Here is a 72,089-nt window from a genome sequence, read left to right on the forward strand (position 1 = left end):
CCCTGCCGCTCTAGTTTAAACCTTCCCCAACAGCACTAGCAAACACCCCCGCGAGGACATTAGTCCCGGTCCTGTTCGGGTGTAACCCGTCACGCTTGTACAGGTCCCACCTTCCCCAGAACCGGTCCCAATGTCCCAGGAAACTAAATCCCTCCATCCTACACCATCCCTGCAGCTACGCATTCATCCTGTCTGTTCTCCTGTTCCTCTATTCACTAGCAGGTGGCACCGGTAGTAATCCTGAGATCACTACCTTTGCAGTCCTGCTTTTTAATTTATCTCCCAACTCCTTAAATTCACCATGCAGGACCGCATCCCTTTTTTTACCGATGTCGTTGGTACCAATATGGACCACGACTCCTGGCTGTTCACCCTCCCCCTCCAGAATGCCCTGCAGCCGCTCCGTGACATCCTTGACCCTAGCACCAGGGAGGCAACATACCATCCTGGAGTCACGTTTGCGGCCGCAGAAACGCCTATCTGTTCCCCTTACAATTGAATCCCCTATCACTATAGCCCTGCCACTCTTCTTCCTCCCCTAACGTGCAGCAGAGCCACCCGTGTTGCCCCGAACTTGGCTCTTGCTGCTTTCCCCTGATAAGCCATCTCCCCCAACAGCATCCAAAGCAGAATATCTGTTTGAGAGGGAGATGGCCCCAGGGGACTCCTGCTCTACCTGCCTAGTCCTTTAACTCTGACTGGCGGTCACCCATTTCCTTTCTGCCTGCGTAATCTTTACCTGCGTTGTGACCACCTCACTGAACGTGCTATCTACGATTGTCTCAGCATCGCGGATGCTCCACAGTGAATCCACCCGCAGCTCCAGCTCCGAAAGACGGTTAGCCAGTAGCTGCAGCTGGACACACTTCCTGCACACAAGGTCGCCAGCGACACTGGTAGTGTCCATGACTTCCCACATAGTGCAGGAGGAGCATATCACGGGTGCGAGCTCTGCTGCAATGACTTGCCTTAGACTCTCAGACTCTCCTCTCGCTCCAGGTCTCTCCTTTTATACTCTGCTCACCTCTCGGACTCTCCTGCCTCACCTGTGACTTCGCACAGCAGTTGTCTCTTGTTGCAGGTCTGCTGCTGTTTTTATTCCCCAATCTCAGTCTTCTACTCTCAGGTCCACTGCCGCTCTGCGGAAAAAGTTAGGAAAAACAAGGCAAAGCAGCACCTCCTTCCCCCACTGCACCGAACTCCCACACGTACCAAACTCTCAGCAGCTCACACTGTGTAGTCCGCACAACGTGCAGTTCGCACTGACAGGCCCCTGTATTTCTACAGTTTGTGACTCAGATGAGTCAGGCCTGCCCCACCTTCAGGTACCAGTTGAATCTAGCGAACCAATTAACTTGCTACAGCAGCTCTCTCTGCTGAAGCCTGACAGAAACTTAAAAATGTAAACTTTAAAATTGAACTTAAACAGTTGAAGCAATATGCACTAGATTTAAAGAGATTAACCCTTAAATTCCCACACGGACCAAACTCTCAGCAGCTCACATTGTGTAGTCCGCATAATGTGCAGTTAATCAAACTGGCAGAATATGACGAGTGGTGACCCTCAGAGTTCTGTGTTGGGGCGTCAACTATTCACTGTATTTATTGACGACTTAGATGACGGGATAGAGAGCCACATTTCCTAGTTTTCCGATGAGAAAACGATAGGCAGCATTGTAAACAGTGTGGATGATAGAATCATGGAATGGTCACGGCATAGAATGAGGCCATTCGGCCCATCGATCCCGTGCTGGCTCTTTGTAAGGGTGATCCAGTTAGACGGATTCCCACACTCTTACCCTGGAGCTCAGCCTTTTTTTTCCCTTCAAGTATTTATCCAATCCCTTTTTAAAGCCACAATAGAATCTTCTACCTCCACCCTTTCAGGCAGCGCAATCCAGATCATAACTACACGCTGTACAAAAAAGATTTTCCTCATGTCATATTTGGGTCTTTTGCCAATCTCCTTTAATCTGTTTCGTCTCCTTCTCGATCCTACTGCTAATGGGAACAGTTTCTCTTCATATACTTCATCTAAGCTCTTCATGATTTTGAAAACTTCTATCAAATCTTCTCTTAAACTTATCTGCTCTGAAGAGAACAACCACAGCTTCTCGAGGCTATTCATGTAGATGGAAGTATAACATTATAGAGACATATTAATAGATTAAGTGAATGGGCAAAACTGTGGCAAATGGATTTCAATATCAGTAATTGTGAGGTCATCCACTTTGGATCTAAAAGAATAGAACACAGTACTTTCTAAATGGTGAAAAGTTCGAAACAGTGGAGGTCCAAAGAGACTTCGGGGTTCATGTACATAAATCATTAAAATATGATGGACGGGTAAAGGAAATAATCAAAAAGGCAAATGGAATGCTGGCCTTTGTATCTAGAATACTAGAATATATGGAGGTGGAAGTTGTGCGACAACTATTCAAAGCCCTGATGAGACCACACCTGGAGTTCTGTCTTCAGTGCTGGGCACCGCATGTTGCGAAGGATATATTGGCCTTGGAGGGAGTGCTGCGTCGATTTATTAGAATGATAGCTGGACATTAAGGGTTAAATTACGTGGAGAGATTACACAAACTAGGCTTATATTCCCAAGAATTTACAAGATTAATGAGTGAATTGATCAAAGATGTATTATTGGGGATAATAAAGCGTTAATGAGGGGAACTGATAGGATAGATACAGAAAAACAATTTCCGCTAATTGGGGATTCTAGGACTGGGGACACGACCTAAAAATTATAGCCAGGACTTTCAGGAGTGAAGTTCGGAAACACATCCACACACAAAGATTTCTGGAAGTTTGGAACTTCCATAAATGGCAGTTGATGCGAGCTCACTTGTGAATTTTAAATCTAAGATTGATAGATTTTTGTTAACCAAAGGTAATAACGCGTGCGTTGAGGCGGGTAAATGTTGATAGGTCACAGAACAGCCATGGTCTCATTGAATGGCGGAACAGGTTGGAGGCGCCAAACGGCCGACTCCTCTTCCTATCTTCCTATGTTCCTACGATCATTTCCAAAAAGGATAGAATTGAAAAGCAGGGAAGTTGTGTTAAACTTGTATAAAACCTTCGTTAGATCACACTCGAAGTAGTTGAACAGTTCCAAACTCCATATTATAAATAAGGATATGGAGTGACTGGAGAAGGTGGGAAAATAATTACAAGGATGATACCGGAACTGAGGCCTTATACCTATCAGGAAAGAGTGAACAGGCTGGAATATTTTCTTTTCAAAAGCGAAGACTGGAGGTGACCGACACTGGTTTGTAAGATTGTGAAAAGGTTTGATAAGGTAGACGTAAAGAAGATGCTTCCACTTGCGGGGGAGAACAGAAATCCTGGCCATCAATACAAGACAGTCACTAATAAATACAATCGGGAATTCAAGAGAAGCTTCTTTACCCAGATACTAGTTAGAATGTGGAACTCGCTGCCACGAAAAGTAGATGAGGCGACTAGCATAGATGCATTTAAGGGGACGCCAGATGAACACATGATGGATAAAGGAATATGAGGCTTTGTTAATGGGGTTCGATGAAGAAGAGTGGGAGGAGTCTCGTGTGGCGCAAAAACACCGGCATAGACTTGTTGGGACGAATGGCCAGTTTCTGTGCTGTACTTTCTGCCTAATTCTATGTAATTCAGCGATTACATAGGTTTGCACCAAAAGCAGAGCTATTGTACTGGGAGACTTCAATTTTCATATAAATTGGGTTAGAAAGATAGTGAATTTCCTGAGTATATTCAAGAAATTTTTCGAGAGCAACATATTCCAGGACCAACAATAGGGCAGGCCATACCCGATAAATGATGAGTAAAGAGCCAGATATAGTTAATAATCGAACAGCAAGTGAACATTTATCTAACACTGGTCATAATATGGTCGAATTCAATATTAGGATTGAAAAGGAGGAACTGAACTGTAACTAAGATTCTAGATTATGGAGATGTAGTTTTAACTGGATGAGACAGGGACTGAAGATAGCAAACTGGTCAAAACAGCTTTTGGGTAAAACTACAGATGAACAGTGGAAGGTGTTAAAAAAATAGTTCCTTACAGGACAAGTGTATACCCCGAAGGGGCAAGCGCTGCAATACCAAATAAACCACCCATGGTCAACTAAAGAGATGAGCGATAACATAGGCCTACAGGAAAAAGCAAGAAAAGAGTATTGGACAAACTAATGACACGGTTGGTTGACAAATCCCAGGGACTTGATGGTTTCCACCAAAAGGTTTCCAAGGAATTGGCGAGGAAATTGCAGATGATGTCGCTATGATCTTCCAAAGCTCCCTCCATTCAGGAGTTGTCTATTTAAATCGGAAAATTGCAAATGGAACTCATTTTTAAAGACGATTTTAAGGAAGAAACCACGAATTTATAGACCTGTTGCTCCAACGTCTAATGTGAGGAAAGTATTGGAACATATAATAAAGGAAAGGGTAACTGAACACTTAGAGACATTTAAGTTGATTAGAGAGAGCCAACCTGGATTTAGAAATTGTAGGTCATATCTAACAAAGCTAACTGAATATCTTGAGGAAGCATCTGAAGTAGTTGACAGAGGAATAAGATTGTATGTAGCTTATCTGGACGCCCAGAAGGCATTCGATAAGGTTCCACATAAGAGATTGTTAGCTGAAATTAAATCTCACGGACTTGAAACTAATTTTTGACGTGGTTAGATGATTGGTTCGGCGGTAGAAGAGAGAGCATAGGGATAATGGGTATGTACTCTCATTGAAATGAAGTGACATGTTCTGTCCCACAGTGATTTGTGCTGGGGTCTCAACTATTCAATATGTTTATTAATGACTTAGATAACATAAAAGAGAGTCATATATCCAAGTTTTGCGATGAAACAAAGATGGTTGATCTAATAATATTGTGTACGAGAGCATAACATTAAAGAGATACATTGACAGATTAATGAGTGGACAAAACTGCGACAGGTGGATTTCGACACAGATAAATGCGAGGTTTTCCATTTTGGATTCCAAGCATTGTTTTCGTGGTGAAAAGTTAGAATCAGTGGAGGTCAAAAGCGGTGTATGGGTGATTGTGCACATATCACTAAAATGTAGTAGTCAGGTACAATAAAATAATCGAAAAGGCTCATGTGATGTGATTCCTTATATCTGGGGGGCTAGAATATAAAGGCGGGGGGGGGGGGGCTGGGGGTTGCAGAGTTTTGCTACCTCTGTAAAAAGCCCTGGTTAGACCACATCTGTAGTACTGTGCACAGTTCTGGGCATCGCACCTTGGAAAGGACATGTTGGCCTAAGAAGGAGTGCAGCGCAGAATCAATAGAATATTACCAGGGATTCAAGGGTTAAATTATGAGGAGAGACATGCTGTGTATGGGTGGGTTCGAATCCTCTCCGCATTATTATTGTGTGAACTTTTGGTGCAGCATTGCAACGTTTTTTACATAAATTAAGCCTTGAGCCCTTTTTTTGTCAATGCCTCAATTGCTTTCTGACCTGTATCCCCGCATTGTTTATATTTTATTGAAATTAAGGCGGACAATTAGAATTGTTCCCGCAATTGCAGTGGACTGAAGATGGAATGGAGATCTCGACGGGGAGAAAGATCTTTCCTTCCCTTCAATCCTTCTTCCTTTCCTTCCTCTGGGATTTGCACCGAATGAAAAATGAGCTGGAAAGTAAAAGACGAGGGAGCAGAAACACAGCTTTATCCTTCGGGAAGAAATTTTAATTTCAAATTTCGAGCGAAGGCCATCCATTTGGCCCTACGAAAGATCGGTTAGAGTATTTTCTAAATGGTGACAAATTGGAACGGTGGAGCAGCAGAGATTTAGGGCTCCAAGTACAGAATTCAGGAAAACCTAGTGGAAAGGTACAAAATAATTTAAAACGCCAATGGAAAATCGGGCTTTATCTCAAGGTGTCTGGAATACAAAGGATTGGAAGTCATGTTACGCTTATATCAAGCTCTGCGTAGACCCCATTTAGAATACTGTTTTCAGTTCTGGGCACCGCACCTCAGGAAGGATATATTGGCCTTGGAGGGGATGCAGCTCAGAATGATCACCAGAATGATACCTGGGCTAAAAGGGTTAAATTATGAGGACAGTTTGCAGAGGCCAGGCTTGTATTCCCACGAGTATAGAAGATTAAGGGCTGATCTAATTGAAGTGCAAAGATGATTGAATGAGTTGAGAGGGGAGATAGAGAGAAACTATTTCCTCTGGTGTGGTAGTCCAGATCAAGATGGAATAACTGAAAATTAGAGCCGGATCATTCAGGGGTGAAGTCAGAAAGCAATGCTTCATGCAAAGGGTGGTGCAAATCTGGAACTCTCGCCCCCAAATAGCTGTTGAGGAAAGGTCAATTGAAGATGCCAAAACGAAGATTGGTAGATTTTTGTTCGGCATGGGTATTAAAGGTTCCAGAACCAAGTCGGGCAGATGTAGAAAAGATACAGATCAGCCATGATCAAATTGAATGGCGGAACAGGCTGGAGAGGTTGAATGGGCCACTCTTCATCCTATGTTCCTATCGATTTAATGAAGTGAACGGACGACGATGTACTGCATGAGGGAACATCCAATTCTCGCCTTTTTTTACAGGAGAAGGAATTCGCCCCTGGAGGTTCATCTAAAACATGTTCTAAAATTTCTTTCCGCTGGGGATTGAACGGGTAACTCCCGTGTGTAAGGAGAACGTGATAACCGCCACACCACTGAAACCTGAAAGGCGATCTGAGCCGGTGAACAGAAGGACGTGTTCTGGAAGAAACGTTGTGCTGAGTTTTTGCTCTGATGGAGATTGTCTCGCTGCTCCATTCGGTAACGTCACTTCTGTTCGACACAATCCTGATCCTCTGTTTGGCTTTCACCGATGAAAAGTAGTCTCGTCACGCGAGTCAGTTCTTTGTTTCAAAGTGACTAATCTCATGGAGGAGTTTCCTAATTTCCTTCTTTGAATCTTCCCAAACAGATTACTTCGAAATTACTAAAATAGTTGGGTTTCTACCCTTCTCGCTGGTGCAAAACAGGCATCTGGTACTATCCAATGGTTTATTACAGCATCTTATGTTTATAACAGCTTGTCACAGATTTTCAGATCCTCGTAGCTGTCTTATCTTTAACCTGTCAGACTGTCTGCTGAATAAGGCTTTTCGATTGGGGCCAACCTTCCCAGCAAAATCTTTCACATAAGTGATCCTGGAGTGTGACACTTCCGACAATGCAGCACACCCTCAGTACTGCACTGAAGTGTCAGCCTAGATTATCTGCTCGAATCTCTGGATTGCGGTTTGACAATATAACCGTCTGGCTCAGAATCGAGAATTCAACCGCTGAGCTACGGCTGACAATTTAAAGGAATAAATGTTAAAAGGAGCGAACGGGAGAACAGGACGACAATAGATAGCGGATTGGGAGAAACACACCGGCGGAGATTTGCTGGTTAAAGTACCCTGTAATACCCAATGATCCCATCATTCTTTATAATGAAAGGGGGTTTTGAAGATGATAATACTGAACAGGAAATGACCCGCCTGAAAGTGGAACTGGCACAATTGAATCGGCTGGAATGAAAGCAAATTCAAAGGGGCCGGCTGAATACCAGATGGATAAAGAACAGGTTAAAGGCTAATTGGGTCACATCACTGACAGGGGCTCCAGTTATTAACATGGAGGTTGTAACAAAATAAGATTAAAGAAACGGTTATAAACTCTGGGGTGGCATTTTCAGTAGATAAATGTACACACAGATTTGTAAAAGTTAAATAAGACATGAGTAAGGTGCAACTTAAACATTCTCCCAATAGGAAATAATTTGGTATTGCAAACCAAGAGACCCGTGAATAAACAGAGAGATCTGAGCTAATAACATGTTAAAAAGGGACACGTGATCAATGTTACTGGGTGACAAAATGGAACAAAATGCGAGTTATGAAAAGAACAGAAAGCAAAGGATTTGTTTGGAGACAAAAAGAAGATAAGTGATCAACGTAAAAGAATGCAGCAAGTGTTATTCGGAGTATTGAATAAAGGGAGGTTGTGCATATAGAGTAAAGCAACATCAGAGTGTTAATATCGGGAGGGGGAACTGGGACTCTCGCACAGGCGAGATATTGGCAGATCCTCTTTGAGCGCAGGCGCAGATGGTTAAGTGGTGATTTGATTGAGTTTTTTTTTCGGATTTTGAAAGATATTGATGTAGTAAATCGAGAGAAACCTGTTTCGCTGGTGGAGGAGTCTATGACAAGGGGGCATAACCTTAGAATCAGAGTCAGGTCATCCAGTAGAGCAGTTAGTAAACGGGTGGCAGAAGTGTGGAATTATCTCGCACTAAAAGCAATAGTTACTCGTTTAATTAACAACTTTAAATCTGAGATCGATAGATTTTAGCACTAAAGGGTATTACAGATGTGGAGACAACGCGGGAAAATGGAGTTAGGATACAGATCAGCCCTGATCTCATTGAATGGCCGAACAGGCTCGAGGGACTGAATGACCTCCTCCTCTTCCTATGTTCCTATGTATAGAACATGCGGTCTTTGTCACATATTTCCCAGTGTTGGGTTTGGTAAATGTCGGGAAACAGAGCCCGCCTGTTGGGATCTGCTAAACCTATCAAGGAGCACAGGATGGGATATGAGACGGAATACAGTTCTAATGCTGGGAATTCTGCCGCTATTGTCCTCGTTTAAATAATTTAAATATTAATTTGAGAGGATATTTTACCCCATTCTTCAGCTCCTCTCTGAATTTAGTCTGGGTCACTCCATAAATACACGTGTTCGTGCAGCAGCTCAAAAGCAGGAGCATGTAGCTGGTTTGATCTGCGATAAACATCGGGTCATTGAAACCTGTGGAATAATAACGTTTTTTAATTTGCATTGATAGGAAAAATAAAACATACGTCATCCATAGCAGTATGAAATTGCCGGATATCGCAAACAGTAAGATGATGGTTTTTCTTCGGCTCTCCACCTCCGGATCATTGTGATTCGCATCACTCTTGCTGCCCCTAAGCCTCCTGCGGACTCTACTGGCTGCTACAATGCTTCGTACAGTCAGAGAATTGAGCAGCAGTACCAGTAGTATTGGGAGCAATGGAGTGAAACAGCGGTGAATCCATGTAAATGCGACCCATGCAGCTGAAGGATAAAAGTCTGGTTTTACAATACAGCCCCAGGGTACGTTCTCCAATATAAAGTAAGGTTCAAATGCAAAGTACCAGGGGATGTTTTTTGAACAGAACAGCGGGCACAAAGTTCCTATAACCACGGCTGCAGTTTTCTCGGTGCAATATTTAGTCCTCAGCTTCTGGCAACAAATGGTTATAAAACGATCAAAAGTGAAAGCGACTGTTAACCAGACAGAAATGTCTGAGACAGCATGGTTAAGGGCAGTTTGGAAAGAGCACACAGGGGTGAGGAACAGGAAGTTAGTCGGGAAATAATACTCCTTAATCCGAAACAGTACCACGTCATTGATAATGACCAATAGATCCGCCGCTGCCATGGCCACCAGGTAGCGAGTGACACATTTAGAGAGACCGCACTTTCCTCGGGAGATGATCATAATCGTCATCACGTTAGCTGTGAAAGGGAAACAAACAGAACCAGTGAATAAGCGACCCGGTTGCAGCAAAAGAGTCAGTTTCCAACTATTTTGAGTGAAACTATTGAGAGTGCTAAGTAAATAATGACAAATAAATATTCCCAGTAAAGAGGAAGGAATGCATCAAAGACATTCTCTGTGAATTTACTCGCAACTGCACCCTCTCTGACGCCGTAAGTTCGTCAGAGGAGCAGTGTAAACCCGGCGCAGCACCAAGGATTGTTCATGCCATTGATGAACATTCGCCAAAATAAAGCGAGATAATAATTTATAAATAATTACATTCTGTAGTAATTCGGAAGAGCAAATGACGTAATGGAAAGATAACGTAAGAACATTGATTGCTGATAAGTAATAAATAGTCAATTATAAATTGGGAGATAATTGTTCATTGCGGAGCAGTGAAAAAGAAGCCAGTCCGAAATGCGGTCAATACAAAATGGGGATCACCAAGGTTGAGCTCAACTGGCTGGGTTTGGACCCGTGAGCAGGAGAGGGGAGTGGACCAGCTGGTGGTCGGAAATGGCTCGGAGTTGTCAGATTTTATTCTCAGACTGGAGGATGTGACAACAGATTGCAGCAAAACTCTGCTGTCGAACACCATCATAAAAGGGGACTTGTTCGGTTTGAACTCGACCAAGTTGCAGCAATTTCATTTTACAAACGCCCACGTGAATCGTTCACATGGTCAACAGACTTTCCCTCGCTGCAAAACCCATGTCTTGTTATTGACGACTTCAACATTCCAACACCATCTGGGGAAACTCCAACAATGAGCACAAGGGGTGAAGAGTGCGAAATGAGCAACAACAGATAACTTTATCTTGCTCTATTATCCCAAAAAAATCAATGTACCTTCCAAAGTACAGGATGCAACAAGGGGCACAATCCCGACATCAGAGGGGGGTGATGGCAGCGATCCCGAGATTGCAGCTCAGACCAGTGCAAGTGACAATAGTGATTGTGGTTCAATCCGGTCCTCGGATCGCAGAATAGATCAGTGCAAATGATAATAGAGTCTGCAGTTCTACTCAATCCCCCGATCGCAGAATAGACCAATGCAAGTAATGATAGAGGCTGCAGTTCAACCCGTTCCCCAGGTCGCAGCCGAGACCAGTGCAGTGATAATAGAGGCTGCAGTTCAACCCGTTCCCCAGATCGCAGCCTCGACCAGTGCAAGTAACAACAGAGGCCGCACTTCAAACAAAGAAAGCAAAGAACATAAGAAATAGGAATAGGAGTAGGCCATTCGGCCCCTCGTATCTGCTCCGCCATTCAATAAGATCATGGCTCACCTTCTACCTCAACTGCACTTTCCTGCCGATCCCCATATCCCTTGATTCCTCTACAATTAATAATCCATCTAACTCAGCCATGAATTTTCTGAACAACTCAACATCCACAACCCACTGGGGTAGAGAATTTCAAACATTCACAACCCTCTGATTGAAGAAATTCCTCCTCATCTTGGTCCTAAATTGCCGACCTCTTATCCTGGGACTATGCCTCCAAATTCTAGACTCTCCGGCCGTGGGAAACAACCTCGCAGAATTAACCTTGTCAAGCGCCCTCAGAATATTATATGTTTCAATTAGACTACCTCTCATTCTTCTAAACTCCAGAGAGAATCGGCCCATTCAACTCAATCGCTCCTCAGAGGGTAACCCTCTCATCCTAGGAATCAATACAGTGAACCTTCATTGCACCACCTCCAAGAATATCCTGCCTTTAATAAGGAGACCAAAACTGTACACATTGCTTCAGGTGAGGTCTCATTAAAGCCCTGTACAATTATAGTTAGACATACTTACTATTGCAGTCTAAAGCCGTTGCAATAAAGGCCGAAATGCCATTCTCCTTCCCAATTGCTTGCTATGCCAGCAAGTTAACTTTTTTATGTTTCTTCTACGAGGACATCCAAATCTCTCTGAATACCAACATTTAATAAATTCTCATCATTTAAAAATGATTTTCTATTCATCCGACCAAAGTGAATAATTTCACATTTCCCTACATTATACTCCATCTGCAATCTTTTTTGCCCAATCACTTCACCTGTCCCTATCTCTTTGCAGTCTCTTGGTATCCTCCTCACAGCTTACTTTCCCACCTAGCTTCGCATCATCAGCAAACTTGGATGCATTACACTGAGATCCCTCTGCTCTCCACCAACTCCACATGCTACTCTTCCTATCATTTCCCAGAAATACACTGTAATACAACACTTGTAAGTTACCCTCTATCAGTGTTAATGTGGGCCTTCACTATCTATCAGCAGATTCTTACTTCCGTTTCCCAGCATATCTTCCACTAAAACTGAAAGTGAATTCAAAATCTTTCACTTTGTATTAAACTACAGTTACTATCTGTTACAGTTAACGGCGAGGAAAAGAAGATAACCAGAGAATGTCAGCTGGAGAATATTAGCCAGAGCTCCCTGTCGCTGCTGCAGATAAACTGGAACCACTTCAAAATCTAACAACAATTCACTGGGCGAATACTGCTCATATTCTCATTTAGAGCCGCATTACCCTGAAACATTCAATGTATAAAATAACAAGATATTTTTATGTAGATTAAAAGAACATTATTCAAGCAATAATCATATCGCAAGAAAGATGGAGGAAAGGGAGGTGGGGATAGTCGCTAAAGTTCTGAAACTCACCCGAAATCAACAGACTAATCACTTCCAGACAAACAGAGCAAGTTACCAGACCAGGAAGAGCAGCAGTGATACAGTGAGACCTGGATTTATACAAACAGGAACAGCTTACAGTGATTTACCGGGAACTCTAAGGGCTGCAAGATTAACACAGGAAATCTTTTGTACCTGTAAAGGTTTTAGTTACTCTGGAAATGGGCATACGATGATTTTAACTCTCATTTCAGAAATTATGACTCATTATCCTAGATACGGGAAAAAAGGACATAGGAACAGGAGTCGGTCATTCAGTCGTTCGAGTCTGTTCCACTATTGAATTAGATCAGGGTGGATTTGTGCCCTAACTCCATTTACCCTCCTTTGCTCCATATCCCCTGATATTCTGACCCAACAATAATCTATCAATCTCACTGTTCATTTCCAGATTTCCAGAATTCTTATGGTGAAAAGTGTTATCTTATTTCACTCACAAATGTCCGAGCTCTAATTTTAAATTTAACCTCTTATTCAGGACCCCACCACAGTAAATGTTTTTTTCTGCATCTAACTGATCGAATCCCTTTATCATTTTAAACACCGAGATTGGATCATTCTTCGCCCATTTAAACTCACCGGAACAAAACCACGCTTATGCGAACCGGCTTCATAATTGAACCCGTTAAGAGCCGGTATCATTTTGGTGAATCTGTGTTGCATCCCCTCCAAGGCCATTATATCCTTCCTGAGATTCTTTGCCCAAATCTAAAAAGAGTACTCCAGATAGGGTCTGAACAAGGCTCTGTACAACTGAAGTATCACTTCCACACTTTTCAATTAAACTCCTTGCGATGAAAGCTAAGATTCCATTGACATCGATCATCGATCCCTACTCTCTGTCTCCTACCTCACAACCAATTACTGACTCCTGTCACAAGTTTACATCCAATTCTGGGCGTTCGCATTTTTGCTAATAATCTCTTGGTCGAAAACTGTCAAAAGCACGGAAATGATTGACATTCTAACACAACTTGAGAATAGTTGGTGGGAGGTGGTGGTTACATAAAATTTCATCCAGTACTGAAGATATTCTCAGTTAAAATAACACCAGCTGACCCCACATTCAATGAAGGTTTCGAGCTTTTGCTGAACATTACAAGTACATTATGATCTCAATGAACATATCACACAAGGAAGATGGAAGAAAAGGCAGATTTGATCGTCAATGAAATTCTGACGTTGAGAAAGAAACATGAACACAAATACGTCACGAAAAAAAGACCAATTTATCGGAAACTTAAGAAGATCAGTGATACCGTTAAACCCTGATTCACAAAGTGAGTAATTGTTCCGAATCAGTTACCGGCCAGACCAAACACCACCTGGAGAACTGGAACACGGCGAACGGATATACAATCAATTAAACTTTTTTTTAGTGTCTGAGAATTTATTTTGATTCTGGGTGAGGGACACCGAGCTACAACTGACCCTGTGAGTTGATATATTCCGAGAAACCCTCATTAATACAGGCGCTAACCTTCCAGTGGGAGTATTAGGCTGCATTGACACTGAGATTGGTGACAGTCAGTAGGACAGTTAGTGAACTCACTTCACTCTGTTCTTACTGAGTAACATCTTTAAATAGACTTTACAGAGTTTTATAATCAGACACCATAAGTATTGGTGCATAATTCCGATCACATTTCCTTCCAAATGAAAGCTGGACGGTGGAAGGGTTTAATAGCACCCCGTGATGGGAATTCATTCGACTCAATGTGAAATTTCCGTTTTCCAACTGAAGCGGGAAATTTGAGTCCGTGGTACAGACAGAGTTAAAACACAGCGGCTTCATAAACTGGACTCTGTCTTTCTGAACTGTAAATGTGAGGTATAGCAGTGTAACATAGACTGAAATTACGGGGCGATTATATGGAAGTGTTTAAAATTATGCAAGGTTGTGAGAAGGTAGATACAAGCCCATTGTTTAAAATAGACGAGGGGCTGAAGATTGAGGCGCCATCGATGCAAGATTAAATATAACACATTTAGAACATAGAGCTGGAGAAACTTCTTTACAAAGAGAGTTGGGAGGCGGTGAAATTCAATTCCTGGGTTCGTGGTTGAGGCAGAAAATTTGCCAAGGTTTAAAGTAGATTGGAGAGGTGGATGGAGGAAGAGGTGATGATGGGATACGGGGACAGGTTGGGTAAATGTGATCAGAACTATCTTTTAATTCTAAGGATCTGAATGATATTAAAGGTGAATTTGTATCGAGCAGCGTTTTGACCGGGAGGACAGACTTTCTAAGAGTGCAGCAGGTGTTGTATCAACTTGCAAGTAAGTGATCGAACCAATAAAAGTGTCCGGTTTGGATAAAGGGAGAACATCCCGGCATCTAATCGATGATATGGGTAATATGTGGGTGGTGAAAGTGAAACGGGTTTCTCAAATCGGAACAAACACAAGACAGTTTCACTGAGCGCCTCTCGGCGGTTTCAATCCCTCACTCACGGCATTGGATTCCCAATCTCACCTGCATCGTTACAGCAAGGGGTGCTCCCACCGGCTCAAGGCATCAAAATGCCGGCCCGTTTGCTGAAGAGATGGCTGAGAACAGGCTGATAACCGGTCATGGGAGAAGATCGGGGGGAGAATTTGTGTTCCGCGTGTAGTACAAACCCACCATCGAAATTTTCTGAGAGCACCAGGAATAATATCAACACTTTGGTAGGAAAAGACCGAAAACTGTCGGAAAATTCTGATTAATGGGACTGAACAAACCTCAGTCCTGATTGTCCGGATTCACAGTTATATGTCCAGGTATTGAACGGATATTACCGAGTGTTATTTCAGCGGAAGGACGGGAGGCGAGGGAGTCTGTTATATGTCCAGGCATTGAACGGATATTACCGAGTGTTAGATCAGCTGAAGGACGGGAGGCGAGGGAGTCTGTTATATGTCCAGGCATTGAACGGATATTACCGAGTGTTAGATCAGGGGAAGGAGGGGAGGAGAGGGTTTCTGTTACATGTCCAGGTATTGAACGGATATTACCGAGTGTTAGATCAGGGGAAGGAAGAGAGGTGAGGGAGTCTGTTATAAGTCCAGGCATTGAACGGATATTACCGAGTGTTAGATCAGGAGAAGGAAGAGAGGTGAGGGAGTCTGTTATATGTCCAGGCATTGAACGGATATTACCGAGTGTTAGATCAGGGGAAGGTGGAGAGGAGAGGGAGTCTGTTATATGTCCACGTATTGAACGGATATTGCCGAGTGTTCGATCAGGAGAAGGAAGAGAGGAGAGGGAGTTTGTTGGGAACACAATAAAAAGCTTGAAATCTAAATACATCCATTATATCACATACTGCACGGATTCTGAGTTAAAAGTACATCAATTTGAAAGACATTTAATAAAGAAAATAACCTGCAGCTTTTGATGGAGATGAACAATAACATTAGAATGTCAATAGAATGATCAGTCAAGGAACAAGATAGAGCGGGAAATACAGTAACTGAATTTCTGCCTTGAAATAACTTGGGAATAACACAGTGAAATAAGGAAAGTTTCTGTGATAAGCGCCATGATACGGTTAAAACCTGAATCATACATTTAGGAAATGAATATAATAACTTACCGGGGACTCCCACGGCTGCTATAAACGGATAGTAAATCATTGTTGTCCGTAAAATTGGCGGTAACTCGGTAAATGGATACGCGGTGAATGGAACTCTCATTCTGTCTGAGAAGTGATGATGAATCCTGACGCTGGACACACGGCTCCAACTGACTCTATGAGATGAGAGATTAAGAGAAAATCATTATTTATAATCGAGGGAAACCTCCCGTGGGATCAGGGAACAGCAGCAGCTTTGACATTACTTCCATTCATTTGGACAGCCCGCAATTCCCTTCACTGTAATGTGTGTGCTGCACTAATTAATTCCAAATGATATTGCAAGTGTTTTGAAATGAAACATCCCAACGATTGGTGCAATATTTTGTTCACATTTCTATCTAACAATATACAGTAAGCCGGACACTGACTGCATCACTGCAACACGTTAATCAGAACGAGGTTCAGTTTCCGTTCTGTTTTGTGAAACGTTTTACTCCTGTCGATGCACGAAATCGGTGCCGAGAATTCTGAGATATCCTTCAAGGGTTTACTTCGCCCCCGGCGATGGAAACGTAGAGTATCAAAGTATCATAATGTGGTATAGCACAGTAGGAGGCCATTCGGCCCATCGTTCCTGGGCCGACTCTTCAAAAGTGCGATCCAACTAGTGGCAGAGTTCTTTCCCCATAGCCCTGTAAATTCTTTCCCTTCAAGTCTTTCTCCAATTCCCTTTTGTAAGTTTCTATTGAACCTGCTTCCACCACCCATTCAAACAATGTATTCCATTTCATTACAACCAACTGCCTAAAAAATGTTTCCACATGTCGCTGATCACATTGGATCTGTGTCCTCTGGTTAACGTCCCTTCTGCCACAATTTCTCCTCATTCAGTCTATCAAAACTGTTTACGATTTTATGCTTCTATTAGTAAAGCCCAGGATCCCATATGCTTGTTAACAACCTTCTGAACTTGTCCTGCCACTTTCATAGATTTGAGTATGTGCACCTCCAGCTCTCTCTATTCTGAACCAATTTAAAATTGTACCATTTAGTTGATATTACCTCCCCTTATTCTTCCTACCAAAATGTATCTCTTCACACTTTTCTGTGTTAAATTTAATCTGCCATATGTCTGCCCATTTAATCAGTCTGTCTCTGTTTACCTGAAGTCTGCTGCTATCCTTCACATTGTTTACAACAATTCCATTTCATTTTCAAACTTTGAAATTATATCCTCCGTACCCATTTCGAGGCCATTAATATATCTAAATAAAAGCTGTGGTCCAAATACTGACCCCTGGAGAGCAACACTGTATACTTTCCTCCAGTCTGAAGCACAACCGTTCACCATTACTCTCTGCTTTCTGTCTCTCAACCAATTTTGTATTCACGCTGCAACTGTCCCTTTAATCCCACCGCCTTTAATTTTTCTAACAATTCTATTATGTGGTACTTTACCACCTGCGATTTGAAATTCCATATACACAACTTCAACCGTAGAGTATACATCCAGTAGCGGAATTGCTCCTCTATTGTTCCTTCACTCTAACCAAATAGATTCTGTCTTTGACCTCTCAACTACATCATCACTTTCAAATGCTTTAATAGTTTATTCGATCAATGCTGCCCCTCTTTTCTTCCCTTCCCTATCTTTCCTGAATACCTTGTAGCCACGAGTATTAAGTATCCAATCCACCCCATCTTTGAGCCAGTTCTCTGTTATTGCCACTATATCATAGACACATTGTGCCCTTGAGCCGGCTTCTCATCAACCTGGTTTACCACGCTACGTAAATTTAAGCATTTGGACCCCAAACTCATCTTCGACTGCTTTGAATTTTCCCCCTATCTGATCCCTGATATTTCCGATCTGTTCTTCACTCTAGTGGAATGTGTCCCTCCCAGTCCTCTGTGCACGTTGTTTCTCCTCTGTACTATTTCCTCCTGTACTCATCCCACTGCTAAATTAGTTTAAACCCTCCCCCGTGTCACCATTGAACCTCCCTGTAAGAACATTGGTCCCAGCTCTGCTGTGGTGCAACCTGTCCATCTTGAACCGAACGCTCCAGCCCCAGAACTAATCCCAATGCCCCAGGAATCTGAAGCCCTCCCTTTTGCATCATTTCTCCATCCGTTTGAATGTGGGAATATATGCTCACAATTGAATTTGAAATTTATGTCTTTGGAACAGGAAGACATCGGGCTTTGCAGGAACACCTCGAATAAAATAAATTTCAACTCTCAGAAGACGAAATGTGGACACGGGCTTGAAACAACCTCGGTTTCACTGACATGAAGAATCTTTAAAGTTTACACATGATGACAAAACTGACACCTTTCTGTTTGAAATGCGCTACCCGAGGTATCGGGACCTGGACAATATAGGAATAAGTCAGAAGCAGAACCTCTCCGGAAATCTACGTCCCCAGGATTCTGTGGGCTGCGGTGGGGATTCCAGTTTCTGCTCCGTTCATTATTTTTAATTATTATCCATTCCAGGGAGTTTCACTTAGATGTTTTCTGTGACTTTATAGTCGTTGACGCCTACGACAAATCGAACATCAGAAACAGAAGTCGGCCATTCAACCCATCGGGCCTGTTCAACCATCCAATATATCATGGCTGATCAGTATCTTGAATCTATTTTCCCACCTTGTACTCCACATGCCTTAACCAACAGAAATCTATCTTTCACACTGTTAAAAGCTGCAATTGAACCCCTGCATTTACAGCCTTTGGGAGAATGAGTTTCAAATTTCCACTGCCCTTCGTGTGACAACGTGCTGCCTGATTTCGCTCCTGAATGGCCTCGATCTACTTTTAAGTTTATGTCACTTGTCCTTGATTTCCCCACACAAGGAAATAGTTTCTTCGTATCTATCCGATTGAATCGTTTATCATTTTAAAGACTTCGATCAGTCCATCCCGCAATTCCTATACTGAATGGCCTCGAATTAATTTTACGTTGATGTCCCTATGTTCTTGATTTCCGCACCAAAGGAAATTATTTCTCCTTGTTTACCAGATTAAATCATTTATCGTTTTAAACGCCTCGATCAGACCATCGCTCAATTCCTATACTCAAGTGATGAAATGCTATATTCATGCAAACTGTTCTCAAAACTAACACCTTCAGCCCCGGTATCATTCTGGTGAAGCTGCACTTCATCCAAGGACAAAATATCCTTTCTGAGGCGCTGTGCTGAACACAGTTCACTAAATGGGCTGTGAACAAGGCTCTATAGAATTGAACCATCACTTCATCACGTTTGTATTCCAGCCCCCTTGAGATAAAGTCCAACATACCATTAGCCTTTTTGATTGCTTTCTGGACCTGTCTACTGCCTTCGACTGATTTATGTACTTGGACTCCCAAATCTCTTTGCTCCTCCATCCATTTGCCATTTAGAAAATAAGCCGATTAATGTGTCAAAAGTTGATGACCTCAGACTTGCCCCCTTTGAACTCTATTTGCCATAGTTTTGCCCACTTTCTTAATCTGTCTATGCGCCTTTGCTACGTCCTGCTCCCATCTTCACTATTTACCGTCCGTCCAAACTTAGTCGCATCTGCAAATTTGCATATCCAACCCTCAATTCCTTTATCCATTAATAAATATGGTGGAGAGTTGAATCCCCAGAACAGATCTCTGGGGAACACCACTTGTCACATCCCGCCAATCAGAACACCTAAACTTTATTCCCACATTCTGCTTCCTACATCCCAACTAATGTTCAACCCAAGTTAAAAGGCTCCCTCCAATTCCTTGCCCTCTCATTTTCGCAAAAATGTTTTTTGCCTTTTTATTAATTTCCTGCAAATTAATTATTACGAAATCCGCTAAATTTTCCCTGCAGAAATTAAATACCCATCCCAGGGAATATGTTGAGTGCATAGCAAGAAATCCGCGATTTAACTAGTAAACAGTGAGAATACACATATTAACACTGAGCGCCAGATCTGGATCGAACCCATTACCCCGAGAGTCCGGGACACCCCCAAACTCACACAATCTCACACATACACTGCGTTCATATTTAATACGAGATGAAAATCAGAAAATAGTAATCACGCCCAGTTGAATTAGAGAATGTTCGTATTTTACAGAACAGGAAGAAACCATTCGGCCCGTCGGGGCCCGCAGTAAATTATGTTCGCTCTCTCTGCTCTATGTTGCTCTCAGTATAGATTTTCAGTTCACCAATTTGTCTTTTCCTCTCTCTATTTTACGGACTGAGTGTGGAAGAGGTTCGGTTTGGCGGCTAATCATTTCGATCAATTATTTGAACATAGTTTATATTGATTGTAAATTTCTCGGAGACCTAGCGGGAGTTCAGTGGTCAGTTTATTGAAAGATTTATTTCGATTTCGGAAGCCGAAGGGCCAACTTGGTAAAAGAAGAGATAATCAATTAAATGAACAACATCAACAAAGTGAAAGCAAGAGACAGAAAGAAGTAAAGGCTTTAATGAACACTGTTCCGGGTTTTAGATCATTTGGTGATCGTGGTCCAATAAAAAATACATCTGATTTCGCTCTTAATCGTGATGGCATCACAATATTGCAGGTTCCAGTCCTGCTGTGGTCGTTTTGCAAACTGGTTGATAACGTGTTCTCCATGAGCCGGAACTGTTTGACATCCGACCATTTCTAACAGACCCAGAACAGACTTGACGAAAATACATACATTCCTTGTCTTCCTGACTGTGCGATTTCAACATTGTCGATCTGGGTGCACGGGCAGGACATGTTGTACCGGTGACTTAATTCCCACTGTTTGGATTCTGAAAGAAGGAAATAAAACGGCTTTTGGAAGCTACCGGTGCGTCTCGGTGGCCGAAATCTTGAGGCGATGCTGATCGACTGCGCTCTCACCTATGATATACCTCGTTCCACGGACATTCCCCACAATTAATTCTCCTTCTGGATTAATCCAGTCGTGAATGGTGGTGGACAATTAAACAACTAACGGGAGGAGGAGGCTCTGCAAACATTCCCATTCTCAATGATGGCGGAGTCCAGCACGTGAGTGCAAAAGACAAGGCTGAAGCGTTTGCAACCTTCTTCAGCCAGAAGTGCCGAGTGGATAATCCATCTCAGCCTCCTCCCGATATCCCCATCATCACGGAAGCCAGTCTTCGGCCAATTCGATTCACTCCACGTGATATCAAGAAACGGCTGAGTGCACTGGATACAGCAAAGGCTATGGGCCCCGACAACATCCCAGCTGTGGTGCTGAAGACTTGTGCTTCAGAACTAGCTGCGCCTCTAGCCAAGCTGTTCCAGTACATCTACAACACTGGCATCCACCCGACAATGTGGAAAATTGCCCAGGTATGTCCCGCCCAATCAGTCTACTCTCAATCATCAGCAAAGTGATGGAAGGTGTCGTCGACAGTCCTATCAAGCGGCACTTAATTACCAATAACCTGCTCACCGATGCTCAGTTTGGGTTCCGCCAGGACCACTCGGCTCCAGACCTCATTACAGCCTTGGTCCCAACATGTACAAAAGAGCTGAATTCCAGAGGTGAGGTGAGAGTGACTGCCCTTGACATCAAGGCAGCATTTGACCGAGTGTGGCACCAAGGAGCCCTCGTAAAATTGAAGTAAATGGAATCAGAGGGAAAACTCTCCAGTGGCTGGAGTCATACCTAGCACAAAGGAAGATGGTAGTGGTTGTTAGAGGCCAATCATCTCAGCCCCAGGGCATTGCTGCAGGAGTTCCTCAGGGCAGTGTCCTAGGCCCAACCATCTTCAGCTGCTTCATCAATGACCTTCCCTCCATCATAAGGTCAGAAATGGGGATGTTCGCTGATGACTGCACAGTGTTCAGTTCCATTCGCAACCCCTCACATAATGATGCAGTCCGAGCCTGCATGCAGCAAGACCTGGACAACATCCAGGCTTGGGCTCATAAGTGGCAAGTAACATTCGCGCCAGATAAGTGCCAGGCAATGACCATCTCCAACAAGAGAGAGTCTAACCACCTCCCCTTGACATTCAACGGCATTACCATCACCGAATCCCCCACCATCAACTTCCTGGGGATCACCATTGACCAGAAACTTAACTGGACCAGCCATATAAATACTGTGGCTACGAGAGCATGTGATGGGCTGGGTATTCTGCGGCGAGTGACTCACCTCCTGACTCCACAAAGCCTTTCCCCCATCTACAAGGCACAAGTCAGGAGCGTGATGGAATACTCTCCACTTGCCTGGATGAGTGCAGCTCCAACAACACTCAAGAAGCTCGACACCATCCAAGATATAGCAGCCCGCTTGATTGGCACCCCATCCACCACCCTAAACATTCACTCCCTTCACCACCGGCGCACTGTGGCTGCAGTGTGTACAATCCACAGGATGCACTGCAGAAACTCGCCAAGGCTTCTTCGACAGCACCTCCCAACCCCCTGACCTCTACCACCTAGAAGGACAAGGGCAGCAGGCGCATGGGAACACCACCTGCACGTTCCACTCCAAGTCACACACCATCCCGACTTGGAAATATATCGCCGTTCCTTCATTGTCGCTGGGTCAAAATCCTGGAACTCCCTTCCTAACAGCACTGTGGGAGAACCGTCACCACACCGACTGCAGCGGTTCAAGAAGGCGGCTCACCACCACCTTCTCGAGGGCAATTAGGGATGGGCAATAAATGCTGGCCTCGCCAGCGACGCCCACATCCCGTGAACGAATAAAAAAAAGAATATGATGATGAGGAGGATTATTATCGTTAGTTTCATTATTATCGTTACTGTTTATCATTTTCCCCATTTCCTTATACAATGTGTTTAATTTGTGAGGATCTATTTTGCGTTGTGATTTGCCAAATCTGCATTTCTGCCTGTCCCTTTGTCTGCACGTGCTGTATTCTCAACAGCACATTTCAAATACAAGGGGCTTAGAATGTCGAATGAAAACTCTTTCTGTAACATTGGGGATTTGCTGTTTAGTATTGGAGCTGAGCGCAGGAATTGTAAGGATCTGCTGCCCCTCAATTTCTCTGCCCGTCCAGTAAACCGGGTACATTGAGGAGGCGGTTTGTAGATCGAGACCAGCTTTTGTCACGGGCACTGCTTTTCCGTGAACTCTAGAACTCTCTCCCCGAAAAGGCTGTGGTGACTCCATGAAATGAAAATATCAGTACTGAGGTCGAGAGATTTTTGTTGGTTCAGGTTATCAGAGGGTGTGGAGAAAAGACGGGTAAATGGAGCTGAGGTACAGATCAGCGATGAACTAGTTGAATGATGAGGTGGAGATGCCGGTGATGGACTGGGGTGGACAAATGTAAGGAATCTTACAACATCAGGTAATAGTCCAACAGTTTTATTTGAAAATCACAAGCTTTCGGAGATTATCTCCTTCGTCAGGTGAGTGAGTGAATGAGAGGTTCTCAAATCGCATATCTTATATTAGGCTGGGAATCAAAGGTGTCGTTGGTGTTCAGACAGGTTAGCCACGGAAAACAGTATGTCCCAGTATACTGAATACACAATGGTCAAATTACACAGACAAGGAGAGAAAGAGACCCGAAAGGCAGAGAGAGAGAGAGAATGTCCAGTTTTATTAAAAACAGTTAACTTTTTTTCCCCGCTGGTGGGGTTACGCGTCGCATGACATGAACCGAAGATCCCGGTTGAGGCCGTCCTCATGGGTGCGGAACTTGGCTATCAATTTCTGCTCGACGATTTTGCGTTGTTGTGTGTCTCGAAGGCCGCCTTGGAGAATGCTTACCCGAAGATCGGTGGCTGAATGTCCTTGAATGCTAAAGTGTTCCCCGACTGGGAGGGAACCCTCCTGTCTGGCGATTGTTGCGCTGTGTCCGTTCATCCGTTGTCGCAGTGTCTGCATGGTCTCGCCAATGTACCATGCTATGGGGCATCCTTTCCTGCAACGTATGAGGTAAGCAACGTTGGCCGAGTCACAGGAGTATGAACCATGCACCTGGTGGGTGGTGTCCTGTCGTGTGATGGTGGTATCTGTGTCGATGATCTGGCATGTCTTGCAGAGGTTGCCGTTGCAGGGTTGTGTGGTGTCATGGACGCTGTTCTCCTGAAAGCTGGGTAATTTGCTGCGAACGATGGTCTGTTTGAGGTTCGGTGGCTGTTTGAAGGCGAGTAGTGGAGGTGCGGGGATGGCCATAGCGAGGTGTTCGACGTCATCGATGACATGTTGAAGGCTGCGGAGAACATGGTGTAGTTTCTCCGCTCCGGGGACGTACTGGACGACGTAGGTTACTCTGTTAGTTGCGTCCCGTGTTTGTCCTCTGAGAAGGTCTGTGCGTTGACCAGAAGCGGTCCGGCGGTGTTGGTTTGTGTTTAATCTCCACCCTGAATGTTCAGCTCTACCCTAGAATCAGTTTGTCCAAAGTCCTCACAGAAAGATTCGTTTCCTCCTGTCTACAGAATATCAGCGAACAGCTGAATTATTAATCTGCAATTGATTGATATTATTTAATAGAAATGTAAAGGAGCAGGGGGCACTTTAACCTCACGGAGATGATTCGTTGCAATTGTAAACCCGTGGATGGGAATCTCTGGAACTAATTTAACTCGGCAGTCAACACAGAGAGGCTGGGAAGCAAAACGAAGGGCTTCTGGAGGCTGCCAATGAGGAGGAGGAATCATTGCTCTCGCTGCTCTCTGAAGCAGAAAGGGTGGAAAAATGGGAGCAAAGAAACAAACAACATGAACTGAAGGCACCGCTGAGATTTGAACCCAGGATCCCCTGTTTACAAGACAGGTGCTTTAACCACTCAGCCACGGCGCCCACATTTGTGCAAATTTTGCCCAACGTTATGGTATTGATACCTTTGTCAAGCGACTTTGTTGAGCCTTCCCCTTCAGTGCGTCTGCGAAACATCCTCCATCATTTGTTCAACGGTCTCAGCCTGAGAAACCATGGATATCAGTCATGACCTTCTCTTCCTTATCCCCTGTCAGTACATCTTATATCCAGTCCTATTCATCCTGTTTTATTCCCAAACTCTCTCCAGACTATCTGGTCTTACCCTATTGCATTTCTGATCTCTTCCCACGAAATGTTGGTGAGTACTGTGTGTGATACACCCGGCCCTGACCTCCTCCTGTGGGTGACCTCCGACATCGACTGCACAATAGTTTAATGTGTGTTTGTTTAACATTAGGAAATGTGTATTCGCGCTAGTCTACCCGGTGTACCTATTCTCACACAAACGGCAATTTTGCTTCAGATGATTTAAATTTTAGAAATTCATCCTGGATAGACAAGTTGGACATTCAAAATTTGGTGAAGAGATGTTGATATTGTTTACTTGAAATAATTAGTTTACAACTCGATGATGCTGTACATCGGAATAGAAAGCGAGATTGAATGAAGAGGAAGCGTCTGAAAGGATGGCTGATCGGCTGTGTGTGGCAGCGAAGTTTTACATGGCTGCATGGTCAATTTCCAGCGTTTCGTTGAACTTCGGGTCTTACTTTCACTTTGAGGCTTTCACTGATTGATAAGTGAGAAGTCCGGGGATCGAACTCCAGTTAAGCCCCACTACGCTTCCATTTTAAGTGAAAAATCATCAATTGGCTTCTCAGATTTTTTCATAGCTGCAGACGGCAGGAGCGCCTTTTTCCAAGAAAGATGGCAGTGAAGGATGGAAGGAAGGAAGATGGGAGGGAGCAAAAATAAACACGACTGAAAAGTAACAAAAGACTGAGCCTGAGAGCGAGAAGGCAGGAGAGAAGCTGAGAGGCTGAAGTCTGTGACTTTTCTCAGTGACTTCTTGTTGCTTCATACTTTATTTGCCTTCATTGTCCAATCGTAATTAGCTGCGGCGCGATGAATGGCGTAAATACAGCGAATCGGCGATCGCCGTTGACGGCAACGGTGGGCTGAGCGACGAAAATAACTTTTATCGTTTAATCGAGCCTTCCGAGGAACGGCGCAAATGTCCCAGAAATTATGTGCAAATCCCCCCATCCCGTATCTCACTTGCTGCAACATTCACCTATCGACAATGGCGCACGCCGTGAATGCATCATTGTGGCTCGAGGTCCCAGCAATTGCAGGATTATAATGATATTGAAATAATTCTGGTCCGTCAAAAGTTATACTTTGTTCCACTCCGGGTTCCAACAGCCTTCTCTGTCCCTACTCTGTCCACTTATCCCAGTTATTCACACAAAAAATGACACCGGTCCAGTATTGTAACAACCTGGTGAAAGAGAAAATCTGTCTACTTCACCCGGCGAGAACAAGCGTCGAACAGGGAACCAAACCAAATGGTAGCCGAGCACAGGCTTGGTGATCTCAGTGCATCAGCCTTGGGTGACATTAACCACCCGATCAGGTCAATAAACACCAGGCAGTTGTTTCTGTCTCTCTGCCTGGTGCTGAATCCAGATATAAACGTTGGTCCTTGCGGCAATTGGCGAAAGCAGAGGGAAACCGATCAGGGAGAAAACAGTGACGGCGACCGAGACCAGACCGGGATCCGGAGCCAAATTTGGATTGTGTTCCCTTCGGTTTGAAATATTGGTCTGATTGAGGTGTTTAAAATGATAAAACGATTCGGAAGAGTAGATACGGAGAAGCTATTTCCTCTGGTGGTGGGGGTGGGGCGGGACATAAAATTACAGCTCGGATTTTCACTGGTGAAATCAGGAAGCACTTTATGACTTTGGACATACAGACAACAAAGTAGCTTCTTACCTCAAACATTCTGCAAAGTCTTACTTGATAATGCAAGTCGGACATTGAATACGATTTTGGTAAAGAAGGCCCGATCGCGTCGGATTGAAATAGATAGTGTACAACATGGACTTGGATGGACAGGGCAGAATTTCAAATTGTGCAGATGACACGAAACTGGACAATGTGATAAACAATTAAAAGTGTAGTAACAGACTTCAGGACGAAAACAGACAGACTGATGAAATGGCCAGACACATGGCAGATGAAATTTAACGCAAAATATTGTGGAGTGATACATTTTGGCCTAAAGAATGAAGAGAGACAATATAAACTAAATGGTACAATTTAAAATCGGGTGCAGGAACATTGAGATCTTGGGATGTATCTAAGCAAATCTTTGAAAGTGGCAGGACAAGTAGAGAAGGCTGTTAAATCAGCATATGGGATCCGTGGCTTCATAAATAAAGCCATAGAGTACAAAAGAAAGGAAGTTATGCTAAACCTGAATAAAACACTAGTTAGACCTCAGCTGGAGTATTGTGTTCAGTTATGGGCACCACACTCGAGGAAGGATATCAAGGCTTCAGAGAAGGTGCAGGAGAGATTTACAAGAATGGTACCGGGGATGAGGGACTTCAGTTATGTGTAGAGATTGGAGATGCTGAGGTTGTTCTCCTTAGAGCAGAGAATGTTAAGAAGAGATTTGACAGAGGTGTTCAAAATCATGAGCGATTTTAATTGTGCGTGTGAGAAGAAACTGTTTCCAGTGGCAGAAGGGTCGGGAACCAGAAGGCACAGGTTTCAGGTGATTGGCAAAGGAACCCAGATCAGGGCAGTCCTGAGGGATAACTGGTGGGAGGTTTCAGAAGAGACGATTAAATGAGACCCTGTCGGTAAATGTTAAAGATTCCCCAGCGCTGCTGAAAGAAGCGCAGGGAATTCTCCCGCTGTCTTGTCCAACATTCCTGACTCAGTAACACCAATAAAAAGAGCTGAACACAAAGACCGAACTGAAGGGTCCAAGTTTAAGGGAGGAAACCAAAGCCCTCACGGCGTTCCACAGACACCCATCGACCATCGGAACTCACACTTCGATGGGCTCCAATGTCCTATCATTGAGAAACACGTCCCTCCTCCGCTTGGCTCCGTCCTTTGTGGGAATAGGAATTCAAACGTTTCAGCGACTCACGAAGTGTCCCTGGAACAGAATGAACAGCATTCCCTGTGTCTCGGGGTTTCAGTGACGGATTCTTGTCTGTCTGTCACAGGGCTGATCAGAAATCGGTTCCTGATCCAAACAGTGTATCGTGTTTTAGAGACACCGAGAGAGAACAGGAACAGAGAAGGAAGCAAACTGCGGACTGGGTTCCTATTGCAATCCCGCGGTTATTGTTAACTAAAGACACCGTGGAATGGGATCAACAGACGGATTGTTGAGGATTTAAATGTTCGGGATTTAAAGCCAGGCTTTCTCCCATGTTCCCAAATACCGATCGAATAATCGCGAGATGGTAAAATGCAGGAGATGCAGGAGGGACCGAAGTCCTTCAATCTCTGCAGCAGTTACTGGGAACCGAGCCATGGTTGGGATTCGAGTTCAAAACGGGAGACTGTTAACACTGAGAGAGATCCTGGGCTCAAATCTGGACCGGACTTCCCTCCAGATTTAATTTTTTCTTGATGAATACCGGGTAGAGGACATAAATTTAACAGAAAAATGTACAGACTTGGTGCAAATCTAATAACTGGACTGGTTCAAGATTGTTAAAAAGTTTTGATAAAGTTAACCCTTTAAGTTCCAGCTCCCTTATCATTTGATATTCCCGTTAATCTTTCATTCGCTGTAAACCCCAGAGGCAACAAGGAAGGACAGATAGATCTGTCTCCGATCTGTCCTCTCTACTCACCCTTTATCTCATTACAGCAGGTGAAAAATTCCAATTGTCCCTCTCCATTTAAACAAAATAGAAACAAACCAGGGACACAGACTTAAAACATCGGTGTTGGATTGATAATATTAGTATTCAAGCCCATTTTTATTGTGGAAAACTTTTGTAGGGCCGCAACGAAAGTTCAATACAATAACGACACGGATGAGATTCGGACCCGTCCGTACAGAGCACAATGGATTATTCGAACATTTCTGAATCCAAACAGTAGAAATGAAGTCACTTTTACACTATGTCCTGCCCGAGCACCCAGACCGACAATGTTGAAAGTGTTGGGTCAACTTCTGCAAGCAAAGGAATTTACGGATTTCCGTTCCATGAGGTCAGCCACCGCAAGGAACGGTCCGGGATAAAACTGTAAGGCGCACGTTCGAAGGAATGCAAAAACAACCGCGGCAGGACTCGAACCTGCAATCTTCTGATAACATCGACGACTAACACCGAAGTCAGACGCCTTATCCATTAGGCCACACGGTCGCTGTTGCAAAGTTTCAGCTGAAGATCTTAAACCCGGGCCAGGGGTGATTAGGTCAACTTGGATCTTTCTCTTACTTTCACTTTGTTGATGTTGTTCATTTATTGTTTTCTTTCTTGTAGCAAGTTGGCTCTACTGTTTCCGATGAATCAGGAAACTGACAACTGAACTCCCGCTGGATCTCGGAGAAACCTACAATCAGAATAAACAATGTTCAAATCTTTGATCGAAGTGTTTAGCCTCCAAAGCGAATCTCTTTCGCACTTTGCCTGAAAAATAGAGAGAGGGGAAATAAAGTAAAAGACAAATCGGTTAACTAAAAATGTCCACGGAGAACAACACCGAGCGGAGAATGTGAACAGAATTTACTATCCAAGCCCGACGGGCCGAGTGGCCTCATCCTGTCCTGCAAAATACGAACAATCCCCAATTCTGCTGGGTGTGATTATTATTTTCTGATTTTCTTTTTTTGGTAAATATAAACGCGGACGGGGTCCCGCACCACGGGGTTAACGGGTCAGATCCAGACCTGGCGCTCAGTGTTAATGATAATATTGAGCACGGGATTCTATCCGTGTAATAATAAAATCGCGGGTTTCTTGCTATATATTCCACACATCCCCGTGCTGTGTGTTTAATCTGGGCAGGGAATGTTTTGATCGTTTAGTGATATTCATTTTTCAGGAAATTAGTAAACTCGTCTCGAAACATGAGTTTTCCAGTTTCTATTTCGCTAAATGGAGTTGAGGTGCAGATCAGCGATGATCTGCTGTGACTCCGCCGCGCCGGTTTAACCGGAATTAGACGTTTCAGTGAAGTGAAGTGAACCGTCTCAATCCGCTTTATTTCTTTATTTATAACATTGTTTATTTTAAGTGACAGATTCATCGAAAATTCTGTGTGGGTTCAGTTGTCAGTTTTCTGATCAGTTGGAATCTGAAGATGATAAAAATAAGGAAAGAAAACACATTACAAAGGTCAAAACTCGAATTGATACAATCACATTGTCTTCACCTTTAACGGCAATTAGTTCTCCCTGCTACCCCGTTCAATATTCATCACTCCACGAGCGTCATTACAATACATTATCTGGTCATTGTCACATCGCTGTGTTTGGGATCTTGCTATGCGCAAATTAGTTGCCACGTTTCCTACATGTCAGCAGTGACGACACTACCAAAAGTGCTTCATTGTCTGTAAAGCGCTTTGGGACGTCCTGGGGTGTGAAGGGCCCAATCAAAAAACATTCTTTCTTTCGGTTGCCCCATGTGCCAGGTCCCATATCAGAATCCTGTCGACCAGCGTACGCGGGAAACGATAGGCGGTAATTTGAGCAGGAGGTCCAGTTATGAGCCAGTGTTTTCACTGCTGTGAACTGGGTTCAATTCCGCGTTAAAAAATACTTTTTTACAAAACAGCTGGGAAGCCAGTAATATTAAAGATAACTACTCAAGGTCTAAAAACAATTATTAAAGCCCTGCGCAGAGTGTGAATTTCAAAGATTCGATGATACCGAGGGTGGAACTCCCGATTCGTGTATAGTTTTCATTTAAAATGTTTATATATTTATTTGAATTGATTTCATACCGAAATCGTAAACAGTCTATTCCGATCCTTGTTTAGCCGAATCAGTATTTACAATCTTATTACACGAGCTGATTAACCTGGTCCAAAACCAGTCAGAAAAATGCACCTGACGACTTCAAATGTACACCCTGTGATGAGGACAATATTACAGCCGAAGGTCACATTGAAACGGTGAACGTCTCAGACTGTAAATCTAACGGACAAGTCAACTAATTTTCTGTTTACGGACCTGGGTGGGCTTAGAACCACAAAGTTTTCAGTTAATAACCGAACGAGTTGATTGATTGCGCCACCAAGACGGTGAAATATTTGAGATACTAAACCATTAATTGACCGAGAAAATGAAGGGACCGTAGTAACAGCGGTCTGCAATGATTCACCATCTTATTGAAAATACCAAAATTAACTGACATTTCTTTTGCTCTGCCTTTCGTTTAGTGACTTTGCATTACGTTGTTTCTGTGCAAATGGAATAACATTTTAGATTTGAAGTTTTGCGTTTGTCCGCCATTGATCCCGAGGATCTGGTGTGGCCGGTGAAGAAGTCAATGACTGAACCCCAATGACTAACACTGACCCCTCTATACACTGAATATCAGTGGTCAGCGGCTGTCCCACAATGACCAACACTGACCCATCTCTACCCTGAATATCAGTGGTCAGCGGCTGATCACCCAATGACCAACACTGACCCCTCCCTGCACTAAATATCAGTGGTCAGCGGCTGATCTCCCAATGACCAACACTGATCACTCTCCACATTGAATATCAGTGGTCAGCGGCTGATCTCCCAATGACCAACACTGATCACTCTCTACACTGAATATCAGTGGTCAGCGGCTGGTCTCCCAATGATCAACACTGACCCCTCTCCACACTGAATGTCAGTGGTCAGCGGCTGATCCCTGCAGTTTGACCTCTGAACCCGTGTCATGGGATTAGAAAATGATTGTTGATTAGAATTAATGGCTCAGAGGAGCACCAACAACTCCCGATGGTTTTATATGAACTACCTACTGTTCCCTTCAATGATGCAGTCTGTCCCAGGAATAAGAATTGGGGGAAACTCACAAACCTGCGTTTCTTATCAATATCGTTTAATTTGAGTCTTTCTCCTGACTCGACAGCCCGGAAACAATTTAGACAACGTGTCCCAAAGCTGAGTGATTCGAACATTCACTCTGACACTTTGATAAGTTTCACAAAAGTATTTTTTTTTTGCCTGTTCAAAACATAATTAAGATATAATTCATTTTCTGTGAACCGATTGGGAGCGTGCTATAACGTTACATAAATACCCGTGCTTTGTTTCTGTCTATTTGTTTGGCTTTTTAATATATTGCCGTTTCATCAGGAGGGACTGTTAGAAATGGGCGGGTGCAAAACAGTTGCGACCCATTAAGAACGCGTTTTCACCCAGTGCGTGAACTGACCGTGACAGAATTAATCTTGCAAATTTCTGATAACATCACGATTAACACCGGAGTGATAAGCTTTATCCATTAGACTGCATGAGCACTGACCTATCCGTTCACAAACTGATTTTAAATCTGGAGCCGAGGTGATTAAAGACTCTGGTTTTATCTGCCCGTTGCTTTCATTCTGTTGACATCGTTCATTTATTTTTTTCTCTCTTTTATATAATTGGAGCTTCAGCTTCTGCGTTGTCAGAAAACTGGCAACTAAATTCCCGTTTGGTCTCTCATCAAGCTACAATTAAAATAAACAATGTTCAAATCTTGATCGAAATGTTTAGCCCTCAAACTGAACCTCTTTCACACTGAGTTCGTAAAGAACAGAGAAAGGAAATAAAAGACAAATTGATCAAATAAAACTCTTCACTTAGAACAACAGAGTGGACAGAATTTACTGTCCAAGCTCAGCGGGCCGATTAGCCGATTCCTGTCCTGTAAAATACGAACGTTCTCTAATTCTGATTTTCACTTTTGCTAAATATAATCGCGGAGGGGATCCCGTCACCTCGGGCTGATGGGTTCGATCCAGATCAGGCGCTCAGTGTTAACATCCGTATTCTCGCTGTTTAATAATTAAATCGCGGGGTTCTTGCTATATACTCGATACATGTCCTGTAATGTGTGTTTCATTTCGACAGGAATTGATTCGCGGGTTTAGTCATATTCAATTTGCAGGAATTTAATTAAACAGGAAAAAAATGTTTTGGCCAAATTGAGAGGGAACGGAATTTGAGGTAACCGTTTGGCATGGGTTTAAAATTAATTGGGAGGTAGGAGACAGAGTGGGGATAAAGTTTTTTTTAATCTGCTTTGCGGGAAGTGACAAGTAGTGTTCCCCAGGGATCTCTTCTGGCGCCTCAACTGTTCACAATATTTATAATGACTTGGATGAAAGCATAGAGGAGCATAGAAAGTAGAGAGATGACGTAAAAAAGGAAATAAGGAAAGCAAAGAGAGGCCATGACAAAATATTTGCTAGTAAGATTAAAGAAAATCCAAAATGCTTTATCAGTACAGTAAGAACAAGAGGATAGTTAAGGAAAAGGTCGGACATATCAGGGATGGTAAGGGTAACTTGTGTATAGAAGCAGAGGATGTGGGTAGAAATACGGAGAAAAAAATGAATGTTATGTCTTCGTATTCACAAAGGAAAGGGATGATCCAGACGTAGTAGTTAAAGAGGAGGGGTGTGAAATATTGGATAAGGTAAACATAACGAGAGAGGAAGTATTAGTGGGACTGGAATGCTTGAAAGTTGATAAGTCATCAGGGCAGGATGGATTGTTTCCTCGGCAATTGAAGGAAGCCAGGGAGGAAGTAGCGGATGCTCTGCGGATCATTTTCCAAACCTCACTAGATACAGGGGAGGTACCGGAGGACTGGAGGTCTGCAAACATAGTACCATTATTTCGAAAGGGTACGATGGAAAGGCCGATAAATTATAGGCCAGTCAGTCTTACATCGGTGGTGGGCAAACTATTAGAATCAATACTGAGATATAGGATAAACTCTCATTTGGAAACGCATGGTTTAATCAGGGATGGTCAGCATGGATTTGTTCAGGGAAGTTCAAGCCTTACAAATCTGATAAGAAGTTTAGAACATGGAAACAGGCCCTTCGGCCCAACATGTCCATGTCGCCCAGTTTATACCACTAAGCTAGTCCCAATTGCCTGCACTTGGCCCATATCCCTCGATACCCATCTTACCCATGTAACTGTCCAAATGCTTTTTAAAAGACAAAATTGTACCCGCCTCTACTACTGCCTCTGGCAGCTCGTTCCAGACACTCACCACCCTTTGAGTGAAAAAATTGCCCCTCTGGACCCTTTTGTATCTCTCCCCTCTGACCTTAAATCTATGTCCCCTCGTTATAGACTCCCCCACGTTTGGGAAAATATTTTGACTATCTACCTTATCTATGCCCCTCATTATTTTATAGACTTGTATAAGATCACCCCTCAACCTCCTACTCTCCAGGGAAAAAAGTCCCAGTCTATCTAACATCTCCCTATAAGTCAAACCATCAAGTCCCGGCAGCATCCTAGTAAATCTTTTCTGCACTCTTTCTAGTTTAATAATATCCTTTCTATAATAGGGTGACCAGAACTGCAAACAGTATTCCAAGTGCGGCCCAACCAATGTCCCGTACAACCTCAACAATACATCCCAACTCCTGTATTCAATGTTCTGACCAATGAAACCAAGCAAGCTGAATGCCTTCTTCACCACCCTTTCCACCTGTGACTCCACTTTCAAGGAGCTATGAACCTGTACTCCTAGATCTCTTTGTTCTATAACTCTCCGCAACGCCCTACCATAAACGGAGCAGGCCCTGTCCCGATTCGATCTCCCAAAATGCATCACCTCACATTTATCTAAATTAAACTCCATCTGCCATTCACCGGCCCACTGGCCCAATTTATCAAGATCCCGTTGCAATCCTCGATAACCTTCTTCACTGTCCACGATGCCACCAATCTTGGTGTCATCTGCAAACTTACTAACCATGCCTCCTAAATTCTCATCGAAATCATTAATATAAATAACAAATAACAGTGGACCCAGCACCGATCCCTGAGGCACACCGCTGGTCACAGGCATCCAATTTGAAAAACAACCCTCCACACCCACCCTCTGTCTTCTGTCGTCAAGCCAATGTTGTATCCAATTGGCTACCTCACCTTGGATCCCGTGAGATTTAGCCTTATGCAACAAACCACCATGCGGTACCTTGTCAAAGGCTTTGCTAAAGTCCATGTAGACCACGTCTACTGCACAGCCCTCATCTATCTTCTTGGTTACCCCTTCAAAAAACTCAATCAAATTCGTGAGACATGATTTTCCTCTCACAAAACCATGCTGACTGTTCCTAATCAGTCCCTGCCTCTCCAAATGCCCGTAGATCCTGTCGCTCAGAATACCCTCTAACAACTTACCCACGACAGATGTCAGGCTCACCGGTCTGTAGTTCCCAGGCTTTTCCCTGCCGCCCTTCTTAAACAACGGCACAACATTTGCTACCCTCCAATCTTCAGCCACCTCACCTGAAGTGGTGGATGATTCAAATATCTCTGCTAGGGGACCCGCAATTTCCTCCCTAACCTCCCATAACGTCCTGGGATACATTTCATCAGGTCCCGGAGATTTATCTACCTTGATGCGCGTTAAGACTTCCAGCACCTCCCTCTCTGTAATATGTACACTCCTCAACACATCACTATTTATTTCCCCAAGTTCCCTAACATCCATGCCTTTCTCAACAGTAAATACCGATGCGAAATATTCATTTAGGATCTCACCCATCTCTTGTGGTTCCGCACATAGATGACCTTGTTGATCCTTCAGAGGCCCTACTTTCACCCTCGTTACTCTTTTGCCCTTTATGTATTTGTAGAAGCTCTTTGGATTCACCTTTGCCTTATCTGCCAAAGCAATCTCATGTCCCCTTTTTGCCCTCCTGATTTCTCTCTTAACTCTACTCCGGCAATCTCTGTACTCTTCAAGGGAACCACTTGATCCTAGCTGCCGATGCCTGTCATATGCCTCCTTCTTCTTTCTGACTAGGGCCTCAATCTCCCGAGTCATCCAAGGTTCCCTACTTCTACCAGCCTTGCCCTTTACTTTATAAGGAATGTGCTTACCCTGAATCCTGGTTAACACATTTTTGAAGGACTCCCACTTACCAGACGTCCCTTTGCCTGCCAACAGACTCTCCCAATCAACTTCCGAAAGTTCCTGTCTAATACCATCAAAATTGGCCTTTCCCCAATTTCGAATTTTAACTTTTGGGCCACACCTATCCTTCTCCATAGCTATATTAAAACTAATGGAATTATGATCACTGGTCCCAAAGTGATCCCTCACTAACACTTCTGTCACATGCCCTTCCTTATTTCCCAAGAGGAGGTCAAGTTTTGCCCCCTCTCTAGTCGGGCCATCCACATACTGAATGAGAAATTCCTCCTGAATACACTCAACAAATGTCTCTCCATCCAAGCCCCTAATGCTATGGCTGTCCCAGTCAATGTTGGGAAAGTTAAAGTCCCCTACTATTACCACCCTATTTTTCTTGCAGCTGTCTGTAATCTCCTTCCATATTTGCTCCTCAATTTCTCATTGACTATTTGGGTGATTGAATTATTTGAGGAAGTGACAAGGAGGATTGATGAGGGAAGTGCAGTGGATGTTGTCCACATGGATTTTAGTAAGGCATTTGACAAGGTCCCACGTGGCAGACTGGTCAGAAAGTTAAACCCCATGGGATGCAGGGAAATGAGGCGAATTGGATCCATAATTGGCTCAGTAACAGGAAACAAAGGGTAAAAGTCGTTGGATGTCTTTGCGAATGGAAATCCGTTTCCAGTGGTGTGCCACAGGGCTCAATGTGGGTCCCTTGCTGTTTGAGGTATATATTAATGATTTGGACTTGAATGTAGGGGGCATGGTTGGCAAATTTGCAGACGACACAAACATTGACTGTGTAGTTAATAGTGAAGAAGATAGCTGTAGACTCCAAGAAGATATCAATGGGTTGGTGGAGTGGGCAGAAAAGTGGCAAATGGAGTTCAACCCGGAGAAGTGTGAGGTAATGCACTTCGAGAGGGCAAACAGTAAAATGGATTACGCAGTAAACGGGAATTATATTGAGAGGGGCAGAAGAAGTGAAAGACCTTGGAGTGCATGTGCACAGGTCCCTGAATGTGGCATTTCAGGTAGATAAGGTTGTGAAGAAGGTATACGAAATGCTCTCCGCTATTAGCCGAGGGATAGAATGCAAAAGCAAGGATATAATGATGGAACTGTATAAAACGCTGGTCAGGCCGCAGCTGGGGTATTGTGCGCAGTTCTGGTCACCGTATTGCAGGAAGGACATAAATGCTCTGGAGAGAGTGCAGAGAAGATTTACAAGAATATTGCCACGGCATGAAAATTGCATCAACGAGGAGAGATTGGATAGGCAGGGGTTGTTTTCCTTGGAGCAGAGGAGGCTGAGGGGTGACTTGATTGAGGTGTACAAAATTATGAGGGGCCCAGATAGAGTCGACAGGAAGTTTCTGTTTCTCCTCGCGGAGATTTCAAGAACGAGAGGACATAGATTTAAGCTGATTGGCGCAAGGATTAGAGGGGACATGAGGATTTTTTTTTTTTTACCCAGAGGATGGTGGGCGTATGGAATTCGCACCCCGAATTGGTGGTAGAGGCAGGGACCCTCAACTCTTTAAAAAAAATACCTGGACCTACACCTAAAGTGCAGTAAGCTGCAGGGCTGCGGACCCGGTGCTGGAAGGTAGGATTAGAATGGGCAGCTGGTTGTTCTTCGGGCCGGCGCGGACACGATGGGCCGAATGGTCCCCGTCTGTGCTGTTTCTTTTTTATGGTTCTATGGTTCTATGGAAAGAATACAGGATTGGGTATCGATATTTTCAGATGAGGAAAAGTGATGAGGTACATTAAGTGGCGTAGACGGGTGCAGCAAATTGCAAAGGGACATAGACATAATGAGTGGGCAAGATTATGACAAATGGAGTTCAAGTGGGCAAGTGTGAGGTCACCCACTTTGGACACAATAAATATAAATCAGACTACTTTCTAAAAGAGGAGAAGGTCGGGACTATCGAGGAGCAAAGATATTGAGGAGTCCATTTTCACAAATCATTAAAAGTCGGTAGACAGGTAAAAACAGCAATCAAAAAGTCTAATTGAATGTTAGTATTGACCTTTATCTCAAGGGGGTTCGATTACAAAAGTGATGATTCAGTTGTACTATGCCTTGGTCAGACCCCATCTGGAGTTTTGCGTTCTGCTTTGTACCCCGAACCTCAGAAGGATACAATGGCCTTGGGGTGTGTTCTGCGTAGATTCAGCAGATTGATACAAAGGCTAAACGGGTCAAATTATGAAGAGAAATTGCATAAACTAGGCTTATTTTCCCTGGAATATAGAAGGTTGAGGGATGATTTGATTGAGGTTTTTGGATTTTGAAATGAATTGATCGGGTAGATGGAGATAAACATTTTTTCGCTTTTGGGGGATTCTAGGACAACGTCACATAACCTTAAAAACAGAGCCAGGCCGTTCAGGAGAGAAGTTCGGAAACACTTTGTCTTCGAACAAAGGGTGATAGAACTGTGGAACTCTCTCCCATAAGAAGTAGTAGGTGCGAGCTCAATTATTAATTTAAAATCTGAGCTCGATAGATTTTTGCTAACCAAGGTTAATAAGGGATATGGAGCCAAGGCGGGTGCATGCAACAAATTATACAGATCAGCCATGATCTCATTGAATGGCGGAACAGGCTCGAGGGGCTGAATGGCCTTCTCCGCTTCCACATTCCTATGTTTTATCGGAATAAACTGTTTAAAATTTCCGCATGAAATCAATTCAATAAATAAATAATAAAAATGCACATTTTTGGAAAACTGTGTAAGAATTGTGAAGTCAATTCTCAGTAATATTGCATCATAGAAAACAACCACACACTGCAAAAACTATTACTTATTCAGAATTTAATTGGTTACCTTAAAATTGATTCGGTTCTCAAAAAAGATAATCATGTAAGCCCGAATCGAGCCCGGGTCACGGGCGCAGAATTACAGCCATGATACCACCACGGACCTGCGTAGATGGTGGGTTAAGGTTTTCCTCAATCAGCAAGCGACTGGGCTCCAACCTGCAATCGTGGCCATGGCGCCACCTGAAGGAAGACTTGCATAAAGTTGCGCCTTTGACCTCCGCAGGACGTCCCAACGCACGTTTCAGTCAATTAAGTGTTTTTTGGAGTTTGGTCACTGTTGAAATGAGGGAATTGCGACAGCCAATATGCGCACAGCACGATCCAAAAAAAAAGCAGCGAGCTGATAATGACCAGATAATCCGTTTTAGTGATGTTGGTGTGGGGATAAATATTGGACAGGACACTGGGGAGAATTAATGGTCCTTAAAACTGGAGACAAGGTGATTGTTTTAATTCGAGTTTTGGTGTCATTTTGTCGCTTTCCTTATTTTTTCCCTTCATCAGCTTCCAAGTTATCGGAAAACTGACAACTGAAATCTCAATTAGTTTCAATCTGTCACTCAAAATAAACACTGTTAGAAATGAAGGGATAAAGTGGATTCAGAAGGCTCACTTCACATCATTAACCGTATAAATCGGGTCAAACCAGTGCCTTTGGTTCCCATTCGATTTAGAAACCAGCTCTTTAACCTCGTTGCTAAAATAGTTTAGGTTTACGGATAATAGCCATCAACCAGAAGCACTCCTGTGGTGCTTGTCTGTGTTTAATCTCAACCCTGAATGATTAGCTCCAAAATAGAATCAGTTTGTCATCTGGAGAGAAGTTTCAGCAGCTACCGAGCGGGAAGCAGATGCTGAGGCACAAAATGCAACTTACCCCGGGAGGCGGGTTCAATTATCAGTCGGTTTCCAGCCCAAAGAGGAAGAAAACAGGGGTGGATTATCATATTCATTATATCACTGTGTATTGGTTATCATTTTCAATTCAACAGTTAAATGTAATGTTATTACTTTGTGTATTCCTTACCATATCCAATTCAACAATAACTTGATTTCCATTCTATTGATTATCATTTCCAATTTAATAATAACTTGATTCGCCGTCTATTGATTATCATATCCAACTTATCAATAACTTGAATCGTCGTCTATTGATTATCATATCCAACTTATCAATAACTTGAATCGCTGTCTATTGATTATCATATCCAATTTAACAATAACTTGAATCGCCGTCTATTGATTATCATATCCAATTTAACAATAAGTTGAAACGCCGTCTATTGATTATCATTTCCAATTTAACAATAACTTGATTCCCCTTCTTTGATTATCATATCCAATTTAACATTAACTTGATTCCGCCGTTTTCATATCGAACTTTACGATTAACTGTAACTGCCTCTCTCCGTGTATTTGTTATCATACCCTAATTAGCAGTGAACTGTAAATATATTCCGCTTTGAATTGTTCATCATATCCAATTTAACAATTAACTATTACTTTTTTGGCTGTGCATTATCTATTATTGCCTAATTATCTATTAACTGGTTGATGAAGTGTTCTTTTTCAGAAAGTACTGCGCAACTCAATTAATTTCTTAATCTTTGAAAACCAGTTGTCTCAGAGGAATATAGGAATAGGAGTAGGCCATTCAGCCTCTCGAGCCTGTTCCGTCAATCAATGAGATGATGGCTCATGTATATCCTAACTCCATCCACCCGCCTTGGACCTGTATCCCTCAAAGCTCTTGGCTAAAAATAAACTATGGATCTCAGATTTAAAAATTATTAATCGAATTCGCATCGACTGCTTTCTGTCGGAGAGAGTTCCACACTTTTGCCAGCTTTTGCGCTTCAAAACTTCTCTCCTCAATGGCCTGGCACTGATTTCAAACTTATGTCCCTTTTTCCAAGACTTCCTCAGAAGCAGAAATTATTTTATTTCTATGTACGCACTCAATGCCTTTCAAAATCCTACAAGTCTCAATCAAACATCTTCTCTATTTCTGGGATTCCTAGTCCAGTATAAGTAATGTCTCATAATTTAAGCCTTTGAGACCTGGTAACATTCTGGTGAATCTGAGCTAACTTCGTTCCAAGGTCAACATATCCTTTCTAGGGTATGCAGTAATCATACAGTACAAGCAATATCACTTAAACCTGTTCTTAAAAGGCAATATTTACTAAGAAACCTGTGACTGGAAACTTGTTACAGTTCTGATCTCAGTATCTTCGGCCTTTACAGAACCGAACCCTCATTACGCACCGACAGTTTTGTACGTGGTTCTAACTGTGTCCACGTGACAATCCATAAATTCTGCATAACATAATTTCATAAAAGTTAAAAATGCAACTTCATATAAGGAGAACTTATGAGTTTATCCCTTAAAATATCTGTATTTTCCTCACTTAACAAGCTCATTTTCCTGTTGCACTAACAACTATATCTGCCTTACTTTGTTATCGTGTCTGTTGTTTCGCTATTTATCCATATAATTGCCATTCTCGCATGTGAAACCATTAATTATAAGTCTGCCTTTGTTTGTGCATCATTCGGATAATGTTTACCCAGGCGTTTTCATTTGCAGCACAAACTGTTTACCCACCCTTTTATCAAATGCTTCAGTATGGAATGGCGGTCTTTAATTAAACCTCTTCAGACTTCATCCTGAAACTGACCATTGCTGTGGGGTCAGTCAGGCCCAATGGACCAGTGTTACTTCAAATTGACTGAGAATTCCTCACTGAATAGGTATGGGCTAAAGCTGAGCATTTTTACAATATGAAATCACGTCAATAGTAGGACAACATTAACAGACTGCAGGACAGTCTTAGTAAACTTCGGTACCGCAGGGATCAGTTTTTGGCCCGAGCTATTCACGGGTTGGCAGGCAGTGACTAATGGGGTACCGCAGGGATCAGTGCTTGGACCCGAGATATTCACGGATTGGCAGGCAGTGACTAGTGGGGAACCTCAGGGATCAGTGCTTGGGCCCCAGCTATTCACGGGGTGGCAGGCAGTGGCTAGTTGGGTAACGCTGAGATCAGTGCTTAGGCCCCAACTATTGACAATATGTATCAATGATTTGGATGAGGGAACCAAATGTAGTGTTTCCAAGTTTGCTGACGACAGAAAAATAGGTAGGATCGTGATTTGTGAGGAGGATGCAAAGAGGCTTCACGGCGGTTTAGACAAGTTGAGTGAGTGGGCAAATACATGGCAGATGCAGTATAATGTGGATAAGTGTGAAGTTATCCACTTCGGAAGGAAAAACAGAAAGGCAGAGTATTGTGTAAATGGTGATAGATTGGGAAACGTTGATGTGCAAATGCACCTGGGTGTCCTTGAACATCAGTCACTGAAAGCAAACATGCAGGTGCAGCAAGCAGTTAGGAAGGCCAATGGTATGTTGGCCTTCAATGCAAGATGATTTGAGTACAGGAGCAAGGATCTCTTGCTGCAGTTATACAGGGCCTTGGTGAGACCACACCTGGAGTATTGTGCACAGTTACCCTAAGAAAGGATACACTTGCCATAGAGGCAGTGCAGCGATGGTTCACCAGACTGATTCCTGGAATGGCAGTTCTGTCGTATCAAGGGAGTTTGGTTCGACTCGGCCTGTATTCACTTGAGTTTAGAAGAATGTGAGGGGATCTCATTGAAACGTATAAAATTTTGACAGGGCTAGACAGGCTGGATGCAGGGAGGATGTTTCCCCTGTCTGGGGGTTCCAGAACGAGGGGTCTCAGTCTTAACATACGGGGTAGGTCATTTAGGACTGAGATGAGGAGAAATTTATTCACTCAGAGGGTGGTAAAACTGTGGAATTATCCACCACAGGATGCTGTGGAGGCCAAGTCGCTGAATATATTTCAGAAGGAGCCAAATAGATTTCTAGACACAAAATGCATCAAGGAGTATCGGGAGAGAGCGGGAATATGGTATTGTGATGGAGGATCAGCAATGATCATATTAAATGGCGGAGCAGGTCGAAGGGCCGAATGGCCTACTCCTGCTCCTATTTTCTATGTTTCTATGTTTAAAACTTTGCTTACACCAGTCTATGTGAAAATTAAAATCTCCCATTATAACAACATTGCTTTCGTTACATGCTTCCCATGTCTCCTTATTGATACATCCCCCATGAAATTACGACGAAACAATGATCTGTGAACAATTCCTAACAGAGTCTTTAATGCTTTGCTGTTACGTCGTTCAACTCATAGTCCATCCAATGCTTGATCAATTTAATTTTTTGAGGAGTTCACTAATAAGATAGGCATGGGAGTTTCTTAAGGTGTTTTGTAAATGGACTTCCAGAAGGCATTCGTTAAAGCTCTACACAAAAATTATACGCAGAATTGAGAGAGTATGGAATTGGAAGTGGCATTTTGAACTGGGTTGGGAATTGTTTGTGATGTCGGAAATATATTGTGGAGATAAAGTGTTTGTTTTCTGATATTCTAAATGTGACAAGTGGTGTTCTCCGGGGATTTCTTCCGGGGAGTCAACTTTTTGACATATTTATTGATGACTTGGATGAAAGAATAGAGGGTTGTATATTTAAGTTTGGAGGTGGCACTAAATTAGGAGGAACAGTAAGTAGTGTGGAGGGGAGCAGAGAGTTGAAAAGGGACAGAGACCGATTAATTGAGTGGACAAAACTATAACAGACGGAGTTCAATGTGAAGTCAGTTTGGAAATGGGAAAGATAACTTAGAGTATAAATGGAGAGAAACGAGGAATTGAACAGGATACACATAATTAAAAGTAAATAGGCAGGTACAAAAAGCAAAGAAAAAGACTAATGGAAGAATGGCCTTTCTCTCAAGGGCCTGGAATACAAAGGGGAGGAAGTTATGCTTCAGTTGTATAGAGGCTTGGTTAGATCCCATCGAGAGATACTGCGTTCAGTTTTGGGCACTGCAGCTCAGGATGTAGATATACTTTTGAATTCGTTCATGGGATGTGGCCGTCGCTGGCAAGGCCAGCATTTATTGCCCATCTATAATTGCCCTTGAAAAGGGGATGGTGAGTCGCCTTCTTGAACCGCTGTAGTCCGTGTGGTAAATGTTCTCCCACAGTGCTGTTAGGAAGGGAGTTCCAGGATTTTTACCCAGCGACGATGAAAGAGCGGCGATATATTTCCAAGTCGGGATGGTGTGTGACTTGCAGGGGAACGTGTAGTTGGTGTTGTTCCCATGTGTCTGCTGCCCTTGTACTTCTAGGTGGTAGAGTTCGCAGATTTGGGAGGTGCTGTCGAAGAAGCCTTGGCAAGTTGCTGCAGTGCATCCTGTGGATGCGACACACTGCAGCCACGGTGCGCTGGTTGTGAAGGGAGTGAATGTTTAGGGTGGTGCACGGAGTGACAATCAAGTGGGCTGCTTTGTCCTTGATGGTGTCGAGCTCCTTGAGTGTTGTTGGAGCTGCACTCATCCAGACACGTGGAGAGTGTTCCATCACGCTCCTGACTTGTGCCTTGTAGATGCTGGAAAGGCTTTGGGGAGTCAGGACGTGAGTCACTCGCCGCAGAATACCCAGCCTCTGACCTGCTCTTGTAGCCACAGCATTTAAGTGGCTGGTCCAGTTAAGTTTCTGGTCAACAGTGACTTCCAGGATGTTGATTTTGTGGGATTCAGCGATGGTAATGGCATCAAATGTCATGGGGAGGTGGTTAGACTCTCTCTTGCCTGGCACTTGCCTGGCGCGAATGTTACTTGCCAATTATCAGCCCAAACCTGGATGTTGTCATGGTCTTTCTGCATGCAGGCACGGACCACTGCATTATCTGAGGGTTTGCGAATGGAACTGAACACTTTGCAATCATCAGCGAACATCCCTATTTCTGACCTTATGATGCAGGGAAGGTCATTGATGAAGCATCTGAAGATGGTTGGGCCTGGGACACTGCCCTGAGGAACTCCTGCAGCAATATCGCGGGGCTGAGATTATTGGCGTCAAATAACTCTCAAGAATATTGGCCTTGGAATGTTGCAGAGCAGTTTCAGTAGAAGGATACCGAGCTTAGATCCTTAAACTATAAGGACAGGTTGCATTAACTAGTCTTATATTCCCTTGAGTGTCGAAGATTGAGGTGTGATCTGACGGAGTTGATTAAAATTTTTGAAAATATTCGATAGAGTCGATACAGAGAAACGATATCCTCTGTTCCTGCAATCAAGAACGATGAGGCACAATCTTCAAATTACAGCTTGGCCATTTCGGAGGGAAGTCAAGAAGCACAGAAAAATTATCAGAAAAAATCGATTCTGAGCCGAAGAAGATGTGATGTCGAAATGATTGGAAAAAAGAGACTCATTTTAAGGAGTTTTAAATGTGGAAGAGCGACGTGGCGAGAAAGGACGGTTCATGAATGGGATTCCAGAACCTGTGGCCTAGACGACTGAATGCTCAGCCCCCATTTGTGGGTAGCCTGGAAGGGGTGGTCCACAAGACGTCGGAGATGGTGGAACACAGATTTATCAGGGGGCTGTATGGCTTGAACAGTTTACAGAGAAAGGGCAAGTGAGGCTATAAAGTGATTTAAACACAAGGATGACAATTTTAAATTTTAATCTTTCGGGGATTGGGAGCCAAAGTAGATCAGCGAGCACAGGGGTGATGTTCAGCAAACTTACGAATGAGCTCGAGTTCATGGAGAGTGGAAGATGGGAGTTCGGCCTGGAGACCGTTGGAATATTCGAGTGTGGAGGTGACATTGTCATAGATGAATGTTCCTGGAGCAGGTGGCTGAGGCGAATTCAGGTACAAGTGATGTTACAGAGGCGGAAGAAGGCTGCCTTCATGATGGAGATGATATGCGGTCGGATGCTCATCCCAGCATCAAATAGATTGCGGACAATCCTATTCCAACCGAACAGAATGACCAGAGAGCGGGATGGAATTGCTGGCGAGCGTACGGAGTTTGCAAAAGGAGCCGAAGACGATGGCTTCAGTCTTTCCAATATTCAATCGGAGTAAATTGTGGCTCATCCAAGTCTCGATTTCGGACATGCAGTCTGCCAAGACAGAGGTAGTTCACGGGTCGAGAGAGCTGGTGGTGAGTCAGAGCTCGGTGTCATTAGCGTACATGTGGGAGCTGACCCCATGTGTTTGCATGATCTCAACAAGAGGCAGCGTGCATATGAGGGCGATGGGGGGAAGGGTAGAACCGTGGGAGACTCCAAATATATCGGCACGGGATTGGGAATTGAATGCATTGCTGAAGATACTCGGGAGATGATTGGATCGGCAAGAGTGGAACCAAACTTGGGCAGTCCAACTTAGCTCGACAACGGAGGGGAGGCGTCGGTGATGGAGGGTGTGGTCGAACCTGTCAAAGACTGCAGGCAGGTCGAGAAGGCTGAGGAGGAAGAGTGCTTCACCGTCACAGTCACATAAGATATCATTTTTAACATTGATTAGGACCGTTTCAGTCCTGCTGCAGGGGCGCCAATCTTATTGGAGAGATTCAAACAGGGAGTTGCGGGACAGGCGGGCTTGGATTTGAGGAGAGGAAACCGTTGACAATAATTGTTCACTTGAGGGCCAGGAAGTTGGGTGGTCCGACGTTTAGTGCTCTAAAGTACAGGAGTTTGGTTCCATGGGAATTATGAGCAGGGAGAGGGTATGAAATTAGAAAGGAGAGAAAGTCGAGAAAGGGCCAGGTTCAGGGTTAAATGATGGAGAAGCCTGGGGGAGTTTTTTCATGATGGGTAAGGGGGATGTCCCAGATGCAGATGAATGGATGTTCTGAATAGTGACAATGAAACCCGCCAGTTAATTGCAGTTGTTAATGGTGAGGGTGGAGGGGCAGTGGAGAGAAGTTTAACGTTACGGTTGGCAGTGGAGAAAGGAAGACAAGGGTTACGTTTGCGTCCCGGGATAATAATGGAGTAGTGGGCTGTTTTAGCAGAGGAGACCAAGGCCCGATAGGTTTTGATCTGGTCGAGGCAGATCTGTCAATGGATGGCTGAACCAATTCGTTACTCTGTGGCTTAAGGGAGAGAAGATGAGGGATGTGCCAGGGGACTGACCAGCGTGGAAGAGGGTAAGGGTTTTACTGGGGTTAAGGACATCAAGATGTAGATGAGTGAGTGGCTGAGCAGATCGATAACTGGAGAAATATCCTGGGAAATGGACAACTAAAGGCGAGTAATTTGGGAGTTTTAAAGTGTCGCTCTAAATGACTTGGCGAGAGAATACATTTTCCAGCGGCGGACACAGTAGGAAGTGAGCTTTGAATGGAACTGGAGATGTGGATGGTGAGGGATGCAGGTTATTGGTCTAATATGTCAATGTATGTGACCGGGAAAATGGAAGTTGAGAAGCCACGGGAGATAGCCAGGTCGAAGAAATCAAGGTGACAATCAGTGCAATCAGAATGTGGGTTTCACATTGTTTTTCCTTCCCCATTGTTATTAATATTGGTATATCGTGCTGGGGCAGTTCCTCTGTACAATTATTTTTAGTTATATAAAAGGTGCTGAGTTTAAAACGGGTTAACTGAATGTGTTTGTTCAGTGACTGTAATTAATGTCAGTCTCCACTGTTCCGAATTGAGTAACTGGAGGGTTTCGCTCTGCTATAAATCAGGGATTTATTTCAAGGTATTACTCAATGGCATCAGTCAGAGCATCATCCTCAGCAAAAGCAGGGAGCAGCGGCTTTAAGGAGAGGGGAAGAATGTTCCTTGAGTTTCAGATACTTGCGGCCGTTCATGCCGTACAGAAGATATACTACCCGATTCTGGCTGCTGTCGGGATCCCGGGTAAGGAACTACCTCCTGCTATTCATGTTGTAAATCTTGTTTAACTGTGTGACTGTATTTTCAGTGTGACTTGCTGAGTACTTCGTGTATTTTCCGTTTTTATTATTAGTGTTAATCTAGTCGGCTTCAGGCAGTTAATTAAATTTCATCAGCAGTTATAGGACTCTAGATTAGAACTGATCTCTTCTGGTTCAGGCACATAACGAAACATTATGAACAGTTACAGGAGTCCAGATTAGAACTGATCTGGTCGGGTTCAGACACTTAATCAAATCTCAACAACAATTACAGGACTCCAGATTAGAACTGATTTGGTCGGGTTGAGATACTTATTCAAATCTCACCAACAGTTGGAGGACCCCAGATTAGAATTGATCTCGTCGGGTTGAGGTAATTAATCAAACCTTACCACCAGTAACAGAACTCCAGATTAGAAATTATCTAGTCGGGATGAGATACTTAATTAAATCTCACCAACAGTAACATGACTCCAGATTAGAACGAATCTAGTCGGGATCAGATTCATAATCAAATCGCAGCGACTTTTATAGGACTCCAGATTAGACCTAATGTAGTCGGGTTCAGATACTCAATCAAATCTCACCTGCAGTTACTGGTTTCTCGGTTCGAACTTATCTCGTCTGGTTCAGAAACTTGGTCAAATCTCACCATCAATTATCGAGCTCCAGATAAGAACTGATCTAGTCGGGTTCGGACACTTAATCAAATCCCACCAATAGTTATACAAATCGAGATTAGTGCTGATCTAGTCGGGTCCAGATACTTAATCAAATCTCACCAAGAGTTGCACGAATCCAGATGAGAACATACGATTCGGGTTTAAACCCTTAATCAAATCACACCAACAGTTACAGGTCTCCAGGTTTGAACTTGTTTAGTCGGGTTAAGATGGTTAATCAAATCTCACCAACAGTTATAGAGCTCCTGATTAGAAATGATCGGGTCGGGTTCAGACACTTAATCAAATCTTACCGACAGTTACAGGACTACAGGTTTGAACTGTTCTCTTCGGTTTCGGTGACTTAATCAAATCTCACCAACAGTTACTGGAATCCAGATTTACAGGGCTTCAGATTAGGACTGATCTTGTCGAGTTAAGGCAATTAATGCAATCCCACCAATATTTACAGAGCTCCAGATTAGAATTTATCTGGTCGGGTTCAGATACTGAATCAAATCTCACCAACAATTACTGGAATCCAGATTAGAACTGTTCTAGTCGGGTTCAGAAACTTAATCTAATCTCGCCAACAGTTACTGGACGCCAGGTTTGAAATGATCTAGTCGGCTTCAGGCACTTAACAAATCTCAACGACAGTTTCAAGACACCAGGTTAGAGCTGATCTCGTCGGGTTTAGATACTTAATCAAGTCTCACCAACAGTTTCTGGGCTCCAGTTTAGAACTGATCTAGTCGGGTTCAGAAATTTAATCAAATCTCACCAACAGTTACACGAATCCAATATTAGAACTGATCTATTCGGGTTCTGATACTTAATCAAATCTCACCAACAGTTGCAGGACTCCAGGTTAGAACTGGTCTTGTCGGGATTCGGCACTTAATGAAATCTCAGCAAAGGTTACAGGTCTCCATATTAGAACTGATCTTGTCAGGTTCAGGCAATTAATCAAATCCCACCAACATTTAATGAGCTCCAGATTAGAAATGGTCTTGTCGATTTCAGATACTTTATCAAATCTCACCAACATTTACAGGACACCAGATTAGAACTGACATCGTCGGGTTCAGACACTTCATCAAATCTTACCAACAGTAACATGACGCCAGTTTGGAACTTATCTAGTCCGGTTCAGATACTTAATCAAATCTCAACAACTGTTACACGATTCCAGATTAGAGTTTATCGATTCGGGTTTAAACACCTAATCAAATCACAACAACAGTTACAGGACTCCAGGTTAAAACTTATTTAGTCGGATTAAGATGCTTAATCAAATTTCACCAACAGTTACTGGACTCCAGATTAGAACTGATATTGTCGGGTTCAGATACTTAATCGAATCGCACCAACGATTATAGGACTCCAGGTGTGAACTGATCGAGTTGGGTTCAGACAATTGAACAAATCTCACCAATAGTTACACGACACCAGATTAGAGCTGATCTAGTCGGGTTCACATACTAAATGAAATCTCAGGAACAGTTACTGGACTCCAGATTAGAACTGATCTAGTCGGGTTCATACAATTAGTTAAATCTCGCCAACAGTTAAAGGGCTCCAGATTCGATCTGATCTAGTCGGGTTCAGATACTTAATCAAATCTCACCAAAATTTACAGGGCTTCAGAATAGGACTGATCTTGTCGAGTTAAGGCAATTAATGAAATCCCACCAATATTTACAGAGCTCCAGGTTAGAATTTATCTAGTCGGGTTCAGATACTGAATCAAATGTCACCAAAAGTTACAACACTTCAGTTTGGAACTGATCGAGCCGGGTTTGGACACTTAATCAAATCTCAGCAATAGTTACTCGAATCGAGATTAGAACTGATCCAGTCGGGTTCAGATACTTACTGTAATCTCACCAACAGTTACAGGACTCGAGATTAGAACGGATCCAATCGGGTTCAGATAATAAATCAAATCTCACCAACAGTAACAGGACTCCAGGTTTGAACTGATCTCGTCGGGTTCAGACACTTTACCAAATCTCACAAACTGTTACAGGACTCCAGATTAGAACTGATCTAGTCGTGTTCAGACACTGAATCAAATCTCACCAAGAGTGACAGGACTCCAGATTAGAACTGCTCTAGTCGGGTCCAGGCACTTAAACAAATCTCACCAACAGTACGAGGAATTCAGGTTAGAACTGATCTCGTCGGGTTCAGATACTTAATCATATCTCACTAACAGTTACAGGGCCCCAGGTTAGATGTGATCCAGTCGCGTTCAGTCACTAATTCAAATTTCACCAAGTGTTACAGGGCTCCAGATTAGAACTGATCTAGTCGGGTTCAGAGAATGAATCAAATCTCACCGACTGTTAAAGGACTACAGGTTAGAACTGATCGAGTCGGGTTCAGATACTTTATTAAACCCCAAAGTGGTAAATTATCTTCAACTTATTATCAAATACAAAGAACGAAATCTGCATTCACACAGCTGGTTATAATGTGAATCTTTTGCGATGTTCTAAAAAGGGCGATTGGAATTAGCGCTCATTATACACCACGGCCTGTCTCTCCCTATTGACTCGGGGTGTCCAAAGGGCGTCCGATTCCACATTGTCTGTCATACACCACGGCCTGTTTCCCACCCATTGACTCGGGATGTCGAAAGGACAGCCGATTCCACATTGTACATTGTACAACCACGGCAGGTTTCCCATCTATTGACTTGGATTGTGCAAAGGGCGGCCGATTCCACATTGTACATTATCCACTACGGCCGGTTTCCCACTCATTGACTCGGAGTGGATAAAGGGCGGCCGATTCCACTTTGTATATTGTACGCCACGGCCGGTTTCCCACCAATTGACTCGGTGTTTAAGCGGCGGCCGATTCCACATTGCACATTATACACCACGGCCGGTTTGCCATCCATTGACTCGGGTTGTCCAAAGTGCGGCTGATTCAATACAACAGAAAGTAGGAATGAACGGGTCTTTTTCCGGTTGGCAGGCAGATTCTAGTGGGGTACCGCAGGGATCAGTGCTTGGGCCCCAGCTATTCACAACATATATCAATGACTTGGATGAGGGAACTAATTGTAACATTTCCAAGTTTGCAGACGACAAACAGCTGGGGTGGAATGTGAACTGTGAGGAAGATGCAAAGAGGCTCCAGTGTGATTTAGACAAGTTGGGTGAGTGGGCAAAAACATGGCAGATGCAGTATAACGTGGATTAATGTCAGCTTATCCACTTTTGTTGCAAAAACAGAAAGGCGGCTGATTATCTGAACGGTGATAGATTGTGGGAGGTGCAATGAGACCTGGGTGTCCTTGTACACCAGTCGCTAAAAGCGAGCATTCAGGTGCAGCAAGCAGTTAGGAAGGCGAAAGGTATGTTGGTCTTCATTGCAAGAAGATTTGAGTACAGGAGCAGGAATGTCTTACTGCAGTTCCACAGGGCCTTGGTGAGACTACATCTGGAGTATTGTGTGCAGTTTTGGTCTCCTTATCTGAGGAAGGATGTCCTTGCCATGGAAGGAGTGGAACGAAGGTTTACCAGGCTGATTCCTGGAATGGCAGGACTGACCTATGAGGAGAGATTTGGTCGACTTGGCCTATATTCACCAGAGTTTAGAAGAATGAGAGGTGATCTCATCGAAATATATAAAATTCTAACAGGACTAGACAGACGAGATGCAGGGAGGATGTTCCCGATAGCTGGGGAGTCCAGAACCAGGGGTCACAGTCACAGGATACTGAGTATGCCATTTAGAACAGAGAAGAGGCGAACTTGTGCAATTCTCCACCACGGAAGGCAGTTGGAGGCCAAGTCATTACATGTCTACAAGAAGGAGATAGATATATTTCTTAATGCTAAAGGGATCAAGGGATATGGGGAAAAAGCGGGAAAAAAGGTACTGAGTTGGACGATCAACCATGATCATTTTGAATGATGAAGCAGGCCCGAAAGGCCGAATGGCCAACTCTTGCTCCTATTTTCTATATTTCTATTTCTATTCACATTATACACCACTGCCTGTTCCCCATCCATTGACCACGGGTGTATAAAGTGCGGCTGATTGCATATTAAACATTGTACACCACGGCCGGTCTCCCACCCATTGACTCGGAGTGTACAAAAGGCGGCCGATTCTACATTGTACATTATACAACACGGCCGGTCTCCCACCCATTGACTCGGAGTGTATAAAGGGCGGCCGATTCTACATTGTACATTATACAACACGGCCGGTCTCCCACCCATTGACTCGGAGTGTATAAAGGGCGGCCGATTCCACATTGTACATTATACACCTCGGCCGGTTTCTCACCCATTGACTCGGGTTGGATAAAGGGCGGCCGATTCCACATTGTACATTATACACCACGGCCGGTTTCTCACCCATTGACTCGGGTTGTATAAAGGGCGGATGACTCCACATTGTACATTGTACACCATGGCCGGTCCCTCTACCATTGACTCGGAGTGTAATAAGTGCGGCCGATTCCACATTTTACATTACACAGCACGGCCGGTTTCCCACCCATTGACTCGGAGTGTACCAAGGGCGGCCGATTTCACATTGTATATTATACACCACGGCCGGTCTACCACCCATTGACTCGGAGTGTATAAAGGGCGGCCGATTCCACATTGTACATTGTACACCAGCACCTGTCGGTATAAATACCCCGAGTATCAGTGGAGAGAAGAGTGAAGTCACCAGTTCGGACGTGGACCCTTCTCAAAACATGATTGGTCATATCATTAGATTATTTAAAGTGAAGATTGTTTGTAAGTCGATTGAGATTCTGTGATTGGAAAGAATTTTTAAATGTTTCTCAATAAATATTTTACATTCAGTGGACTTGAAGTTTCAAATTTGAGTTGAAGTTCAAGCAATGTCCTGTTTAATTAACAGTTTATTTTACACCTAGTGTTATGTTTCCATGATTTAAACCCACTCCCCGATTCGTTTTACAATTTATTACTGAGCAGTTAGTTCTAATTTTCATTGTAATTCCTTTCTCCAGCTGAAAGCCCGTTCACAATGAAAGTTATTCAATTCCATCAATGGAAGCAATAACAAGTCTGGAAATTTCACCCCAACTCAATCAAACCTCTGATTTCGTTCTCAACCTGCTCTGTTAATGTGTCTGTTTATTTCTCATCTTACCAGTTAACTTAGTGACTATCAAGATTCTGTGTCAAGGAACGTGCGGACTCAACAAATGTGTCACTCGTTACCTGGTAGCCATGGCAGCGGCGGATCTACTGGTCGTTATCACCGATCTGATATTGAGGCAGATTCCGATTGCTCATCAAATACGCGTTGTGCGATCCATTCCGGTGTGTAATGTTCACGCCGTCCTGCTGTACGCAGCCACAGACTGTTCTGTCTGGTTCACCGTTATTTTCACCTTTGATCGATTTGTGGCCATTTGCTGCCAGAAGCTAAAAACTAAATATTGCACCGAGAAAACGGCGGCTGTGATTCTCGGAACAGTGACTGTGCTGAACTGTTTGAATAACATTTTCTGGTACTTTATGTATCAACCTTGGTACACGATGTATAATAACCCATGGTTTTGTTATGTGAGCGTCCTTGTTCAGATTTCAGGATTATGGACAGCAATCGAACTCCTTCATTATATCCTCAAACCGTGTGTCCCATGTGTTCTGATTCTGCTGCTCAATGCTTTCACCGTCAGACACATTTTAGTGGCCAGCAGAGCCCGCAGGAGACTCCGGGGTCACGACAGTGGGGAGAGCCCCAAAGACCCAGAGATGGTGAGCCGAAGGAAATCTATCATTTTACTGTTCGTTATCTCGGGGAATTTCATCCTGTTATGGACGCTGTTTATGATGTGTTCTATGGCGCAGCGAATGTGGTATCTTGGTTATATGTCTTTCAAACCAGCTCTTTTTGTACTAGAAATTGGATTCATGCTCCAACTCCTGAGTTGCTGTACAAACACTTGTATTTATGCAGTGACACAGACTAAATTCAGAGAGCAGTTGAAGAATGTGGTGAAATATCCCATTACTATAATTGTTAAATTCATTAAATGAGAAGAATCGAAGAATTTCCAGCGTCAGAATTCAATCCTGGTTCATGTTCCAACCGATCCGATAGTCCCCGCCACACTGTCAAAGGTCAGTACTGAGGGAGCGCTGCACTGTCGGAGGGGCAGTGCTGAGGGAGCGCTGCACTGTCGGAGGGGCAGAACAGAGGGAGCGCTGCCCTGTCGGATGGGCAGTGCTCCGGGAGCGCTGCACTGTCGGTGGGGCAGTACTGAGGGAGTGCTGCTCTGTCGGTGGGGCAGTACTGAGGGAGCGCTGTACTGTCGGAGGGGCAGTGCTCCGGGAGCGCTGCACTGTCGGAGGGGCAGAACTGAGGGAGTGCTGCACTGTCGGAGGGTTAGTGTTGAGGGAGGGCTTCACTGTCGGTGGGGCAGAACTGGGGGAGTGCTGCACTGTCGGAGGGTCAGTACAGAGGAGTGCTGCTCTGCCAAGAGTTGCTGTCTTTTGAATGAGACGCTGAACCTCTCAGGTGGACTTGATTGATCCCACCGCGCTATAACTAAGAAGAACAGGGGAGAGTCCTGGACAATATTGATCACTCAACCAACATCACTAAAAAACATGATCATTTTCACGTTGCTGTCGGTGGTACCTTGTTGTGCACGAATTAGCTGCCGCGTTTCTTACATTAGTACCGCAATAACTGCACTTCAAAAGTACTTCATTGGCTGAAAAGCGCTTTCGAACGACCTGCGGTCGTGAAAGGCGCCGTGTGAATACAAGTCGCTCTTTCTCAGAAAGCTCTAATGAGCATTTCCTTATGTAAAACACACACACTCCAACTAATTCTGCTGTAGTTGTAGGAGGTCACATACAGGACGAGGTCAGGGCCTCGTGTATGACAGATATTATTCACTAATAGTTGATAGGAACAGATGAGAAATGTTATGGGCATAACACCAGGTAATCTCGAGAGAGTGTGGGAATGCAAGATTATGAACAGGACTGGGTATAAGATGGGTTGTATCATTGAATTGATGAAGAAAATATATTAACCATACGTCACAATATTTACTAGCCCCCGAACTTGTACAAAGGTTAAAGATCAACGACTATCCCACAAACCCAACCTAACTGGCGAGCTGTCTGTACTGGAATACATTGGGTATTTGAATGCCTGATTTTGGTCGGGCCATCTCTCGTCCGACAGACCCATTTCGAGCTGATTGGGGAATATGGAGGATCTGGGCGAATATATAGATGTGTACTCGGTGCATCATGGCGAGACATCTCTGAGGATCAGTGATCTTCTGGGAAAGACAAAGTGCCTGACTGAGTTAGCCTGGATCATTAAAAAGGACATTCTGCAGATCTTTAGGAAGGTGAGAACCAAAATTGCATTGCTGCTCGTGGCTGAGATCCGAGACCAATAATGGTCTCAGAAAGGAGTGAGAAAGATTGAAGGAATGAAATAAACAGCAACAAGAGGATAGAGCGATGGAAATGTACGATGAGAAGGGGAAGGCAGAGAAAGAGTTCAATATAAAGGTAGAGAAAAGAGATAAAGCTGAGACACTTGCTGCACAGCTTAGAGCAAGTCGGATTCCACGTGATGAAGTTCTGCTAAAGAGAAGTCGTGGGGTGGAGGAATTAGAAAGCGCTGTAGCGGAATTATAGATGAACAATGGTCCAGCTTTCGGCAGACAATCCCGATTTTACAGGAGTTGGGACCATCAGGCAATTCCGCTGTAGTTACAGTATTACAGAATGAGTCTAGTCCATCTGACGCCTGTCGCTCACCCTATTCAAAGAATAGTCACCAACATCTGTTCCTCCACCTCCACTTTATCCACCGTTAAGTACCGCCCCTGTGCTATTCCACACTACGCATCACTTCCACCAACTCCAGCCGAACCCCACCCTATCATTCATTTGTAGCTGCCTCACCTCCACCTCACACTTACCCACCACTCCGAGCTGCCCCAACACCAAGCCCAATCTATCCTCCACTTCCAGCCGCTTCAACTCCAGCTCCCACTTATCCACGTCTCCCACCTGTCCCACGCTATTGACCGTTACCTTCCGCCATTCACTGCCCCCAATTCCAGCCTGAACATGTCCATCAGCGACTCCTTGTCAGCAGGTGGAATCCCTAATCTCCTCAACAGCTACTCAGTGACCAAGATGATCCTCGTGGAGCAGTGCGTGTCGGTTAAGGAGTTTTGATTTTCGCTTCGGTAGTTTCACTGATTGAAATACGAGTTTAAATCCCTCACAAGCGCTGCTGTGATACCATTTTGAGTCAAAAATCACCAATTGGCTTCTCACAGCTTTTCAGCGTCATCACCAAAATCATCGTTTTGACGATCACCTGTGACCAGTGAGGATTGTCACTCTATTCCGTCACCTCCTCATCACCGTTGTCATAGTCATCACAATTAACACACCCTCATTCTGAAAAAGCATCTTTGGAGAGGAAATGAAGTCTGTGCAAACCCCAGAGATTGTGCCAAGATAGAGACAGTCTGTCGTTCGTTCTTCGAAGTTGTGCATCAAATGGAGGAAGCTCACCCTGTTAATCGCTGTCAGGACACGCTCGCCAGTAACGGCATTGCGATTTGGATCAAAGGCGGTTAAATGGAGTTAAGATGGAGATCAGCCAGAATCTAAAAGAACGGCTCGAGGGGGTGAATCATCAACACCTGTTACTTTATTCCTAAGGTGTCGCCAACCTTGAGCCAAGTTTCAGACGAAGCCATGATTCCAATGCAATCATCCATAGTATGTACTTGGGTGGAAATCTGATCGATAAGATTCTATGACCCTGAGACATTTCCTCTGACAAACCCCAGTCAGAGGCTTGTTTGATGCATCTGCTCAAAGCAGACTGACGCATGTCCCTGCGGTGTTGTATGGCATCAATAATACAAGGCCAGCAGCGGGTGGTCACAACTTGGTCAGTGCTTCTCCAGTGAGGCAGAGCCGCAAAAATTATGTCTTGTCTGACGTCCCCAGGTACCACTACGGTGATTTTTAATTCGGTTCCAGGGGCATTGTTCCCCGAAGTGCCTTCAAACCTGAAAATGTTGTTCCAGTGTTACCTTTACCCAGATCATGCATACAGAACATCTGAAGTCCGAACAGGAGTAGGCCTTACGGCCTCTGAAGCCTGTTCCGCCATTCATTAAGATCATGGCTGATCATCGAACTCAACTCCACTTTCCCGCCTGATCACTATATCCCTTGAGGATCCGAGTGTCCAGCAATCTACCGACCTCAGCCTTGAATATAATAAAACACTCAGCATCGACAGCAATTTGGAGTATAGAATTCCAAAGAGAAGAGTGAAGAAATTTCTCCTCATCTCAGTCTTAAATGGCCGACCCCTTATTCTGAGACTATGCCCATTAGTTCTCGACTCTCCAGCCAGGGGAAATAACCTCTCAACATCAACCCTGTCAAGCTCCTTCAGAATCTTATATATTTCAATGAGATCACATCTCATTCTTCTAAACTACAGAGAAAATAGGCCCATTTTATTCAAGCTCTCCTCACAGGAGAACTCTCTCATCCCAGGAATCAATCTTGTGAACCTTCGTTGCACCGCCTCTAGAGGCAAGTATATCCTTCCTTTGAAAGGAGAACAAAACTGTGCACAGTACTCCTAGTGTGGTCTCAACAAAGCCCAGTACAACTGTAGCAAGATTTCCTTACTATAAGGAAGTATTGCTGCAATTGTTGCCCCCTTGCAATAAAGGCCAACATTCCGTTTGCCTTCCTAATTGCTTGATGTTCCTGCATGCTAACTCTGTGTTTCTTGTCCGAGGACACACAGATCTGCCTGAACACCAACATTAAATATTTTTCACCATTTAAAAATATTCTTTTTTGTTCTTCCTACCAAAGTGAATAACCTCACATTTCCCATTCAGCGTGGATAGAATCTCCTGACCTTGTAGACCTGCCCTTTTTCCATCAGCGGTCGGGACCAAGGCAGCGTGAAATTGACCATTGGAAAAATGCAGCCTGCAGTACAGAAAGGACCAAGAATAGGGACATCTACCAATGTACACTTGTACGAATGGAGGAACACAGAAAAATCTGATCCACACTGCAGCTCGCAACCCTCCCAATAGCTGGTGTTGAAACGAAAGTGTTAGTCTGACGAACTTGATGTCTGTTGATGTAATAGAGTTTCCTTCATTTTGTAATAACGTTAGTTCTTATCCCAAGTTTCGTTAGTATGAAGGATGAATCAAAATTCTCAGATAATTGGTAAAAGAAGCATAGGGGAAGTGAGGTGACTTTTTAAGCAACGAGTTTTTATGATCTGGAATTGCCAGAAAGGGTGGTGGAAGCAGGTTCAATAGATTGTAAAGTTCATAGAATCATGTAATCATAGAAAGGTTACAGCACAGAAGGAGGCCATTCGACACATCCAGCCCGTGCCGGCTCTTTGTAAGAGCAACCCGATTAGTCCGATTGGCCCGTTCTTTTCCCGTAGCCCTGCACGTTTTTTTTCCAATGCAAGTATTTCTCCAATTCATTTTTGAAAGCCACAATTGAATCTGCTACCATCACAGTTTCAGGCATCTCATTGCAGGTCATCACTACTCATTGCATAAACACGTTTTTCCTCCTGTCGCCTTTGGTTCTTTTGCCAATCACCTTCGATCTGCGTCTTCTGTTTCTCGAACTTTCCGCCAATATGAACAGTTTCTCTTTATTTACATTATCTAAACCTTCATGACTTTGAACACTTCTATCAAATATCCTCTTAACCTCCTCTGCTGGAAGGAGAACAACCCCAGCTTCTCCAGTCTATCCACGTAACTGAAGTCCTTCATCCCTGGAACCATTCTAGTAAATCGCTTCTGCACCCTCTCTAAGGTCTTCACATCTTTCCTGAAGTGCAGTGCCCAAAATTGGACACAATATTCCAGTTGTGGCCGAAGCAGTGTTTTATAAACGCTCAACATAAATTCCTTGCTTTTGCACTCTCTGCCTCTATTTACAAAGCCCAGGATTCCGTGGGCTTTTTAACCACTTTCTCAACCTGTCCTGCCGCCTTCAAAGATTTCTAAACATATCCCCCAAGATCGCACTGTTCCTGCACCACCCCCGCCTAGAATTGTATCGTTTAGTTTTTTATTGCCTCTCCTCGTTCTTCCTGCGAAAATATATCACTTCGCACTTCTCGACATTAAATTTAATTTACCATACGTCCGCTCATTCCACCAGCCTGTCTATGTCTTCCTGAAGTCTTTTACTATCAACCTCACTTTTCACTACGCTTCCAAGCTTTGTGTAATTTGCAGATTTTGACATTGTGCTCTGTACACCCAAGTCCAAGTCATTAATATATATCCAAAAAAGTCGTACGGTGCTCTGGGGAACACCATATTATTCCTACCTCTGGTCTGAAAAGCAGCCACTCACCACTTCTCTCTGTTTCCTATCACGTGATCAATTTCGTATCTCTCTGGCCACTGCGCATCTTATTCCATGGGCTCAAATTTGGTGACAAGCCGATTATATGGCACTTCATCAAACACTCTTTGGAAGTCCATATGCACAACATCAAACGCATTACCTTCATCAACCCTCTCTGTTACCTCATCAAAAACTAAATCAAGTTATTTAAACACGATTTGCCTTCAACAAATCCGTGCTGGGTTTCCTTTATTAATCCACACTTGTCCAAGTGACTATTAATTTTGTCCCATATTATCATTTCTAAAAGCTTCCCCACGACCGAGGTTAAACTGACTGGCCTGTCGTTGCCGAGTTCATCCTTACGCCCTCTTTTAAACAAAGGTGTAGCATTTGCAATTCTCCGATCCTCTGGCATCACTCCCACATATAAGAAGGATTGCAAGATTATGGCCAGCAACTCTGCAATTTCCACCCTTCCTTTCCTCAGCAACCTAGGATACATCCCATCTGGATCGGGTGAAATATCTACTTTAAGTACAGCCAGCCTTTCGGATAGTTGAAGTCCCCCATTATCACTACTCTATAGTCCTTGCACATCTCCGTGATTTCCCTGCAAATTCACTCCTCTGTATCCTCCCCACTAATTGTTGGCCGATAGAATAAACTCAGTGATGCAATGACACCTATATTGTTTCTTAACTCTAACCAAAGAGACTCAATCCTTGATCCCTCAAAGACACCCTCTCGCTCCAGCCCTGCAATATTCTCCTTAATCAATGCTGCCACCCCCGCCACTACCTCCCCCTACACACCTCTTTCTTGTCTTTCCTGAACACCTTGTATCGAGGAATATTTAGTACCCATTACTGCACTTTTTTGAGCCAGGTCTCTGTTACCTCTACCACATCATATTCCCATGTGAATAATTGCGCCTGCAGCTCACCAACCTGATTTACCACGCTTCGTGGGTTTAAACACATCCACTCTAAATCTATCTTCGACCTTCTCGTCTTCTCTCTTAGTCTGATCCCACATAATAATGTGTTATTTCTTACTCTACTGCTATCTCTCTCTCTCAATCCTTTGTGCACCTCGTTTCTCCTTTCTAATGCTACATCCTGGTGCCCATCCCCCTTCCAAATTAGTTCAATTCCCCCCACCACTTGTGAACCTTCCCATGTGTACATTGGTACCAGCTCGTTTGTGGTACAACCCATCCATCTTGAACATGTTCCCTCTCTCCCAGAACTGGTCTCAATGCCCCAAGTATCTGAAACACTCCCTCTTGCAAATGTCTTTAGTCACACATCACCCTGTCTTATCTTCCTATTTCTCTCCTCACTCGCGTGTTGCACTGGGAGAAATGCAAAGGTTACGAACGTTGAGGCCCAGCTTTTTTACTTCCTCCGAGCTCCGGAAACCCTAGCCGAAGGACCTCATACCCTTTCTTTCCTGTGTCGTTGGTACCCACATGGACCACGATATCTGGCTGTTCCGCTTCCCCACGCAGAATGTTCCACACTCTCTCCATGATGCCCTCTACCCTGGCAATAGGGAAGCAACACACCAAGTGGGACTCGCGGCGACGGTCAATGAAACGCCTGTCTGTGCCCCTTACTATCGAATCCAAAATGAATACTGCAATTCTACACGTCACTGTGCTCCCCCGTGCAGTCCTTTGCCCCATGGTGCCATGCTCAGGACTGCTCTCCTTCGAGGAGTCATCACCCTCACTGACATTCAGTGATGAACACCGGTTTGGCAATGGCACGCATCCAGCAGATTGCTGCACTGCCTGCCTCTTCCTACCCTTTCGGATGGCCACCAACTTGCTATCCTGAACTCTCTGTGGCTGCGGGGTGAAAACCTCCTGGAATGTACGATCCAGGAAATCTTCAGCCTCGATTATGCTCTGCAGTGAATCCAGCTGCCCCGAAATCTCAGAATCCCTCAGCTTGAGCTCGAGGAACTGGAGGCATTTCCTGCACACTTGGCCCTCCAGGACATATGAAACGCCCTGAAGTTTCCACATGGAGCCAGAATTGCAGTCGATGGGTCTCAGCTCCCGTCTATTGCATTCAGTTTTTTTTTTTCTCATCTCCCTTAGGACACTCCATTATTATTAATTTACTTATTGTTTACTTAACCCGATTAACCTCCCCTTTTATTCCGGGTCTCTCAGAGATCTTCCTCGCTGCTCACTGTCTTTCCCCCTCCACACCTAATGCCCCCTCTCACCAAATTCTCAAGTTTCCACTCTGTTCACAATCCACTCAATTCCCTCTGTGCTTCAGCGTGCACCTTTTACTTGATATACCTTTTGAGAACAGCAGTTACAACTATTCAATCAGCTTCCAGCTCACAGTAATTACCCTCTATTCAGACCATCACCGACAACTGATTAACGGCCACAGACATGCAGTTTCTGTTTACTGTTACTGAACTTACAGTTTCTGTTAACTGTTCGTGAACGTGCAGTTTCTGTTCACTGTTACTGAACTTACAGTTTCTGTTAACTGTTCATGAACGTGCAGTTTCTGTTAACAGTTACTGAACTTGCATTTTCTGTTCACTGTTCCTGAACTTACAGTTTCTGTAATCTGCCACTGACGTGCAGTTTCTGAACTTGCAGTTTCTGTTAACTGTTACTGAACCTGCAGTTTCTGTTTACTGTTACTGAACTTGCAGTTTCTGTTAGCTGTTACTGAACTTGCAGTTTCTGTGAACTGTTACTGAACTTGCAGTTTCTGTTAACTGTAACTGAACTTGCAGTTTCTGTTAACTGTTACTGAACTTGCAGTTTCTGTTAACTGTTACTGGACTTGCAGTTTCTGTTTACTGTTACTGAACTTGCAGTTTCTGTTAACTGTTACTGAACTTGCAGTTTCTGTTAACTGTTACTGAACTTGCAGTTTCTTTTCAAATTGTAAAGCTCTATTTTGAATTATAAACTAAATTTTAATTTCAATTCACCGATTACTTTAATAGATCCCACCTCTCACCAACATCACATGAGCTGTATAATCTGGTACAGAAATAGTCATCAAATTGCTTAGTTTAACTTAAAATGTGCACCGTGTGGTCAGGACAATGTTGCAGCCAAAAGACACATTGAATTGGTGAAAGTGTCAGATGGTGAACCTGACAAATAAATATATAAACCCAAAGTACCCGTTCCAGGGTGGGTTGGAACCGCCAACCTTTTAATTAATAACTAAGCACGCTGAACGATTGCACCACAGAGACAATTGAACACATCAATCACTAAAAATTTACAGAGCTATGGGCAAAGAGCAGGGGACAAGAATGGGACTCATTGGATAGCTCTTTCGAAGAAACGGCATAGGTAAAATGGGCCAAATGGCCTCCTCCTGTGCTGTGCTTAACATGATACTACGATAATTAAGATATAATTCATGTATGTGAAGCAATTTTGGGCGGGATATGGCGTTTCAGAAATGTAAGTGCTCTGTTTTTTTTGTGTGGATTTTTATTGTATTTCCGTTACATCAGGTCAGGGACTCTTATAAATGATTGGGTGTAAAAAGTTCCAGGCCATGTAGGGCACTTTACCAACCAGTGTGTGAAACGACCTGGGTAGAAAGTCGATTTTGTGCTAACAGCACCATTAAAGCCGAAGTCAGACGCCTGATCCTTTTGACCACGCAATCACTGATAGATACTCGTCAGCAAATGATCTTAAACCCGGAACAGAAGTGATTGCACACTCCGATTGTATCTGGCTCTTGCTTTCACTTTATTGATGTTGTTCATTCCATGTCTTCTCTCTTCTTTTAGCATGTTAGCTCTAGAAATGAAGCCCTGTGCTTGGTTTGAATTTTTATGGCTTTATTCACCTCCATCGCTACTTTTAGTGATTTGTGTGTCTGTAACCCGAGATCCCTTTCCTCCAGTGCCCCATTGAGTCCCTTATTATCCAAGAAATATGTGGCCTCCTTAATCTACATACCAAAGTCCACCACCTCACACTTATCTTTATTGAAATTAATTTGCCAAATACACGCCCATTCTGCAAGTTTATTAATGTCTTCTTTCATTTTGACGCATTATTCCTTTGTATTAACTACACCTCCTAATTTGTTGTCATCTGCAAATTTTGAAATTGTACTTCCGATTCGCGAGTCCAAATCTTTCATGTAAATTGTGAACAACAATGATCCCAGCACTGATCCCTGTGAAATACCACTTCCCACCCTTTGCTGGTCTGAGTAGCTACCCTTAGCACCGACTCTCTGTTTTGGGTTTTGTAGCCAGTTTGCTATCCACGCTGCTACCTGTACCCTAACTCCACATGCTCTGACATTACCCACGAGTTTACAAGGTGGCACCTTATCAAAGGCCTTTTGAAAAACCAAATATATTACATCTACTGCATTGCCCTTGTCTACGATTTCTGTTACTTCTTTAAAGAATTCAATAAGGTTGATCAAGCATGATTTTCCCTTATGAAATCTGTTCTGACCACTCTTTATTATATTTTCGTTTTCCAGATGTTTTTCCTATTACATCTGTGAGCAAAGATTCCATTATCTTTCCTACCACCGAAGCTAAGCGAACTGGTCTGTAGTCCTCTGAACTTGTTCAATCCCTCTTTTTAAATACAGGAAGAACATTAGCTGTCCGCCAGTCCTGTGGCACTATTCCCGTTTCTAATAATTTTTATACACATGTAATAGATCCTCTGCTATCACTTCCATAACATATTTTAATATATGTGGATGCAATCCACCTGGATCAATAGTTTCATCCTCTCTGTGGTTGAATTGTTTATCAATTATTTATCCCCCCCCCGCCCCCTACCGTGCTTTTTACTTTAAATGTCTTTCGATCCATTTTGATCCATTCATCTGATATCATACCCACTTTACTCCCTGTTAAATACTGAGACAAAGTAACTATTAAATATTTCTGCCATTTCACTGTCATTACCTGTGAGCTGATCTTGTGCATCCCTTAGTAGCCCTATCCCTATCCTGATTTTTCTTTTGTTATTTATGTGTTTGTAGAATACTTTAACTATTTCTTTTTATATTCCTTCATACTTTAATTTCATAGTTCCTCTTTGCTTTCTGAATTGTTTTTTGACATCTTTCCGAACCTTTTCTTATTCCCCTTAGTCAACCTTTCCTTTTTTGTCTGCACACTTGGAAGATGCCTTTTTCTGCAGTTTCAATTTCATCTTCAGCTCCTTATTCATCCAAAATATTTCATTATTGGCTGGATTTCTTTTGTTTTTTAGAGGAATATATTTCTCCTGGACTCTATTGATCACCATTTAAAATATTTCCCACTTTTTTCTATCTCTTTGTCTTTCAAAAAATTTTTCAGTTTAACTTCCATTCTCATCCACTCAAAATGTGCTTTTTTTACCCAATCTATTACTTTGGTCTTTGTCTTACTTACGTTTTTCTCAATCATTATTTTAAACCTTATTATGTTATAATCGCTATTGCCAACATATTCCACTATGCGTCCTTCTCTTAACTGCTCCTGTTCCTTTCCCATTAATAGATCCAGCAGTGATTCCTCTCTTGTCTGGCATCTCACATACTGAGTAAGAAAGGAATCCTGCACACACTGTAAAAATTCCGTCTCCCTTCCCCCTTTCCAGACCTCTTCTTGCCAGTTTATTTTGGGGTAGTTGATAAACTCCGATGATTATTATTCAATGTTTTTTTACTCATTTCATAGATTTGTCTCCCTATTTCTTCCTCCACTTGCCTTCCATTATTAGGTAGTCTGCAGAATATATCTATTTCCGTAGTCGATCACTTGTTATTCTTTGCCTCAACGCACATGGATTCCCTTTCTATCCTAATATTATTCATGTCCCTTTTTTCTATTGCCATTATTTTGTCTCTAATTACTACAGCAACTCCTCCCCTCTCTATCCTTTCTAAATACGTCATATCCTGAAATATTTAACTGCCATTTCTGTTCTTTCTGCAGCCATGTTTCAGTTATCCCGATAGCATCTGGCTCCTCGCTTCGAATTACTGCCCCCAGTTCCCCCGTTTTGTTTTGGATGCTGTACACAATGCTGTACAGGCAAAATATTTGATTTTAATATTTGCTCCCCCTTGCTTCATTATTAACAGTCATTTTGTACTGATGTTCTTCACCTAGAGTCATAGAGTCATAGAGTTATACAGCACGGATAGAGGCCCTTCGGCCCATCGTGTCCGCGCCGGCCATCAGCCCTGTCTACTCTAATCCCGTATTCCAGCATTTGGTCCGTAGCCTTGTAGGCTATGGCATTTCAAGTGCATTTGTATTTGTTCCCTGACTATTTAGTTCCATTCCGTGTTCTGACCTTTACTCTCATATCCTATTCCTTTTATCTTCAGACTTATGTCATTTTTACGCGATCTCTCCCCGTTCTACTAGTTTAAGGTCCTATCCACAAACCCTTTTATCCTTTCCGCTAGGACATCGGTCCCATTCTGTTCAGGTGGAGCCCGTCCCAGCGGTAAAGCTACAAACTGTCCCAATACTGATGACAGCATTGCATGAAATGGAACTCTTCCTTCCCACACCAGTCCTTCAGCCACGTATTCACCTTCCTGATCTGCCTATCCCTGTGCCAATTAGTATGTTGCTCGAGTAACAATCCCGAGATTATCACCCCTGATTCCTGTTTTTTTTTTCCATTTAGTTACTAACCTCTTATATTCCTTTCGCAGGACTTCCTTCCTTTTCTTCCCGCCGTCATTGGTCCCAAGATGGCCCACGAAAACTTCTTCCCCCTTCCATGTTCCTGTCAGGAATATAAGATGTTGAGAACAGTATTTAATATTCTTCAGGATAATGCATATAAACAGCAGGAATGTTGTGGGTAAAGTTGGATAAGGGCCGCTTTTGGGTGCAGCTGGCGTAATGGGCTATTAACAGCGCCCAATGACCCTTGCACAGGCAGGCCGCAAGGTTCAGCTGGGCCGAGGAATTTGCTCCCATCAGCGTTCCATTCCGGGCCTGACACGTGGAATCAATGCAATTCATACAGTCCACCACTAGGGGAGTTCAATCTCTGAAACGCAGGATGGTTCTTCGAAATTTCGAAAAGGCAGCTGGTACATTTTATTTGCTCAAAAAATAACAGCCTACTGTCTGCACGGAGTCTGAACGGAGATCAGCCATTGCACACGTAAAACACAGATGCAGGTTGCATCCCTATGTTTGCACACTGATGTTTAAACATTGAATAAAGGTTGTGCACTACTAAATCCCACATCCTCCAATATGCACTCCAGACATCACCAATCTGCCAATCTGAGTTGGTACCAGGTCTGGAGAGTCCATGCACCAAGGTTCTCTGCTGATGATGGGAGATTTTCTTCCAAAAGATGGACAGAAGGAGTGACATCCTATATCCGCTGAGCGGGAGGGGTGTGGGGCGGTGCAAGAGGTCCTCCAGACATATATCGAAAAGGCAGCGGGAGGCCGTGGGGGACGAAGTCAATGCCAGGCGCACAGCATCATGAACATGGAAGCAGTGCAGAAAGAAGTTAAATGCTCTGACTTCATTCGTCAAGGTGAGTGAGGTCAACTCTCAAGTGGCGTCTCCTATGAACTGCACCAAGCAATACATCCCCCATCCCCCACACACCAACAAACTCTTTCCATCAGTACTCAACTCTTCGAACCAGAGGCTTTCTCTCGCCCTCACACATTACCATTGTTGCATGCCGCCCACCCACAACTCACAGGTCACACAAACTGTCAGCTATTCAAACATGACAGGTACATCACACAGACACACGTCCTGCTTTCTTGCAGGAACAGGCGGCGCATATCAGGAGGCAGCAAGTGACAGTGGCATTAAGCCCGCCGAGCCTGTTCCACCATTCAATGAGATCATGGTGGACCTGTGATCTAACTCCATATACCCACCTGAGCCTTAATACCATTGGTTCACAGAAATCGATCAATCTCAGATTTTACATTCACAAGTGAGTTACATCAACTACCGTCTGCAGAAGTGCGTTACAAACTTGTCCCTCCCTTTGCGTATAGAAGCCGAGGTTTTGTGGATGCAACACACGTGGAGAAAAGAAAATGTCTCCAGATGTTGTACAGATTGAAGCTGAATATTAATGTATCCCAATTCACGCGATGTTATGAATGCAGAATGGAAATGCTCCTGCATTGGCCGGTAATCGAACGCCAGCTTCCTCGAAGGCAGGCAAGAAATCGACCCCGAAAACACCAATGCCCATGCGGCAGTTGGCTGCATGTGTCCACTTGGAAACCTGTCTGAAAGAACATACAGTTTCACATGCCGAAAATATGAGTGTTTGATGAGACCATCTCAAGTGGCGCAATCGGTTAGCGCGCGGTATTTATATAATAGCATCAGGCTCGAGAAATACCAAAGTTGTGAATTCGAGTTTCACCTAGAGCAGTTCAACGTTTTGCTTCTGAATATTTCCACCGGAGTTCAAGCTGCAGCTGGTCTGCTCCATAAAGCATCTCCTTCTTCGTGTTCTCATGTGGGCACTTAGGGTCCTCTGGCCGGCCGTATTGCAATAGCAGGTGTGAGTTTAGTTGTTAATAGGCGGGAGAGGGGGCGATTGGCGACAGCATAAAATGGGAAAGTAGACGGCGCGAGATCTTTAAATCTAAAGACCCGAACACACAATTCTTCTTGATGTGAAATAGACATTGTTCTGTTTGAAGTGTCGTGTCGGAAAATGGGGATCGGGCGGGAAAATAGAGTGGAGCTCGAAGATCAGCCATGATCTCATTGAATAGCGGAGCAGGCTCGAGGGGCGGTAAGGCCTACTCCTGCTCCTATTTCTTCTGTTCTTATGCAACAGCTGACCCGCCCCTCGTTGCTTGGCGGTTGGTTTTGCAATATCCTGTCCCGCCTATCGCTTGATCCAGTTTGTTGCTCCCACTTTCACATTCAACTTGTTTCACTTCCTGGTCATGTGATACAAATGGCGGCGTGCAGAAGGTTCCGAGCCCGCAGGAAGATGAACGGTGGAAGGAAATAGAGCAGCGATTTTGCTTCGCCACCAAAGATGAAACGCTCACTTTTCCTTTATTTTTCGTTTTTCTTTCTTAGAGTAAACTTTGCGGAAAGTGAATCGAACTTCAGTGACTGTAAAATCACCAGAGGTTCTGGCTGCACAAGATGAAATTGGCGACATCGGCATCTGAGAGGCTGAAATGATTAACATTGTTTCCGAGTTTCGGTAAGAGGCAGCACGGATTGATTTGAAGCGCTGAATGTCTCTGCATTCTACCGCCCACGGAGATGATGCTGGAAGTGTCTGCAAGGAGTGGGTGGGGGTTAGAAAGTATCGAATTTATTCGAGCAAAGAAATCAGATCAGTGCAACTAAACTCAGTGTCAACCATCCAATTAACAAGCTGCAGATAACTGCACCAATCCAAACATTTCCAGGTAACTATGGAAAAGACTCACTTTGAAGCAGTTTAGACACTAAACTGCAATTTCTGTCCAAACAAGGGACGGGTGGTGTGAACGGGCAATCAGTGGTTTTCTAACTGATCATCTACTGTCCAAATGTTTCTGGTAAAAATGATGATCAGACAAGAACAAAGCACTTTGCTGAGAATGTTAACCAAAGGTCAACATATTGACAATACTTCGCAGGCATCGTCTGTCCCGCAGTTACTTCTCCGCTGGAAAGGCAGAACTTGCCAGCTGTTTTAAAATTGACAGCGTGAATAAGGATTTGAATCGTGAACCCTGAAATCATTTAAACGTCTGAAGCTCCACCGATTGAGCTATCCAGGCTTAGCGCTGCTCCAGTTTCCATCATACAGATTCATGGTCGGTCTCTGAATGTTCCATTGTGGGCGTCGAACTCGGGTGAGGGTTCGTTTTATTAAATTCTCAGTAACGTTTTGAGGAGAATCCTTGTTTGTGTTGAACCTGATGTCAGAAACATGGAGAGGAAACTCGTGAGTTTACAATTCTTCTTGTTTGTGCCAAATGTCTTCTCATTCGTTGGCACCAATTAAAAAAAACACTTTACCCAGTGTCTCAAAAGATAAACTTCTCCCACACGGGATCTGGAAAAGGTCTCTCGACCTGTCAGCGGACCAACAGCTGAAAGCGGAATAATTCCACACGTTACTCAGTGACACCGGGAAAAACTTTAACCTTCCGAATTTTCCGACACGACACTTCAAACAGAAGAATGTCTGTTTCACGAAATGAAGAATTGTGTGTTCGGTTCTTTCGATTTAAAGATCTCGTGCCGCCTCCTTTGTCATTTCACGCTGTCGCCAATCGCCCTCTCTCCTGCCTATTAACAACTAAACTCACACCTGCTATTGCAAGACGGCCGGCCAGAGAACCCGAAGTGCGCACATGAGAACACCAAGAAGGCAATGCTTTGTGGACCACACCAGCTGTCCCTTGAACTCCGGTGGAAATGTTCAGAAGCAAAAGGTTAAACTGCTCCAGGTGAGACTCAAACTCACAACCTCGGAATTTCTCGAGCCTGATACAGTTATATAAGTACCGCGCCCTAACCGATTGCGCCAATGGAGTCACACAACCGAGTGGCGATTGGTTTTATATTCGGTCATTGTTTAAGGTATGGGCTGTTCAAAGTTTGTGTAACAGTAATTATCATAATTATTTCTAGCTCCCCCTGCTCACTGGTGCTCGGTGCTTCACCCTGTGAGATACCCTCAGTCTCACTATATACATCCTCTCGAGAGGGTGCATCTGGGCTGGTGATGGAAACGGTGATTCGGGTGCAGCAATAGATGCTTCGTAGTTACCAAGCTTACTGTCATATCCTGACTTCTTTTAATGGTGGGAGACCTTACAATTAACAACAGCTAACATTTATATCGCGCCTTTAACAAAATAAACTGTCGCAAGGCGCTTCACAGGAGCGTAATCAGATACAATTTGACACAGATCCACAAAAGGAGATATTCGGACAGGTGACCTAAAACTTTGTCAAAAAAGGTCGGTTTTAAGGAGCGCCGTAAAGGAGGAGAGAGAGGCGGACGGCTTTAAGTCGGGTATTCCAGAGATTTGGGTCCAGGCAGCTGAAGGCATGACCGCCAATGGTGGAGCGATTAAAATCAGGAGTGCACAATACACCATAATTTGAGGAACGCAGTCATCTCGGAGGGCTGTCGGGCTGTGGGAGGTTAAATCGATAGGGAGAGGCGAGGCCACGGAGGGATCTGAACACAAGGATGAGAATTTGAAAATCGAGGCAATGGCGGACCGGGAGCCAATGTAGGTGAGCGAGCACAGGGGTGATGGACAGTTTTAAAGCTAAGCAACGTGTGCAGGATCGGAGGGACAGAGTGACTCGGGAGAATGGGCCTGGGGCAGTGAGAACATCTCTTGAGCACGAAGATTTTCAGTCGCTGAGAGAGGCAGGGAGATGAGATCTATGTGTCTATTTATCCTGGCATCTGCAAAATCCATCGTCTCTCAATGCCCAACATCTTTCTTCCCCTCTCCCTGCTTTCCTGGTAAAGGTTTATTTTTCAGTCTCTGTATTTGCTTCGAACATCTAATTCCCTCGGCTTCTGGAGGAACAGAGGAAGCTGGAGGAAAATAACAGAGAGAAGCAGAAGGAGATGGCAGGTGAACCAAGCAGAAAATGTGAGTGTTACTTGCTTCAAATGAGGCATGAGAGGCCGGCGTTGCCTTGCACCTTTCCAAGGAGATGCGTTGATCAGGTAGGAGTGTTTTGGAAATGGAAACAGTTACAGCAGCAGCTTGTGATAGTATTTCCCCTCACTGTCCATTCCATGTTTATGCCGACCCGCACTTGGTGATTACATTCTCTGAACAAGTCTTTCGTGTTCTTACAATAAATGTCATTTTGTTTGAACAGCTTGTCTGGGGCGAAAGTGACCTAAATTTCAAAGGGAGAAGCAGGAAGGACAGCGTTGGTCGGCTTGCTTGCAGGAAAATTGCAGCAGGTTCCCTGGTGATCTCGTGGTCAGGATTCAGATGAAGGTCGGGTTGGTTTTTTTGAAGGAACAAATCAACAAGGCCGAAAATCCCATCCAGCCGAATGCATCAAAAATTGTCCCGTCTTTGTAAAGGACTGAACGTCAGGACTGGGATTGGAACCCACGTCTCCACGAGACGTGAACGCAGCGCCTCAGACTCCCGACTCCTGGCTGCAGTGGTCACATTCTCTCATTTCCAGATAAAAACCCAAATACATTTTCACTCATTCCGGACTTCGTTAAATGCTTCCTGTGGGCTGAGTGACTGGGATGCAATCTCCCCAGTATTTCCTGCCCATCTGCTCGGTGCATGGGGAGGTTTGACTGGACCGTGGCATCTTGTTTCCCAGGGTGGGGCAGGAATACGAGGCTGCATTCGCTGCTTTCCACCGGCAGTGGGTGAATGGAGAGAGCGGGGCCGGACAGGCGGCCTCAATGTTGCTGCTTGTCGCGGCCTCACTCACTCCGGGAGCTGTGGAACAGAGAAAAACTGATGGCTTTGTTGCCGCTGATAAAATCCGGTTACAACCTCTTGTTATTAACAGAAGCAGCGCGGCAGGATCATTTAATGATCTCTCACAAATCAACTGAATGTGCAGCATTGAGAGGGGTTTTCTGCATCATCAGGGCAGGGAATGGGAGTGAGGGAGAGACAC

The 72,089-nt window shown here is 43.8% G+C and overlaps 1 protein-coding gene and 2 non-coding genes across 3 annotated transcripts; 1 reads left to right on the plus strand and 2 right to left on the minus strand.

Moving 5' to 3' along the window:
- Positions 1 to 24,578: 24,578 nt before the first annotated feature.
- Positions 24,579 to 24,651, minus strand: trnat-ugu (transfer RNA threonine (anticodon UGU)). Its single transcript has one exon. It is a non-coding gene; the product is annotated as a tRNA-Thr (tRNA).
- A 4,235-nt stretch (positions 24,652 to 28,886) lies between these two features.
- On the minus strand, positions 28,887 to 28,976 carry trnar-ucg (transfer RNA arginine (anticodon UCG)). The gene is given in 2 exon segments: positions 28,887 to 28,922; positions 28,940 to 28,976. It is a non-coding gene; the product is annotated as a tRNA-Arg (tRNA).
- Positions 28,977 to 47,175: 18,199 nt separating this feature from the next.
- LOC137312883 (probable G-protein coupled receptor 139) lies at positions 47,176 to 54,058 on the plus strand. Its single transcript, XM_067979262.1, has 2 exons — positions 47,176 to 47,326; positions 53,166 to 54,058. The coding sequence occupies exons 1-2, from the start codon at positions 47,176 to 47,178 to the stop codon at positions 54,056 to 54,058; spliced, it is 1,044 nt and encodes a 347-aa protein (XP_067835363.1).
- Positions 54,059 to 72,089: the final 18,031 nt, after the last annotated feature.

The sequence above is a fragment of the Heptranchias perlo genome, unplaced genomic scaffold (assembly GCF_035084215.1).
Source record: "Heptranchias perlo isolate sHepPer1 unplaced genomic scaffold, sHepPer1.hap1 HAP1_SCAFFOLD_44, whole genome shotgun sequence".
Taxonomy (NCBI): domain Eukaryota; kingdom Metazoa; phylum Chordata; class Chondrichthyes; order Hexanchiformes; family Hexanchidae; genus Heptranchias; species Heptranchias perlo.

Bases quoted from the DNA above. Each gene is read 5' to 3' on its own strand.
- LOC137312883 (XM_067979262.1), top strand. From the start codon at position 47,176: ATGGCATCAGTCAGAGCATCATCCTCAGCAAAAGCAGGGAGCAGCGGC. The intron at 47,327-53,165 runs GTAAGGAACTAC...TCATCTTACCAG, and splicing joins GGCTGCTGTCGGGATCCCGG to TTAACTTAGTGACTATCAAG.